Source organism: Eutrema salsugineum, unplaced genomic scaffold (assembly GCF_000478725.1).
Source record: "Eutrema salsugineum unplaced genomic scaffold, Eutsalg1_0 scaffold_14, whole genome shotgun sequence".
NCBI lineage: Eukaryota > Viridiplantae > Streptophyta > Magnoliopsida > Brassicales > Brassicaceae > Eutrema > Eutrema salsugineum.
This window is the reverse complement of record NW_006256877.1, coordinates 4001144-4072098: the sequence shown is the minus strand read 5'-3', so window position 1 is coordinate 4072098 and position 70955 is coordinate 4001144. Positions and strand designations below refer to the sequence as shown.

Here is a 70955-nt window from a genome sequence, read left to right as displayed (position 1 = left end):
AGATACAGGTCCATCCGGTCGTTTCTGGTGTCGTAGTCGCCGCTGTATTGGCTGGCAACGAGCTGGGAGTCGCAGAAAGCCTCGATCTTTTTGACCCCGATTCATTGCGCTAGGCGTAGTCCTGCAAGTAAAGCCTCGTACTCTGCTTCATTATTGGAGGCTGGAAATTCGAGCCGGAACGATTGCTCCAATATCTCTTTCGTCGGAGATTCTAGGCGGATGCCGATACCTGCGCCTCGAGACGAGGAGGATCCATCGACGTACAAGGACCACTTCTCGTCAGGTTGGTTGGTCTGAATTAGCTCTGGCGGAAGCTCTATCAGAAAATCTGCGAGGACCTGCGATTTGGCACTTGTTTTATTGCGATATTCAATATTATACTCCGTCAGCTCGACAGCCCACTTCGCCATGCGACTTGACTGGCTCGGGCTGTGCAGTATCGTTCGAAGTGGTTGATTGGTCAAGACGACGACCGAATGAGATTGAAAGTAGGGTCGTAGCTTTCTGGCAGACATGATGACCGCGAGCGTGAGTTTCTCCAAAGTTGGATACCGTTTTTCTGCATCGTCCAGAGTTTTACTCACGTAGAAAATCGGTTTCTGCTCGCCTCGATCTTCTTTGACTAAGACGCCGCTTACTGCCGAGCTCGACACAGCGATATAGAGATAGAGGGTTTCGCGTGTTTCAGGTTTGGCTAAAATTGGAGGGCTGGCGAGGTATTCCTTGAGCCGTTGGAAAGCTTCCTCACATTTACTATCCCACTCGAAACGTTTGTTGCCTCGGAGAAGTTGATAAAACGGAAGACACTTATCTGTGGATCGCGAGATGAATCGGTTGAGCGCCGTAATTCGGCCGGTAAGACGTTGGACTTTGCGAGTGTTGCGAGGTGATGGAAGATTGATCAGGGCATCGATCTGCTTCGGATTTGACTCGATTCCTCGTTTAGTGACGATGTAGCCGAGGAATTCTCCGGAAGTTACCCCGAAGGTACACTTAGTCGGATTGAGCCTCATCTGGTATTGATTTAGAACGGTGAAGCAAGCTTGCAGATGGGCGATGTGATCACCGGCGGTGAGTGACTTCACAAGCATATCATCGATGTAGACCTCCATTGTTCGTCCTAACTGCTCGGCGAACATGTGGTTGACTAATCGTTGGTACGTTGCGCCCGCGTTTTTTAAACCGAACGGCATTATCTTATAGCAATAGGTTCCTCGATCGATGATGAAGGACGTCTTTTCGCGATCTTCGGGATGCATTGTGATTTGGTTATAACAGGAGAAGGCATCCATAAATGACAGGAGCTCGTTTCCGGCGGTTGCCTCGACGATGCGGTCGATGTGTGGCAAGGGGAAACTATCCTTGGGGCACGCCTTGTTGAGATCGGTGAAGTCTACGCAGATTCGCCATTTCCCATTTTTCTTTTTGACGACGACCGGGTTGGCTAACCACTCGGGATATTTAACCTCGATGATCGAGCCAGCCTTTGACAGACGTTCGACCTCGTCATTGACGGCCTGCGCCTTTTCTGGACCTAACTTCCTCCGCTTCTGCTTGATCGGTTTAAACGTTGGATCGATGTTAAGCTCATGACTTGTGATTGAGGGATCGATCCCTGGCATATCGCTTACTGACCAGGCGAATGTCGACGCGTTTCGGCGAAGAAGTCGTACGAGCTCAACCTTGATCTCCTCCTTTAAATCGGCTCCGATTCCTACACATCGTTCGGGGTCGCTTTCGTCGATGTTTACTTGGACGACGAGCGACTGCTTCGGTCTTTCTTGAGTTGGCAAATCGACTTGAGTTACGGGTAAAATCGTGAGACACGCCTTGGCTGGAATCGTGGATTTGAATCGGAGCTTGTGCTCTGCAGCGAAGCAGAGTCTCGATATCTCCTGAGAGCCTCGAATAGTTTTTACCCCGAACGCGGTTGGGAACTTGAGGCATTGATGATAGGTCGACGGCACCACTTTCATGGATTGCAGCCAGGGCGTTCCCAGAATTACGTTGTAGATGGCAGGTTTATCGACGACAACAAATTTGACGAGGCGGGTCGTTTTTGCCGCGTAAACCGGGAGTCTGATCGTCCCAATCGAGTAGACCGTATCTCAATCGAATCCTGTGAGTGGCTTAACCGAAGACTTGAGATGATGGTTTGCCAGTTCCATTTTGTCAAGCGTTTCTTTGAAAATCAGGTCGACCGAGCTCCCTGTATCGACCAGTATCCGAGACACTTCGCAATCGGCGATCTGCAGCTCGACCACAAGCGGATCGTTGTGCGGCATGTCAACTCCTTCCGTGTCGGCCTCGGTGAATGTGATTGCATCGCTATCGGCGGTCTTAGGGCTTTTAACTTGCCATTTTTGTGCGAGCATGACCTGGCGGCCGTACTTTTTTATCGACCTGACGGAATCGTTGCACGTCGATAGGCCTCCCATGATAAAGAACACTTTCTTTCGAGATGCCGGGGGAGTGTCACCTCGAGGTTGGTTACCTCGATCTCTCTTTGTGGGATCATCATTGGATCGTTCGTTTGTCGGGGGAGGAGGTGGAAGTTGCTCGGTGGGAACCGCTGGTCGAGTTTCGTTGTTTCGCGGAGCGGTGTTTTAGGGCTGGTTTGCTAAAGCGATCTCCCCTTTCCGATATTTGGCGAGCAAGTAGGCATGTAGCTCGCGACACATCGCAGTTGGGTGACCGTACTTGTTGTGATAGTCGCAGAAAGGTCGTGTCTCCGCGCGATCTCCTCGTTGCCAGGTGTTCGATTGGTTTTGATACTGGCGGTTTTGTTGTTGTTGAGTGCTGATGTTGTACGTCGCTCCACGGCGATTGTCACCTCGATAGTTATTGTCGAGATGTTGTCGAGGCTCCTGATAATCTTGTTTGGAGATTTCTTTGTGAGGTTGCTACTTCGGTGTCGTTTTTGCTGGCGACGCGCTCTCTTTTTCTTCCTCGTCCTCGATGTATAAGGTGGCACGGTGAAGCGCGTCCTCGAGAGTTCGGGGTTTGCTGAACTTGAGGCTATCTCGAAACTTCGAATCGATTGGAAGGGCATTCCGAAGAGCTGGCAGCGATGCCTCGTCAGTCACGGTGATTCGAGAGACGATCGCATTGAACCTGCCGATGAAAGACCGAAGGGATTCTTTTTCGCCTTGTTTGATCTGGTAGAGGTCGGCGCTGGAGACTGCGCCTTGGATATACATCATGTACCTCTTGAGGAATGCGGTCGACAATGCTTGGTAGCTGTCAATCGAGTTCACTTTTAACTTGGAGAACCAAACGAGGGCCGCACCGCTGAGGTTTTCAACGAACAGTTGACAGAAACCTGCATCTTTCTCTTCTGGGGTGAATCGTGCTCGACCCATTTGAATGCTGAACGCGGTCATGAATTGGCTCGGATCCGAGTTGCCTGTATACGTCGGGAGATTGAACTTCACTTGAGTTCTGATCGGGAAGTCGGTAATTCGGGTCGTGAACGGTGTGCTTTGGCTTTCTTTTAACACACAGTCGATCTCGGGTGCCGAGCTAGTTGCTTGATGGACAAGCGAAGTCATGGCTCGCAATTTGGCTCTCATTTCGACCATTTCTTCGTCTTGCTGCAAGTTTCTTATCTGAAGCCGACGTGTCTCGTGTTCGGGAGCCCCGATATTCACCTCGTCACAGTTCGAGGTTGGATGATTTTTGGTTGTTGGTGGTGCGGGTGAGTCTCCGAATAAGGCACGCTGTACGCGCTGAATCTCTTGGGCTCGTCTCTCTGGGGCTTGAGTCTCTGAAGAATGTAATATGTTGACTTGATCTTGGCAAGAAAGTTGTGCCGCGGCGAGCTCGTTCAGGCGAGTGCTTGTCTGATGATTTAGCTCTTCCATTCGAGCCATCATTGTTGCGAACAACGTTGCGACGTCGGTAGGGAGCTGCTGGTGTGCTTCGATTCGCATCTTGTGCTTCTGGGTTTGAAGTTGCGTTTTCCACGGGATTCATCGTTGGTGGCTGCCTATTCGAGGTCTCCGGATTGTTAACTGGTGACACAAAAAGTCCCTCCTCGGCAGTAGTTGAGATGGGTAGGTTAGTTATTTCGTTGATTTGAATTCCTGACATTATCGAGCTCCTCTTTGCGTAGAAAGAAATCTCTTAGCCCCACGGTGGGCGCCAATTGTTGTATTATATCCACACACGAGGTCACTTTGGTAAATGTTTCTAAGTGGAGCTCGGAGATTCTTGTTTGAGTAGAGGTTAGATTGATATGAGGTTCTCGAGGTGATATTACGAGGTCAAGTAAACGAGGTAAGAGTTGAAGATTTAAGTGTAGAGTGTTTTTGTCTTTATTTCAGATTACGGATCCCGTAATAAATGAAGTTACAGGGCTATTTATAGTGCTTAAATTAGGTTACATCTCGGTCAGAGTAGCTTGGGCGGCCGGGCAGATAGACCTGACCGACCGTCTATCGGAGCGTCGTGCTGGCGAGCTGTCCCATCCGTGTCGAGGTGGCGAGCTGTCCCATCCGTGTCGAGGTGGCGAGCTGCTCCTTTGATACGAAAAGGTTGTCTCTTTGAACGACCTCGTTTTAATCTTCGCGTGTGGGCTTGTCGATCTTCGATCTTACTGGGCTTTTTATTTCGTCAGTGGGCCCGAACGAAATTACAAAAAGGGGGATATGCTCAGCCCACCTACAACAAACAGGGATATATAAGATGGTCTGAATGAACCATGCTTGAGATGGGCTCGAATTGCAGACGAAGGATAGTGTTGATTTGTTGATTATGAGGATCACACAAGAAGAATTACTGCTCGGGAGCATTTTATTATTAACGTCAGGATCGAATTACAATGAAGCGATTAAAGATTTAGTTTTCTTGCTCTGAGTTCTCTAATGCTCCCAAGAATTCGCGTGGATTAGTTGTGAGGAATCCTTTTTTTTTAAAAAACACAATATGAGTCGGTTCTATCATATGTTTTCTTTTCCTCTTTTAACTTGGAAAATGATATCTTCCCTCGAAATTTAAGGAAATCTTCATGTGATCCCAACATTGTCTCCTTTCTAGGTCCATGGGCCCAACATCCTCTTTCTAGGTCCGTTAGCTTGCCATTGTCCGACGGTCGGGTCCATTAGTCCGAAAGGCTCGTAACACTTGCCTACTATTTCTGTAATTACTGTGATTTTTTTCTGTGCTTTGTCCTTACTCACACGGTACCGTGGACCACTTCTCGCTAGATCACTCATCTTGAAATTGCTCTAACTTAATCACTCTTAACTCTAAAGTTTTCTCAAGACTAGTGTCCGAAAATATAAATGCACTTTAATGATAGAGGTAGCAAAATCAATTCTTATAAGCCTTTTCACATACACCAGAAATCGGAATGTTACATATATATAATGCACGACTTTGCATTCTTCTTAATTTCCTTTCATCCATGAGATTTTTTTTCGCAAACCTGCAAATTAACCAATACTCAAACTATACGAGTTCTTGTAATAAAAAAAAAAACAATCAACAAAATTAATTTAAACCTTTTAAACTTAAAAATTGACCGCTTGAATTCTTGATCATTGGTGACATTTTCAGAAACATGTTCATATACACCAGTGTCGATGTTATATGCAGTACCAAATTAGGCAATGGTTTAAGGCCACATCTAAATTAACAAAATGATAGGATCATATTAATTTCAAAACTAGGCTTATGTATATAATTTAATATATGTGTTTAGCTTATTTGTTTGAAGAATTCTATTTTATTGTTATAAGAGAAACTAAATAGTTAAAATTTGATAAATGTTTTTGTAGGAAATGTGAGAATGTTTGAACTTTAAAAAAGTATTTTAATTTTTTTTAGTAAAAATCATAATTTTTAAATTTGTTTTAACCCTCTATAAATCTAAGCACGGCACTGGTTATATGCACAACTCTGTTTTTTCAGCACCTACTCTCTAACCCTTATAAGATTCTCTAAATTGGGAGAATATAAGTCTTAACACTTATCTAATTAATTTGTCAACATATTTGTAAAATAAAACCTAATGAGGTGCTCTTGGGCCGGTGAATATAGCTTATTCTAGTACGGGATTAAATCCTGAGATATTCCAAAAAAAAAAAAAATAATATTCGAGTGGAGAGAAAAATAAAAAAGATTGAACTCAAAATATTTTCGGGGGATATCCATTTTCCGGAATTAGTATTAAAAAAAGGTATTGAAATATAAAAATAGGAGCGATTTCATGCAAATCTACAATTGCAAAGTAAAAAAAAAAACAGTTTTTTCAATTTTTTTTGTGTTCACTTCATTCTTTTTCAGTATCGAAAATATGGTAGGATGGTTGCGTTTTAGATTTAAACTCAGATGAAACTCAGTCGTCTTTCCTTGACTATCTTCATTGGAAAAGTTATAAGGTAGAAAGTAAGTAGGAGCAGCCGAAGTGCCAATGCATGTCTGATAACTTGACGATATCCAAGCTAACTAGCTACGCTAATAAATGTCTTCAAGACTTCAACAACACCGCACAATGAAAGTTAGCCATTACAGTTAGATTGATGATCAAGATGAAACAAGAACTTTTAGATTATAGATATGTGTTATGTTAAGAAAAGAGAGAGAGAGGGGAAAATATCTAGTAAGGGTAGGTATGACTACGTTTGTGAGAGTATTTGGTGAAGTCTTGTTTTTTTGTTTTTTACTTACTGAGGGCATCTCCATTAGTGAACCTCTTCATGAGGTTTTAAAGAATTTTTTAATAATTTTTTTTGATCAAATAAATAGTTAAGAACCTCTCTTTTTTTCTTCCTCCATTAGTGAACTTCATTAGGATTCTTACAAAAGTTTGTTCTGTTTTATCACTTTGATATGTTATAAATCATCAGAAAGTCTATTTGAATATCAATTGCATACTACACAGCAAGAGATCACAATCTTAAGAAACACAACTTCGTAAGATTGTTCTGTTTCATAGCCAACTCCTGTCGTGTTGTTCTGTGGTGTGGCCATCCATAAACACAACTTCTCTGTGGTGTTGTTATGTTACATGGCTAACGCCTAATTTCCCGTTTGTAGTCTCGTTCTTTTAAATGAATGGCTTCACATTCAAAACGACAGAGTCATCCGCTGTTTCTTCTAGTGGAGAAAGCAGTTGTCTGTATTTTTATTTGACAGAGCTGCTTCAGCTTTCTGCCTCCCCTCTTCTTTTTCTCGACATCTCTTTGCTTCTTGCAAGTGGTTATCAAACGGAGATCTGAAGCAGCAAACTGTACCTGCAAGTGGTTATTCCAGCAAGTTTATACAATCTGGCAGTTTCAAGCTGAAGTTTCTCATGCAAAGATAAACAGACATTTAGAAACTCACATAATGACTCAGATAAGTGAACGAAACCATGCTTCCATGTCAAGTGCGAACAGTGTAAATAAATGGAAAAATATTCAACCAAGTAGAAGGCATAGGGAACACGCATGTAACGCAACTGAGGAGACTATATATTCAAGCACTCTATGCTACAAACAGAACCACTGCCAAAAATTGCATTAAAAATGAGCAAGTACATCACCAAAAATGAGCTAGACCAATGTGAACAATGCAACTATCGATTCCCAAACATAATTAGTGAAACCAATGTTATTACCTCCCAGTTTTAGTTTGGAGAGTCCAGGTGCAGTCGTCGTATCCCTGGGAAAGAGCCTTCTGCAATTGAATCCTAATCACAACAAACAAACAGAGAGCAAAGACTCAATTTTCAAAATCTGAAACAGGAATTCCAAAGCATTAAACATCAAACATGATGTTTGAGTCTGCAGAGAGACTTGAAAAAGAAAGTAGTAGAGATGTTTGAGTTACGATTCTGTAATTAGATCCAGGAAAAAAGAAAACAGAAACTCATAAACCATTGAAGGTTTTTGGAATGCTCGATCGAGATGGAAAAATCAATTTCAAATTCTAAGGTTCGATGAGAAATCGAATCTTCCAAGCGATAAACTAACGATTCTCGCGATACATCCGGCATATCCTGACCCTTTTTCTTCTCTGCATGTCTTTCACGAACCATTTTGGCTTCCATCTTTGTTCTGCAAACATCAAAAACCCAAAAAAAACTTATAAAAAAAAAACCGAACAAGCCAATAATCTGCTTACACGTGGTCTATGAGACCGTCTCTTGCAGGTCTTATATAAGGAGCGGTTCATAGAAATTATGGGCTTTTTCATTTTTTTTAATCCAAAACTCCTATGATTCTGTGTCAAAAACCTGCTAAAAACTCCTGATGGAGATGGTCTGAGGCTGTGAATGGTAAATAATTTAGTAGAGAAAAAGTAAGAGAAAAAAGAACGTCAAGTTGGTAAATTTAGTAGTGTAAAAAGTTTACTCTAGGTTTCACTTGAATGGAGAGATAAGAAGTGAATTGAGAGTAAAACAAATTCTGCTCTATTTCTTACAGTCACAGCTTTAGTGGATTCGGTAGATACGCATTTTGGACCAGACAGAAGCTTTGGTAACAGAGAAACAAGCCTCTGCATTTTTCACGTGGACTTTGATACATGAAATAAAATTAGTCATCTGAGACATCGAACACATGTATATTTAACTTGTTCTATAAAGACAAAAAAAAACCGATCTTCTTTAATTTGGTCTGTTTTGCCGACATATATTTTTTCTTATAGACTCCACTGCCCTATTTTTAGCCTCATACACAAAGGAGCTGGTGACTCAGTTCTCTACAGATCGTTTACGATGGGGATAATATCTTGTAACACACTCTTCTCTTCTTCTCCTTCTCTCCCGCCATTAACTCTCCCGACACGAACAAAACCCTCGCGATTCTCGAAGATGCTCAGAGTTCGAGCTCAATTCCAGTTTATGGAGGATCACGACGATCTTCTCCGGCGAAAATTCATGGAGTTCCCGTACATGTCGGCCACAGGCAGGCAGCTAATGGTTGAGCTAATGTCGACAATGGAGGATCGCCTCAAGTCTCAACTCCTCCCCTGTAGCCTCCCGCCGGATGTACGGAACTTCAAGAACCCTAACGGCTCTGCCGAAGCATCTCTTCATATCAGATCCGGCCAGAAATCCTCTCTAGTACGCATTCTGTCATCTGCAATGATTTCTCCGTTTTAGAATGTTGCTTTTAGGTTCATTTGTTTGGTTTTCTATAGCATGGTCACTCAAAAGCAATCCTTGAATTGAATATAGTGATGATTTCCTTAAAATTTGCATTTGTGTGGGTTTTTTTTTCAGATTGATTTTGTTATAGGAAGTTGGATACACTGCAAGATACCAACAGGTGTATCTCTCAACATAACAAGCATCTATGCATACTTAAACTCTTCAACAAAAGCTCCAAACTTTGTGGTCGAAATTGTACAGAGCAGTCCCACGTCGCTCGTTCTCTTCCTCGACCTCCCTCACCGCAAAGACCTTGTGCTTCACCCGGACTATCTCAAGGAATATTACCAAGACACCGCTCTTGATTCATATCGCCAATCACTCCTTAAGCTTCCTGAAATCAAACCCTATGTTACGCCTTCTCTGTTTGTCCGCTCTGCTCTATCTCCTACATCTTCGATGCTTAAAATCGATGTGGAGGAAGAGGAAAAGTTGGAGGAGATCTTAAGTGATCATGTGAGTCCAGCTGCTAAGGAAGTTCTCGGGGTTTGGTTGGACCGATGCGCAAGGAAAGAAGAACAAGAAGAGAAGAGAGTGATGGGAGAAGAAGAGAAATTGGAGTTGGAGAGGAGGGACGAAAACTCTAGAAAGAAGAGCATAGAAGAAGATTTGGATTCACAGTTTCCTAGAATGTTTGGAGAAGAAGTTTCGTGCCGTGTTTTGCACGCCATCAAAGAAGCTTTCGGTGTTTTATAGATCATATCATTTATAGATTATGTAATCATCCGGGGGAAATGCCAAAATTAACCTGGACTAAATTTGATGTGCCGAAATAAATCTGAACTTAAGGTGTCATTTCCATTTATTGGATTTATTAGAAATTAAAATTTTTTTTTTTAGTTTAAGCATTCAATCAAGATATGGGACTGCTCATTAATATGAAAAGTCTCAAAGGATCCTTGAGACTCACTTAGCTCAAGGGATCCTTGATCGAGATTTTTCAACAGATTGGACGGATGTAACCAACCTAATCTCGCGAGCCAACCAGAAAAAAATTGAAAGCTTTTCTCATCTGGTATCTCTTCCAGACGGTCGTCTATAAGCTGTGGAGAAAAAGAAATGATAGAAGACATTGAGCCCAACCATAGCCGGTCTCAAGGCTAATCAAGACTGTGGACAAATCCATCTGAAATCAATTTAGTTCGATAAGGATTTTGGGAGATCATCGATACGAAGAAGGTCTGCAACTCTAGTTTTCTTCAAGACCAGTAAACTGATTAGTCAATTAAGCTGTGCTCAATCTAGCTCAATGTTAGGTTTTTAAATTTCACGCTCGCATTTCATATGTAGAAACAATATTTTTTTCTAGTTTTGAATATAATTTAACATTCATCCAAAAAAAAGATATGAAAAATCTCTTCAGAAATCCATCAACATTTCTCATGTAGTTTAATTAACATAAAAAAGCTTCATCAAAAAGTTTCCTATTCTCACATCCACAAAAAATTTTAGCCTCTGAAGCTTTCTTATTCCACTTCTGTAAACTTCCTTTTTAAGTTATATATTCTAGAGACCATATCCTTAAGCTTAGAAGAGATTTTCCCAGCTCCGAATCTTCATGCTTCTTCGTATATTGGACTTCAGAGTAACCAATTTCCTTAAATCGATTAGCCACATGAGCCCAGCCATCTTCAACTCTTCCTTGATGACGTCTTTATATACGAACAGAAGACTATCCCAAAAATCATTCTCAGCAAGGACTTTGACATTCACAAGAGCCACTTTCAAAGATCATGATGACTCTGAAGCCATATTACTGTGCTCACTTCTCGATTGAGACACCATAATCTTGCAAATTAAATCTAACTTGATTTACACTCACTGCTTTTACAAAGAATAATGAACTCATTAAATATTTATTTAATGTCTAAAATCTTTTACTAAAAATAAATAAACCGAAAAATTGAAACATTTTAACAATAAACCGATTGTTAAATATTTGAAGAAAAACTAAAGAAAATATAACTAAAAATCTTTATTAAAAATAATTAAATAAAATACGCTCATGGTTCCCGGAAGCAACACTGCATCAAATGCCACAAGTACTACTCTTCGTTCTCACCTGAAAAAGAAGAGAGGGATGAGTATTTGGAAAAAAATACTAAGTGAGGGTGTGCTCTTTGAACACACAAGATTCTTTGACATATTATTTGAAATAGCAATAATGTATATACATAATATATGCATCAAACTCAAGCAACAATCAACCTAGAATAACTAACATTATTATTAATATATATGATATTAATATTTTTAAATAAATACAATCATTCAATCATTCAAAACAATCAACCTAGAGATTCTGTAACACATTCCCAAAGAACTTCCATCAATGGTACTCATTCTCTGCCACCATTCACTCTGGGTTTTACAAGTTACCAGTGTCACCACCCTCAACAGGGCTTGACTATGGCTCGTCAGCTCTTTCTCAATCACTAGAGCTTTACAATATTCAGTCACTCACTGTAGACCGTCAAACAATTTATCGATCACTACAACTTAACAATATGAGTTCTTCGTTGTATGCCGTCACATAATATTGTAACCAGATAATTACTATTTCAACTAATGACTAAATAAGTTACAATCCTATTATCATATTCCAGTACTTCTCATTATTAATTATCATCAATAACCAATCATTAACTATTATCAATCAGCATTATCAAATACCAATCATCAATCACGTTTAATACCTACACTAAGCATACACATATTACTAAATCAACTAATATATCTTAGAAATCCACAAACTTTTCTGATAAGATCAAGAATGTAATAGGTGAATAGTAAATGTATTGAATGAGAAAAGAGTATATGTGTTCAATACAAGATATCGGAAATGCATCTACAGGATCTCATAACGATCATCGAGCTAAGCTCATGACGCTTACAAACTCAGAAAATGCATAACAAACTTTATCCTCTATTCTCGTATTTATACTTAGTACAGAAAAGAAAGCCTCTGCTTCGCTCCAAGTCTTTGCTCTTTTCCTCTTTAAGTTGCTTCTCCCACGACTTGAGAGCGCTTCCCCCAACGTGGCCCTTCTCTCTCCTGTAATATATCTGATGATGCTTATCATTTTCCTCACCTTAATATAAAAGAACCTGGAATATCATTTCTCCTGTAATTGCAGTTGGTGAACACCCCTTCATAAGAATACTTCAAAGCTGCCTCGGAAACACGCTCATAACTCGATAACCAACTGTTGGAATCTTGATCCCACCGTTGAAACTAGAGACAGATGTACTGTGAAGTCCTCCATAAAAAATCAGCTCGATCGGACTTAAAACGAGTCATCCACAGTCCTTTGAAGTTGCTGCGTCGGAACAGATTTTTGGGTTGCAGGATGATGCAGATGATTTTTGCGCAGGAAGAAAGCTTCGTTGTAGCCTGACCTTAACTCCGATGACAATGCTGTTTTCTCCTATGGGTTCGTTGCATCGAGGTCTTTCTAGAGACACCTTGATCACGGTTTAACTTTCTCTGAAGTAACATGAATCTTCTTCACAAAATCTCACCTCGGATCTATGCCTTCCCCTTCAACTTTCTTCTTCTCCGAACCTCTCCTCCTCTCGGTGCAACCAACAACCGCGACGGTGGTCGATCAGAACTCTGGTGGCAGTGGATCCTCTTCTGGAGACGTGAAGTTTGTGGTGGTGGAGGTGGTGATCAATGAAGACGAAGACGGTGTGGTGGTGGTGAACGGTGAGCTCCTCTCTCCCTTCCTCTCTTCTCTTTTTCTCTTCTCTTCTCTCTCTTTTCTTCTTTTCTCTTACTCTCGTTGTTCTCTTACAGCAGCTTTTCTTTTCTTTTTGGTTTGACAGGGGTTTTGGTTTTAAAAAAAAAACTAATTAATTGGGTAAAAATATAAATTTGGGTTTAATGAGAACACAAGAAATAATTGGGTTTCTAGAGTTTAGATTTTTTTAAAAAAATTGGGCCAAAGCTAAAGTTTAGGATGTCACATCGATACTTACAAAGTTCTCTAAATTTGGAGAATATAGGTAGGAGGATTGCGTGTTATTGGGTTATTACCTGTAACCCCGCCATCAATGAGGTGAAATGCAGTCGTCTTTCCTTGAATATCTTCATTGGAAAAGTAATGAGGAGGAAAGTAAGTAAGAGCAGCCGATGTGCCAAGGCATATGTCTGATAACTTGACGTCCAAGCTAGGGCTAACAAATTTCTTCAACAACACGGTACAAAGAAAGTTAGTTCAGTTAGATTGATCAAGATGTAACAAGAAATTTTAGATTAAAGATATGTATTATTTTTAGAAAACAGAGAGCGAGAGGAAAATACCTGGTGAGGGTAGTATGATTATGTTTGTTTGTATCTGGTGAAATCTTGTTTTTTGTTTTTTTTTACTTACTGGGCTGTAAATGGTAAATTTAGCAGAGTAAAAAAGTAAGAGAAAAAAAAAACATTATCTAGGGTAAAAGATTACCCTAGGTTTCACTTGAATGGAGAGATAAGAAGTGAATTGAGAGTAAAACAAATTCTGCTCTATTTCTGACAGTCACAGTTTTAGTGGATTCGGTAGATACGCATTTTGGACAAGACAGAAGCTTTGGTAACTGAGAAACAAGCCTCTGCATTTTTCACGTGGAATTTGATATATGAAATAAAATTATTTATCTGGGACATCGAACACATGTATTTAACTTGTTCTATAAAGACAAAAAAAAATCTTCTTCTTTAATTTGGTCTGTTTTGCCTACAGATATTTTTCTTATAGACTGCACTGCCCTGTTTTTAGCCTCATACAAAGGAGCTGGTGACTCAGTGCTCTAAAGATCGTTTACGATGGGGATAATATCTTGCAACACACTCTTCTCTTCTTCTCCTTCTCTCCCGCCGTTAACTCTTTCGACACGAACAAAACCCTCGCCATTCTCGAAGAAACTCAGAGTTCGAGCTCAATTCCAGTTTATGGAGGATCACGACGATCTTCTCCGGCGAAAATTTATGGAGTTTCCCTACTTGTCGGCCACAGGCAGGCAGCTAATGGTTGAGCTAATGTCGACGATGGAGGATCGCCTCCAGTCTCAACTCCTCCCCTGTAGCCTCCCGCCGGATGTACGGAACTTCAAGAACCCTAACGGTTCTGCCGAAGCATCTCTTCATATCAGATCCGGCCAGAAATCCTCTCTGGTACGCATTCTGTCATCTGAAACCTGCGATGATTTCTCCGTTTTAGAATGTTACTTTTAGGTTCATTTGTTTGGTTTTTTGGTCACTCAAAAGCAATCCTTGAATTGAATATAGTGATGATTTCCTTAAAATTTGCATTTGTGTTTTTTTTCAGATTGATTTTGTTATAGGAAGTTGGATACACTGTAAGATACAACCAGGTGTATCTCTCAACATAACAAGCATCTCTGCATACTTAAACTCTTCAACAAAAGCTCCAAACTTTGTGCTCGAACTCATACAGAGCAGTCCCACGTCGCTCGTTCTCATCCTCGACCTCCCTCACCGCAAAGACCTTGTGCTTCACCCGGACTATCTCAAGGAATATTACCAAGACACCGCTCTTGATTCATATCGCCAATCACTCCTTAAGCTTCCTGAAATCAAACCCTATGTTACGCCTTCTTTGTTTATCCGCTCTGCTCTATCTCCTACATCTTCGATGCTTAAAATCGATGTGGAGGAAGAGGAAAAGTTGGAGGAGATCTTAAGAGATCATGTAAGTCAAGCTGGTAAGGAAGTTCTCGGGGTTTGGTTGGACCGATGCGCAAGGAAAGAAGAACAAGAAGAGAAGAGAGTGATGGGAGAAGAAGAGAAATTGGAAATGGAGAGAAGGGACAAAAACTCTAGAAAGAAGAGCATAGAAGAAGATTTGGGTTCACAGTTTCCGAGAATGTTTGGAGAAGAAGTTTCGTGCCGTGTTTTGCACGCCATCAAAGAAGCTTTCGGTGTTCTGTAGATCATGTCATTATAGATTAGCTAATAATCATCATTGTCTAAATAGATTAATATATGCTTCTTCTTTTTTCCTGTCTCAATCACCTTTATTAATACGCGCGAAGTTACAATCGTTGTTTACGAATGCCATATTTGTGATAGACCTATATGCTTGTGTGACGCAAATCGATAATGAGTGAGCAAGAGCATAAAGTAACTTAGACACAAAGATTTGTTAACGGTGTTACCTACATCCTCACAACCTAGTCTAGAACCAATCCACTAAAGTAAGAACGCAACTACCACTCATTGTCTTTTCCGACGAGTATAGTAATACAACAAAAACCCCCAGCAGATCTTTTTTTTTTTTTCTGGTGGGACAACACCAACCACAACCTGTGTGCATCTCACAATAGAACTCTAGGTGTGTATCTTTTTCTGTCACCACCTCTTTCTATTTATACTCACCAGCTTCACTCAAACCCTAATTTACTTGACCTTTGGATAAAGCTTTTCTCCTCTTATGTCAACTTGACACATGCCTTTTCTCAGACACAACAGCTACCACTACAAGAAAACAGCTTATTTGCAATGGAACTTTGTAACGGATTTCGTAACAAATATTTGCAACGTAGTTCGTTGCAACTCTGTTCCAAAATAAAATTCTTTGCAAATCCGTTTCTAAATTTCGAAAAATAATTAATTACAAATTTGTTGCAAGTTTGCAACCGATTTGCAATAATTTAGCAACAGTATAGATATGCAACAAAGTTCATTGCAAAACGTTACTAAATATTGCAAAGGAAATACATTGCATCATTTTGCAATGGAGAACATAGCAAAACTTCAAAAGTTTTGCAACGGAGAATCGTTGCTAGAGTTTGCAATAACAACTAATATGATCCTTGTAACATATACTTAGCAATTTTCGGTTTCGTACTTGGAATTTTTTTGGTTATTCCTTTGCAACGGACTAGCAACAGTTTTGCAACGGATTTCCTGAGGTCCCTTGCAAATCCCTTACTAAATGTCTCATTCCAAAAAAATAAAGTGTGAATCATCTTACTCATATAACTACTACCTAAGTGGGGCAAGCTATGTTCTACACTGCCAATTTAATATGTTCAGTGAGAGAAACCCCACAAGTATAAGCATTCGTATCAAAAATGTGTAAGAGTAGAACATTCATCTCAAGGATAAGTTAAGATGAATTCACACATACTCTCTCTTATGATCAAAAAGCCATATTTTTAATGTCTTGGAAATTCTTATGAAATATGGGCTAAGAAAACATTAATATGCAAGGAAATCAATAATACCAAATAATATGATCCTTGTTAACATATAGTTAGCCATTTTCAGTTTCATACTCGTGAAATTTTTGGTTTTTCCTTTTGCAACGGACTAGCAATAGTTCTGCAATGGATTTCTTGGTTTTGCAACGGATTTCTTCAATTAGCAATGGATTTCTTGGTTTTACAACATATTTCTTCATTTAGAAATGGATTTCTTCAGGTCCCTTGCATATCCCTTGCTATATGTCTCATTCCAAAAAAATTGAAGTCTGAATCATCTTACTCATATAACTACTACCTAAGTGGTACAAGCTATTTTCTACAATGCCAATTTAATATCTTCAGTCAGAGAAAACCCCACGTATAAGCATTCATATCAAAAATGTGTAAGAGTAGAACATTCATTTCAAGGATAAGTTATGATAAATTCACACTTACTCTCTCATAAGCCATATTTTTTTATGTCTTGGAAATTCTTATGAAATATGGGCTAAGAGTACATTAATATTCAAGGAAATCAACAATACCAACTTAAATGATATATCCTTGTTAACATATATTAGCCATTTTCAGTTCCATACTTGTTAAATTTTTGGTTTTTCCTTTTGCAACGGACTAGCAACAGTTTGCAATGGATTTATTGGTTTTGCAACGGATTTCTTCATTTAGCAATGGATTTCTTGAGGTCCCTTGCAAATCCCTTGCTAAATATCTCATTTTCATAAAATAAAGTGTGAATCATCTTACTCATATAACTACTACCTAGAGATGTCAAAACGGGCTGCAACCCGCAGGCTAGGCCCAATTAGAACCAATGCGGGGCGGGCCTGGACATGTTTTCAAGTGTCCATAAATTAGCGGGTCTCGCGGTCCAGACCCGTGCGGAATGTCAGGTTTTACGGGTCGACACGTCGCAGTTCGGCGGGTTTGCGGGTAAGCCGTAAAAGACGAAGTAATTTTCACGAAAACGAGGATTCTTCACCAAATGAACTCTAGTAAAACGAAGAATCTGGCCACCATATCCACCGATCGATGATGGCTCTCAGTCTCAACAAACCAGAATAGGTTAACGAATCTGATGGATAATCTCAATTGTTATTGATGTCTTGTTGGATTTTGAGTTCTTTTCTTCGTGTGGCATTTGATGACAGTTGATTTAGAATATTTGTAAGCACCCAAAAGTGTCTGCAGTATTGGTATTTGGTGCTTCATTTGATTTTGTGTTTGGTGATTTCTAGAAGGATTGATAGAAATTGTTTTGGCCTTGTTCTTCTGCTGTTTTCCAGGAGTGTTCTTTTATGGTTTCTGTTTGATTTCAGCTTGGTTTTTTATTTCAGTTTCACGTGAAAGTTTCTTCTTGGTTTGAGTTCCAAGTTTTGTTACTTTTGCTCACTACATTCTCTCCTTTCTCTCTTTTTTCTCTTTTTATACGGTCTCCTTTCTCTCTTTTTTCTCTTTTTATACGGTCATTGGCACATGTTGTCATGAGAAATGATGAAACAGTTTCGATTACTCATGTTACTTTTGCTATCTTTCTACACACTAATGTAGAAGAATACTCATGTTTTAAGTTTAAGTCAAGCTTGTGGCTTAATAATGCATGCTAGGGTTAGCAGATCGCAAATAAGTTTTAAATTTATAAAATATTAGTATCCTACATGTGCACAGTCGTGCGATGTAGTACTTAGGGTGTCGATCCACAAGGATGATGACTAATCTGCAAAAACATCAAACTAGGATAAGTAAGTGAAATAATAAACTCAAAGGGGGGTTTTTGTTGGTTTTTTTTGTACGGAAAAATAAAATACAAAATAAAACTAGACCTAATTCAAAACTAAATCGATAAGGGACTAAAAATGCAATAAGGTTGAGTTGCTAAGGACAATCTAGGGGATGCTCGATTCAAACTAGGGTTCCTTTTAATCTTATTAGATCTAAAATTGTATTTAGTATCAGTTAGGAGTCCTCAACATACAAATCCATGTGGATTCAATCCTTAAATACAACTGCGTTTGTTGTACACTTGCAGCTTTGTTTAGGGTAAAACTTGTAGTTTCCCACTCACCCACATTAGTATTGACCCATTCAACTCTCATTAAGTGCGTCCAGAGTGGCTGACACCGGTCTGGATCTATCCAGAGTGCAGATCGGAGTGGGAGAATGGCTGGAGATGAGGCTTACACCGGTCAGGATCCGTCTGGAGTCTTGTCCGGAGAACATACAGCTTGTTCAAGTGAAACACCGGTCAATGTGCACCGGCCTGATCTTTTCCGGTGTGGGGGTATTATCTGGGAAGCCTTGAGAGCTGATAACTGGCACTGGAAGGCACTAGACCGGTGTAGGAGTCAAGATATGGTCGCTTCTTCGCAGCTTTTTGCTATACGGATAGGCGCTTGCTATAATCGATGTATATTCCGAAAAACTTATCAGAATGACTGTGAATTACCTCCATTAGAACACTGACTCAATTATTTACAACTTTTATGAAGGTCTCGGAAGCTGAATAGGTGTTTAAGCCATCTGTATTGCTCAATCTTTGAGATGTTGCTGCTGGCTCCGGACAGATCAAGTGATGAATGGTCCGGTGCTGTGTCCGGAGTGGCTGCCTTTGCTTGTACCCACCACCAGAACCGGTCAGAGACTACCGGAGTGTAGATCAGAGAACTCACAGTGAAGTCAGCTCCGGACAAGAATTGGTAAGGATTTGTTCGGAGTGGTGTCCGGAGTGTGGATCCTAGCTTGTGTGCTTCTTCAGCACCGGTCTGGATCTGTCCATAGTGTTATCCGGAGTGAATGCAAATCCTCCAAGATGACTTGGTCTTTTGCTATTTTTCTTTGTCTCACAATGTTCTGGATCCGTTCCTCAATGCTTCCAAGTCCCATAAGTGCTCCTTTAGTACCTAGAAACACTCCAAAATGCAAGATTCTCTTGGACCTAACACAAATTCCTATAAAATCTAAAACAAAGACAAAACACTAAGAAATATATCTAATATGCATGCATGGAACTCTAAACAAGGACTAAATGCATGCAAAGATATGAATATATCAATTAGATAAAAAATGTGGATGTCTAGACACTAGATCTATGTGAATCTATCCTAATCCAAGTCAAAGATCAATAGAGGAAATGAAGATTTAGAGTTACAGATCTCTTTGGAAGAGAAGAGTTCATGACAAATTTCACAACATTTGATCTCTCCCTCTTAAACCTATCTGTTTTTTTTGTTTTTTATGTCTGAGAATAGCAATGTCACAATTACTTCTCATTCTCTGAATATAATGTATGTCAATGGGAAACAATTCACTAAATTTTTCTTTTCTGTTTCAATAATACTTTGTTTTATAAAGTAAAATAATATTATTCAAGAAAAATACTAGACAATGACTAAAAATTATACTTTCAAAATAACCAAAATAATTCCAAGAATACCACAAAATAAAACAAATGTTTTTATGACATTGATGTTATTTTCCCCACCTAGAATTTCAGGAGGAATTCATAAACACTTAAACATAGATTTTGTGGTATTTAAAATTTTCAGGAGGTAAAAAATTAAGGCATTTTGAAGTTCCTAAAACAAATAGGTCTCGAGCCCCCGAAATCACAGGGAAATAAGGTATATTAAATTCTTAATTATTCTAAATATTTATAAGTAAACATACATATAACAAAAGGTGATGATACTTAGATGTAAATATCCAATTTTTTGAAAACATAACTACTATTGTACAAAATAAAAATAAAAATGTGATTTTCAAAACTGTAAAGAGACAAAGACGAATGAAGCAGTACAAAACAATTAACACATATTTCTATTTGAGTTCATAGTTTACAATTAATGTAAAAATGTATAACTCAAGATATCCATCCATAAAAGACAACTATACAATTGACATTGAGAAGACGTTAAACAACGATTATAACCAACATGATCAATTTTGTCAGTACAACTTAATCGTTGATAGATATATTTTTACAATGAAAAGTTTTTAAAAACATTATCATGATATGAAATGTTAAAATCTCCAAACAAATAGAATTAAATTCTAGTACAAAATCTTGTATGAAAAAATTAAATTTGTCGTGATCTGTAAAAAATTTGGAAAAATCTTTAATTTCAAACCATTGGAAATAGTTTTGATACATTTAAGTCAACATTATCTTTCGGAAACCTAAAATTGTCTTGGATTTATAACATCATATAGCATTCGACATATTATATTAGCTTATCAAATTTTTAGTTGTGTGATATTAGCTGATTTTTTTAACTCGTTAGTTGGATCAAAAATATACATTTGAGAAAACTTTGGTGGCTCATCATCACATGGTAATACATATCCAATACGAAGATAATTTTCACCATGAAACTTAACTAATAACGGTGGAGGCTCACAAGCAGTTGGGAGTAAAACACGACTTTGTTTACAACAAATTAAGAACAATGGTTGTGTACTAACTGTATCTGTTTTAGTTATGATATTATGACTATCAGTAGAAATACTCACTATTCCAACTATTTTTTGGGATAATGCTATTATTTGATATTAGTTAAAAATCACCATCTATTCAAAAATGAATTTTTAATTAATATATGTAAACTAACATTCATAAAGTATTTTAAAAATATATATATATATATATATATAATTTAAGTGATATATTGTTAATTGAAGATTGTTGTTGGGAGAAACTTTCTAATTCTATTGAATTTCCAGTATTCATTGATTTTTTATACTTCCTGCAAGCAAAATATATTTTAAAATATAGTTTATCAATTTCATATTAAACTTTTATACCCTTAAATAGAGGATAACACAATAACAATTCAAACATTATCAGCCAAGTTTTAAAAATATCCTACATGAGTAAATTTTAAAAAATAAAAAAGCCAATACGTAATAACTAAATTTGATCATATTATTGAATAAATAATACATTCTTTGTTTAAGAATAGTGAACTCATAGATCATATGCTAATAGTATTAGAAAAAATTGTAAATGTACCAGATACTTCAATTTTATGGTGTTTAACATGTGAGTTGTATGTTTGATAAATAGAATGTTTACCCATCTCTAAATGTAAATAAAAAACAAAAATTGTGTCTTATTATTATAATATATAATGTAGAAAATTGTATCTTTTTAATGAAAATTTGTGCCTTTTCAATAAGTAATTGTATCTTTATTTTGAAAAGATGTAATGCTTCAATATTGAAAAATAAATTGTTTAAATTTTGAACAGTTGAAATGGTTTAATAACCATTAACTCAAGAGGTGCAATGGTTGGTAAATTAACATTAATTTCAAGACTTGCATTGTTTAGTAAATAACTATAAAATCAAGAGTTGCAATGGTTGATAAAATGACTATAATCTCTAGAATTGTAATATTTAGTAAAATAACCATAAACTCAATAGTTGCAATGGTTCACCAAAATAACTATAACACTTAAATCTCCAACATTCATTTCTTATTAAAATGTAGTCTGTTTTTTTTTTTTGACATCTAAAATGTAATCATATATTCACAAAATAAACAACACATATACAAATAAAAAATCAAAAGATATAACCAGACAATAGCTGCAGTTATATACACAAAAATACAATTAAAATTCTATTTAATGGAAAAAAGCAACAGTTTAATCAGAATTTTTCACAGAAATGTATAATTTAAAAAAAATAAGGAAAAAGACACAACTTTATAATAACGATAACCTTTCATGTTAATAACTGTTCTACACATAAGGGTACAATTAATTTAAAAATAAATAAATACAAAGAGAAATGATTCATTCATAATTTTTCATATCGTTATATTTTTCACAGATTTAGGATTTTTTTTTGTTCTTCCTAACCTTTTCTTTTGTCTTGAAACTTTTTTCTGTTTTTTTTTTTTCATTATCAAGACTAAAATGTTCATCACTTTCACATAAATTGGCTTCTTTTTTGTTTTCTTTTTCCACTTCACATCCAAGCATTATCTACTTTAGAAAGTGCATCTTTAATCCCCCTTATAGTTTGGTATATCATGTTTCCTATGTCAAATAAATTATATAACTATAATAGTATAACCAAAAATAGTGCTACATGATAAATTAAATTTAATATTAGTGATAAACTTTTCAAAAAATATTATAGGAAAAAAGATTATGTTGCCTATTAATATTAGTGATAAACTTTTCAATAGAATTATCATTTTTCTTTTTAGTCCTAATTTTTTGAATTTTCTTCCAGAAATATTTTTCTGGATATTGAGCGGATGTGAAACCATCTAATTCAAGTTCTTCTTTATTCATGGCAAAATAAAATTAAAAAAAAAATAGAACTAAAACTCATAGAAAAATATTATGTTGCCTTTAGATTAATAAATTAATTGTCAAGAGAATTAATATTTTTAGTCCAAATTATTTGGCTTTCGTTCTAATAATATTTTCTTGGAGAATGAGTAGATCTTTCGCGCTCCACGTCAAGTTTCTCTTTATTCACGGCTAACCATCTAATTTACTTTTTTTAACACCGTTTTGATAACAGTTTCTTGCAAAAGAACAATGTTTTTCTCAAAAAAATTCTAAGTTAATTTGAAGTTTTTCAACAAAAAATTGATGTAAAAGGTGTTGTTTTTCAAATTAAGAGCATTATTAAAAAAAAAATCAAGAAAAGAAATAATAAAAATGAAACAAAATATATACAATCTTGAAAATACATAAACATTAATAGAAACAACATTTGATAATTGACGGTTATGTACAAAAGAGTATAATTAATAAAATAATTTAAAAAGACACAACTGTAAAAATGTAACCATTGTACACAATGGTTTCACTCATAGTTTTATTTTATGGAATTCCAAATGGTACAAATGAATAGTTGCAATAGTTTAGAAAAAACATAATTCCAACTGTTATAATGGTTTAATAACCATTAACGCAATATGTGCAATGATTGGTAAAATAACTTCAAAATCAATAGTTGCAATATTTAATAAATAGCCATAAACTCAAGAGTTGCAGTGGTTGGCAAAATAATCATAATTTCTAGAATTGTAATGTTTAGAGAAATAAACCATAAACTCAATTTTGCAATGGTTCACTAAAAAATGGTAACACTTAATCTCCAACATTCATTCCCCATTAAAATAATCATAGATTCACTAAATAAATAACACATATACTAATAACAAACGAAAAGACATAACAATAACAATCATTCATAAAATTAGCAGTTATACACGGAAAGATATAATTTTAAAAATATTTAACAGAAATACATAACGGTTCATTATAATAATAACTTTTTTAAAAAATAACTGTTATACATGAAAAAAATACGATTAATAAAAAAATATATGAGTAGAAAGACACAATTGTTCATTCATAGTTTTCCATATTGTTATTTTACAGATTAAGGTTTTTTTTTGTTCTTCCTAGCCTTCTCTTTTGTTTGAAATTTTTTTGTGGTTTTTAATTTTTTTATTTTCAAAACTAAAAATCTTAATAACTTTTACATAAATTGGCTTCTTCGTTGTCTTCTTTTTCAATTCACATTCAAATCTATTAGTTGTGTTATCTACTTTAGAAGTGCATCTTTAGTCCCCATTATAGTTTGGTATATCAAGTTTCTTGTGTTAAATAAATTATAGAATTGTCTCATATTTTCTAGATAATGAGCGGATGGTAGATCCTCCAACTCAAATTTTTCTTTATCCATAGCTGAATAAATTTTTAAAACAAATTTAAAAATATAACTAAAAAACTTTCCTTTTAAGATTAGTGATATAATTTCCAAGAGAATTACCATTTCTATTTTTCTTTAGTCCAAAATATTTTGGCTTTTCTTCTAAAAATATTTTTTTGGGGAATGAGTAGATCTTTCACTTTTCAATTTTAATTTTTTTTATTCATGGCTAACCATATACTAAAAAATCTTTTTTATAACACTATTTCTGTAGCAATTGCTTGTAAATGAACAATGTTTTTATTAAAGAATTTGAAGTTAATTTGAAGTTTATTAACAATAAATTGATATATAAGGTGTTGTTTTTTAAATTAATAGAGCTTGATAAAAAAAATTCAATAAAATAAATAATAAAAATAAAATAAAATATATACAATCTCGAAAAAACATAAGTATTAAAAGAAACAACCATTCATAATCAGCAACCATTCATAATCAGCAGTTTGTACAAAATAATACAATTAATAAAATAAACAAAAAGACACAACAGTAAAATTATAATATTTGGATAAATTAATAATTATATATAAAAAATATAATTAATTAAAATAAATAATAATTAGAAAGACACAATTATATATATGTTCTAATAATTCACTAACAAAATTTTGAAAAAAAAATCAATCCAAAATTGTCTAGAAGAATAGCTACAAGGAAGGCACAGAATGTGTAGGGTTTTTACTTCTCTCGCTTTAAATGCCCCACCATCACCATTTTTCCGCATCTCTCTCTCTCCTCAGGTACGCTTAAAGGAGCTAGCTTCGACCTCGTTTACTATTTTTATTCTTCCTTGAAATCGAAAACCCATTCGAAGTAATACGAGAAAGGAGGCGACTTTTCTTATTCTAAACAGGACAAATACTACACTGCAAAATTGTCAATTTCAATTGTGATTCGAGTTCGTCGTTACCATGGCGAGAGGCGTAGGTGGAGTTTTGCGTAGAGCGTATGCTTCAAGAGTTAGGATTCTGTTATCGACCCGAAAGTTTCATACTTTTAGAGAAACTGATTGTAGATCTCTTGTGCCCACGAGCCGGTTCTCTTCGGATAATCCGGTTCGAATTCACCTTCCCTGGAACGATTACAGATTTGGGTGCTTTGGGTTTGGTAAAGTTAGGGGCTTTTCGTCTACGGTGGATAACAATGGTGGAAATGATGAATCTGATACGGAAGATTGCGAAGAAAGTCTTGGTTCTGAGAGTGAGGATTATGATGAGGAAGGTGTGATTAACGAGCTCGGTGATGTAGATGAAAGCTTGGTGAACGATTCAGCAAGTTCTGAGACAGATGGTAATAACAGTGTAGAGAGTAGCGAGGCTGCTCGTGCTTTAGACGCTAGGTATCATGATCGTGTGGAGCTATATAGAGAGCTTAAGGGAAATGAAGTGCGTTCTAAGCTTCAACGTAGTGAATGGGATACAATACATGAGATTTTCGGGTTTTTCACACAGTCTGGTTGGGCAGCTAATCAGGCTCTTGCGATCTATATCGGAAAGTCGTTTTTCCCAACCGCTGTTAGCAAATTCAGAGACTTCTTCTTGGAGAAGTGTAAGATTGAGGTTGTTCAGGATCTTGTCCGCGTTGGACCAACAGATGCAGCTGTTAGGTTCTTGTTCCCTGTGTTTGTCGAGTTCTGTATCGAAGAGTTCCCCGATGAGATCAAGCGTTTCAAGAGTGTTGTTGAATCTGCAGACCTCACGAAACCCGCGACTTGGTTCCCTTTCGCTCGAGCTATGAAGCGTAAGATCGTTTACCATTGTGGACCAACCAACAGTGGCAAGACGTACAATGCGTTGCAGAGGTTTATGGAAGCTAAGAACGGGTTGTATTGCAGCCCGCTTAGGTTATTAGCCATGGAAGTTTTCGATAAGGTGAATGCTTTAGGGATTTACTGTAGTCTCTTGACTGGACAAGAGAAGAAACATGTTCCGTTCTCGAGACATGTTTCTTGTACTGTTGAAATGGTTTCTACAGATGAGTTATACGAAGTGGCTGTGATCGATGAGATACAGATGATGGCGGATCCTAGTAGAGGTCACGCTTGGACAAAAGCTTTGCTTGGATTAAAAGCCGATGAGATTCATTTGTGTGGTGACCCGAGTGTTTTGGAGATTGTGCGTAAGATTTGTGCTGATACAGGAGACGAGTTAGTCGAAGAGCATTACGAGAGGTTCAAGCCGTTAGTTGTGGAGGCTAAGACCTTATTAGGAGACCTTAAAAACGTCAAGTCCGGTGATTGTGTTGTTGCCTTCTCTAGAAGAGAGATATTCGAAGTTAAAATGGCTATAGAGAAACATACAAACCATCGTTGCTGTGTTATCTACGGTGCATTGCCTCCTGAGACAAGGAGACAGCAAGCGAATCTGTTCAATGATCAAGAAAACGAGTATGATGTTTTGGTTGCTAGCGATGCTGTTGGGATGGGATTGAATCTGAACATAAGAAGGGTCGTGTTCTACAGTTTGAGCAAGTATAATGGCGATAAAGTTGTTCCTGTTCCAGCTTCACAAGTGAAACAGATCGCAGGGAGAGCTGGAAGGAGAGGAAGCCGATATCCAGATGGACTCACGACGACATTACACTTAGAAGATTTAACCTACCTAATCGAGTGTTTGCAGCAACCGTTTGATGAAGTGAAGAAAGTTGGTCTCTTCCCTTTCTTTGAACAGATTGAGCTCTTCGCTGCAAAAGTTCCCGATATGGCGTTTTCGAAGCTCTTGGAGCATTTTGGAAAACATTGCAGACTCGACGGTTCTTACTTCTTGTGTCGTCATGATCATGTGAAGAAAGTGGCAAACATGTTGGAGAAAGTTGAAGGGTTGTCTCTAGAAGACCGGTTTAACTTCTGTTTTGCTCCGGTTAATATCAGGAATCCGAAAGCAATGTACCATTTGTATCGGTTTGCTTCAACTTATAGCCAAGATATGCCGGTTAATGTCGCCATGGGAATGCCAAAGTCTTCTGCTAGGAACGATACCGAGCTTTTGGATTTGGAGAGTAGACACCAAGTTTTGTCTATGTATCTTTGGTTGTCTAATCAGTTTGAAGAGAAGAATTTTCCGTTTGTGGAGAAGGTTGAAGCAATGGCTACAAATATTGCAGAATTGTTAGGTGAATCATTGACTAAAGCTTCTTGGAAGATGGAGACAAAAGAAGAGATAATCAAGGGTCAAAAGAAGGAAGATAGAGGATATGAAAGACCATCTTCACTAATCAAGTTAGTTAATAAGTAAGGCATTTCAAGATTGTTGTGTGTTTGAGAACTTTATAATTTGTGGATTTTAATAAGTTAACTATATTTGTGTGTTGTTTTTTTATTTTCAGGAGGAAAGAAGAAAAATTTGGTGTGAAGGAGAATCCCAAGAAAGTAACTACATAGCCAACTTGCAGAAATTTGATCCCCAAACAAAATATTTTGCAGAGAAATGGTTAATTAGTTATTGTTAAGCAAAAAGTTTTCTGGATTTCTTCAATTTTGGTTAGATGATAGAGATTTTTCATTTGTGTCTTTAGTTTCTTCTTACTGGGAAAGTGACTATCAAAGACGTTTCAATCGGTGTTTGTTGTTGCTCATATGTAAATAGAGTGTAACAAATTAAGATTATATTAGATTTCATATTAACAAAAATTTATTATATATGCGTTAATTTTGCTTGTTATCGGCTGCCTTTTTGCTTTTTATTTCCTCCAATTTTGCTAATTGTTTTTTTTTTTTGCTTTTTGTTTAACAAACATGATTCTCCTTTTGTTAGGTCGTCTCAAATGCTTTCTTCTTATAAGATTATTATTTTCTTTCTTAACTTTATTTAAAATATTTTATAAAAATACTTATAGCAACAGCTGGTTTTCGCTAACTTTTTCACATCACTGTTTGTCAAATTTACAATATTGGTCGATATATAAACTATTTAATACTCGTCTTATTTTCAGAAATAAGCTATTTAAATTTACAATATTGGTCTGTATTTATGCTTTCTTCTTTCTCTCCAGACAAACTTTATTCGTGTAGTTTTCATGTTTATTCAGTTTTGGAAGATGATACAACATTAACTTTTTCAGATTATTTTTTAAAATTTACTGTGGCACAACATAATCTAGTAAGTTGATCTTATAATACTTTATGATGAATGCAACGAAATAAAATTAAGGCAATCCACTATCGTTAGCTATCTAATTTTTTTTTGGGGGACCAAATTAGCTATCTAAGTTAGATGTAGTATATAATTATATTAAGGCAAATGATTTCTATCATGCAATTAATTTTGACCCCACATAAATATGGAATATTCCTGTTCGCTTTTTCACATCTTTTTGTTGTTTCGATTTTGTAACTCATGTTCCTTTTATTGTGTTTAACGCCAATAGTAAACTATTTTAACTCAACCAAAAAAAATTGTAAACTATTTTGAAAAAAATATCTCATTTTTCATAAGTAAAGGTGAAGCATTAATTTTTGTTGTTGTTGCTAAACTCATATATCAATTTTTGCATTAAAATTTAAATTTTGGAAGGATACAATATCTAAACAACATAACAATGTAGTTTTCTTCTTACACAGCATAACGATAGTTATTAGTTATTATTAAAAACAGAATCCGGATCATTATTTTGTTGTTAGATAGAAGTAACTCTAAACATGTCCCACAAGTAATATTGTTGCAAAAAAGGGGTAATATTGTAGGCAAAAAATATCACTCCATTAAGTAGTTGTATATATTCAATTTTGTAACAGAACTAAAACAAACAAATTTGCGTATATTTGTTCATAGCAAAAAAAATATGAGAACTATATATAAGATTAAATATAATTCTAATTAAACTTTTGAACAATGACCGAGACTAGTAGATGTCGTTCATGAAGAGCTGCTCATATAATATAAGGGACTAGTGGTATTGAAGCATCTACTCCTATGCTTAATTTGCTCAAGCATGAACTCTATGCTTTTATAAAGCACGTCATGATAATATTTCCTTTTATATTTTAAACATGGAATTGACATCTGATCTTATTAACCGTTAAACAAAAACTCAAATATGAAAAAGAGTCTACACATACACGTGTATATGTTATACATATACCTGCATGTGTCTTGTGTGGCTGTTTGTATTTGGAATTTAGGGCTGTTCAAATCTATGTTTGGCTAATTGGCTTATATCGTCCGTAATGTAATCACGTATATAAGTAGTTCTTTTAAAGTTAGTCAACACTAATAGTAAAATATTTTGTAAAATACTCCATTTTCCATACGCAAAGGTAAAGCAATAAAATTATAATTTTGAAATAAAAACATATCCAAACTACGTAATAATCTAGTTTATTGGTTTCGTTACTTGTAACATCCATATCCCAGGTTTTTAAGAGGCGGAGAACCGGGAATGTTAGATCATCCATCGAACTGCGTCCGATAGAATGTCTGATTGATGAACACACAAATCGCCAGAAAAATACCCAGGTAATAATAAACAACATAGACTTATGCTGGTCTATAACCTATACCTGAAAAGATAGAAGAGAAGAGGAGGGGTGAGTAATGGGGATTACTCAGTAAGGATGAGCCTTAAGGAAGCCCACAATATCATCAAACTAGCATAAATTGGTTTTAAGAGATCCAATCCTAAAACAAGCCCACACAACACATATATATATATATATATTTACTTATATATAAACAGTTCATTCCTAGCAATCATTCACATAACATTCAAGAGTAACCCTACAAACAACTACACAAGCAGCCGGTCCCTGGTCATCACCAGTAACAGTAGGCTGCAACATGGGCCCCATGCCTCCCCGGAAAGGCAAACCAAAATAATCTCATCCAATGGCTGGCCTATTACCATACCCATTAGTCAGGTCTACTCTGCCAGCCACACAGACTGATCCACATCAATCACCAAGACAGGCTATGACACTAACGGTCACTTAGACGGCTATTCATAGCGGTCACCCAGAAAGCTGTACCCAGTGGTCCCTCGGACGGCTGTTATTAACCAGTGGATCGCCAATCCACTCCAGCGGTGGCCCTTGCCGTGCGTAGACGACAGCGCATGCCAACAAACAACACTGACTCCCACCTCCAGGAGCCAGGGGTCCTAACAAAGATCTACTATGCACAAATCATCCATTTCATACAACTATTCTTTTCTTAAAGGTCATTCCATTATTCAAATGCACTTTCGGTAATACCAAGTTATGACATAAGGAGCATTAATCAGGTTAATATCACACAATCAATATTTTAAAGTCCCAATAAGTTTAGATCCATATTCAGGTTAATTATCTCATTCCACCAGCAACCAGCAATCATCAACAAACAGGCAACATGAATCCAGGTCCTAAACAATTCTAACAATTCTAACAACCTAACAAGCAGATCTAAGCCTGATCTAAGAAAAGACCACTTAAAATTCAATCATGCATATGTAAGAGAGGATGAAGCCACAAAGTCCTCACCGATGCCTTTATAGAAGAAGATCTGCTTTATCCACTCCTTTGGACGGATCTGACATCCGACACGAGAATAACGATATCTTCTTATTCAGATCTCCGATCGGGGCGAATTTGGTCTCCGAAGAAAGATGACACTCTGGGCTTCAATTTGATATATTGTAGGTCTCGTGACTCTTCACGGATCACCGGGAAATCGTCATGGAAGGAGGCGGCGGCTAGGGTTTAAGAGGGAAGAAAGAGGAAGCAAAGCTGATGAAGGAGGAGAGAGCAGCGGCCAAGGGAGACAGAGAGAGAAAGAGAGCCACGGTGAGAGAGAGAGAAGGAGGATGGCGTGGCTGAGAGAAGGAGAGGAGAAGAGAGAATGTGGCTAAGATTTCCAAAAAGTGAGAATGAAAGATTAAGGAGGTATTTATAGATAGGGTTAATTTAGATGGGCTGGATTTAACGGGTTGGGCTTAACAGGCTTTAAAAAAAAGATCTAGAAAAAGGTTTATCAAAAGAATAATTAAAAAAAGAATGGTTAAAAAAAGAATGGTTTAACTTAACTTTAATCTAATTAAACCGGAATTAAGAACTGGTAACATCCGATATTTGGTTAACCAAGAGTCAGGATGTTATAATCTTCCCCCCTTAGACAGGATTTGTCCCCGAATCCTAAGAGAGAAGTTCCTGAAAGGAAATTCGAAGGCTAAAGACCAAGAGAAATAAAAGCACAAGGAAGAAGAGGAGCTTGGTCGCAGAAAGAGAAAGGAGTCAGGAATGAGATCAGAAAATGGAAGCAGGAAATGAAATGGAACCAGAAAAAAATTCAGGAGGACAATCAGAAATGCAATCAGAAGGGAAGGCAGAAAGGAAGTTAGAAGGAGACTAGGAATAGAACCTCAAGAATTACGGCTCCAGAAAAGATAAAGATTGAGAGGAAAATGACAAGAAGGAATCAGAAATGAAGCAGAAGGAAATTAGAAATGGAATTAGAAAGAAACGCAAAAATAAAATCAGAAGGACTCAGAAATGAAATCAGAAAAGATATTAGATGTGAACCATGGCACCAGAAAAGATAATGGCTAAAAAGGAAAAAACAAGAAAGGAACCATAGGACACATGGCGCCAAGAAGGATTTGAAGGCTAAGGGTTTAGAACGCAGAGTGATCAACAGAATCGTGAAGGAGGGAGAGTTTAAGGAATGATGCAATAAAAACATTTTGAGTAAAAACCAAAAACCATTTTATTAATGTGACAAGGAGGAGTATAACATTTTCTTTTTAAAAAGGAAAAATGAAAGAACACTAGCATGGAATCTAACTAGTTCATAAGAAACCTAAAAGCAATCAATAATCCAAACAAATAAAAATCAAGTTATACTCCTTTGAAAACCTTTTTTTTAAAATATAAAAAAGAACAATCAGAGGAAGGATCTTCTTCTGCTTCACTACCAGCAGAAATGACGACCAGCTCTTTGCTAAACTTCACTTAAGGAAGGGAGTGAACTTCTTGCGCGCAGGCTCTCGGGTCTTGAACAGAGGTCTAAGGAAAAAGGAAGGAAAGGCAGGAAAAAGAAAGCTATTGGTTGATATTGCTGGGCAGGATTCGATACACACTAAGGCCACTGTGAAATCCTCTGAATCCGGTTAAGAGTGTGAACTCCCAAAGGTATTCAAGCACATTCGTTCTCTTTGGATAACACAGCTAGGTTTCTCGTCATTCTGAGATCGAACTCGCCTGGCTTTTAACAGTCTGACAATTTCTATGGACTATTGCGACGCCTTCCTTTTAATACCTTAACTATGTAGACCAGGTCTGAACCTAATCATACATGTTGATGGCTGCTATAGAACCAAAGATTGCATAGTCAGGACTGGCATCGCATGGTGTGGTAGTTCCAGAACAACCACCCTGGTACAGTCTGAACCACACCAATAACCAATCTTTCCTAGAGGCAATTTGTTGCAACTCCAAAGGCAGACTTAACTACCACATGGTTAAAGACATAACCCTCTTCCATGCGGTTTCCCGCGTCCTGAACCTGGGCCCCTAACAACAAACAAGAAAGATGATAGAGGAAACTATAAGACTAGCGTCTATAAGTTGTTGGTTGTTCTATGTTTGAAAACATTTTAAAAAGATTTTTATAAAAGAAATGTTTTCGCAAACAATTTTTTCTTTGAAAACAAAAACAGGTGCGACCACTCTAGAACGGAGCTAAAGCGATCTAATCCTGGGCTCTGATACCACTTGTAACATCCCTATCGTGGGCTCCTGAGAGGCGGGGAACCGGGAATGTTAGATCGGCCATCGAACCGCGTCCGGTAGGATGTCTGATTGGTGAGCACACAGGTCACCAGAAAAACGCCCATGTAACAATCAACAACATAGACTTAGGCTGGTCTATAACCTATACCTGAAAAGACAGAAGGGAAGATGAGGGGTGAGTAATAGGGATTACTCAGTAAGGATGAGCCTTAAGGAGGCCCACAACATCATCAAACTAGCATAAATTGGTTTTAAGAGATCTAATCCTAAAACAAGCCCAAACAACATATATATATATATATATTTACTTATATATAAACAGTTCATTCCTAGAAATCATTCACACAACATTCAAGGGTAACCCTACAAGCAACTACATAAACAGTCGGTCCCTGGTCATCACCAGTAATAATAGGCTGCCACATGGGCCCCCATGCCTCCCCGGAAAGGCAAACCAGAATAATCCCATCCAATGGCTGGCCTATTACCATACCCATTAGTCAGATCTACTCTGCCAGTCACACAGACTGATCCACATCAATCACCAAGACAGGCTATGACACTAACAGTCACTCAGACGGCTGTTCATAGCGGTCACCCAGAAAACTGTACCCAGCGGTCCCTCGGACGGCTGTTATTAACCAGTGGATCGCCAATCCACTCCAGCGGTGGCCCTTGCCGTGCGTTCACGACAACCAGCAATCATCAACAAACAGGCAACATGGATCCAGGTCCTAAACAATTCTAACAAACCTAACAAGCAGATCTAAGCCTGATCTAAGAAAAGACCACTTAAAATTAATCATGCATATGTAAGAGAGGATGAAGCCACAAAGTCCTCACTGATGCCTTTATAGAAGAAGATCTGCTTTATCCACTCCTTTGGACAGATCTGACATCTGACACGAGAATACCGATATCTCCTTATTCAGATCTCCGATCGGGGCGAATTTGGTCTCCAAAGAAAGATGACACTCGGGGCTTCAATTTGATATATCGGAGGTCTCGTGACTCTTCACAGATCACCGGGAAATCGTCATGGAAGGAGGCGGCGGTGGCTAGGGTTTAAGAGGGAAGAAAGAGGAAGCAAAGCTGATGAAAGAGGAGAGAGAGAGAAAGAGAGCCACGGTGAGTGAAAGAGAGCCACAGTGAGAGAGAGAGAAGGAGGATGGCATGGCTGAGAGCAGGAGAGGAGAAGAGAAAATGTGGCTAGGGTTTCCAAAAAGGGAAAATGAAAGATTAAGGAGATATTTATAGTTAGGGTTAATTTAGATGGGCTGGATTTAATAGGTTAGGTTTAACGGGCTTTTAAAAAAAAAATTAAGAAAAAGTTTATCAAAAGAATAATTAAGAAAAGAATGATTTAATCTAATTAAACCAGAATTAAGAACTGGTAACATCCGATATTTGATTAATCAAAAGTCGGGATATTATATTAGTTAGATAACATCACCTTTTTAATTAAACTGTAAACAAAATAAATTTCAAGTATTTTTTTTGGCAACTCCAAATAATATTATTTCAATATTTTTTTTGGAATTCCCAAAACAGAAACCTGCGAACTAAAACTCCATAATTAGTGTGTATTCGTTAGTGGACAACTTCGTAAAATCGTAAAAGTATTTATGCTTTATTTTCTCTCTATGAAATGTTTATGTACCTAATCTTGACACTTGGTATGATTACTTACATAATTGACTCTAATGTTTATTCCTTTCTGGATTGGAACACCCTACAATATTTAGTTTTTTTAGATTGTTTATCAAAGTTTTCATGTGGCAACATCTAGTACGGAGAACTTGTAATGACTTATATGATGAATATGAATGCTAATATATCAAGACTTCCATGAATTTTTTTATAAAGCAATCCAGTAATATCCACTACCGTTAGCAATCTATCTTAGTATACAAAGTCAGGTAAATGATTTATAACTAATCAATAAATTTCGATCCCAATAAATAAAATAGGAAATTCCTTCTTATTTGCCTTTTCTTATAGTTTTAAAATTAATAACCAATATGTGGTAGTGGGTTGGTTCCTGTGGAAGATTACTGTTCAGGTCAGAGATCGAATATCTCTGGATGCAAAATTATCACAATATTAACTTTTAGTTATCCAACCATGTGAGCTGCTACTGCTACTGAACTTACATGAAAAGGATACTAAGTCTAAGAAAATTAGTCTAAATCTGAAGGGTCTGGAATTTAACTCCAACTAAAAAAAAAAAAATTAATTCCAATTTTCATACTGTAAAGGTAAACAATAATCATATATATGATTTTAGGTAAACTCTCTCCATCATGCTGCCACATCAGCATCTGAATGGAGAACGTCTGTCTTTTCAACTAATTAATAAATCATAAATTTTAAAAACTAATTAATACCACTACTTCTAACTTAACTATTCTATTTAATGTTTATTTCATATATATTTATGTTCATAACTATTAAGTTACATTAATATTAAGGCTTTTCACATTCCTTACAAAAATAAATAAATAATATTTATAATTTTTTACATTTCTAACTTTTTGGTATTCGTCTAAAACTTTTTAATATTTTTTTATACTAATTTGATACTTTTCTTTCGGCTTATCCTCATCATAAACACTTTTTTCGAGCTTGTTGTATGAAAAAATGTAAAGATGTAGTGTTATCTTCATTCAAATATTTGGTGGTTCTTATGGGTCAAATATGATATTATTATAGCTGCATTTTATTGTGAAACATAAAGTATGAGGTGGATTTTGCAGAATCAAGGAAATTGTACATGTCATAAATTTGAGAACATTAAAAATTGGAGGTAATTATATGTTTTCAAGCAATTCAACCAAAAAAATCTGACTTTTATCTACGTCTTTTTTACTTATAACATGTTTATGATTTCTAGAATAATAAAATAATTTTTCTAATTACCATATTTCCAATCTTTAAAAAAAATTATTTGTTTTACAAAGAATTTATTTTTAAAAAACCTAATACTAAACAATCAAACAAATTTCATATTCTTATAATTTACTATATATATATATATATATCAACACAAACATATTTTTAAAAATATTACATGAAACATAACCCGCGCGTATGCACGGATACAAGTCTAGTACTATTTAAACTACTTGTATCCTTTCTCTTTTCGTATAAACGCTAGTAATAATTTTTATAAGACAAACCAAAACTATTTTCTAATGGGCCAACCCAAACTTGTTAAAGCCCAAACAAGAGTGACTCATCAAGCCCTAAAGCCGAGCTAGGTTTCACATAGTTGTGGTATAAAAAGCTCCTTCTTCGTCTTCGCGATCGAAACACACTCGTCTTTTGTTTGTGCAGCAGCCATGGTGCAAGTCAGATTCTACCGCAACTGTGAGCTCTCTTCTCTCCATCTTATGTTGTAAAATTCGATCGAATTTTCCTTTTGATTTGATTTTTCAAAAATAATTTTTCTCCCTTGGCTGAATTTAGATTCATAGGCTCTGTTGTTCGTTTAGTTTCTCTACACCATTCAAAATTTCACTTTTCTCTCAGTGTCGAGTCAATTTTCGTATATAATCGCATTTGCTGAAAAAGATGATTGATATATCGATGCATGCCAAGTAAGATTAGGGTTTTTCTATGTATCTGTTTTTGATCCGTTTTGATAAATAGCGTTTTCTTGGTACTCTGTTTTGTGATCTGTTTCTCTTTATTTTCATGTGATGGCTCTCAAAGATTTGATTTTTCTAATGGTGGATTTGATTTTAAGATGGGAAAACATTCAAGAAGCCACGTCGTCCTTACGAGAAGGAGCGTCTCGATGCTGAGCTAAAGCTCGTTGGAGAATACGGTCTCCGTTGTAAGAGAGAGCTGTGGAGGGTTCAATACGCGCTTAGCCGTATCCGTAACGCCGCGAGAGATCTTCTCACCCTCGACGAGAAGAACCCTCGTCGTATCTTTGAAGGTGAAGCTCTTCTCAGGAGGATGAACCGTTCTGGGCTTCTTGATGAGAGCCAGAACAAGCTCGATTACGTTCTTGCTTTGACTGTTGAGAATTTCCTTGAACGTCGTCTCCAAACCATTGTCTTCAAGTCCGGTATGGCCAAGTCCATTCACCATGCTCGTGTCCTTATCCGACAAAGGCACATTAGGTAATCAAAATTTCATTTTACATCCGAAAGTTTGTGACTTTGAAATTTTCGTAATCTTGGGAACAAACGTTCAATTATGTAGATGCTTATCAATTTTGTCCTGCTTGACTTGTTATAGAATCCTGGTTTGATCCTTCAAATTTGTCATAGTTCACTCATGCTCTCTCTAAATGAACTCAATTGTATAAAGGCTTAACGGTTTTTTCTTGCCAGAATTGTGTAGAGGCTTATCGGTTTTGTCTTTCTTGACTTGGGTATAATCTTTGATTGTTGTTGTTCACAGCTCTAAATGAACTTGATTGTGTTAAAATGTAGTGGTAGTGTTACAAAAACTGATTGCTGACTCAATTGTTTCCGATTTGTTCTAGGGTTGGGAGGCAGCTGGTGAACATTCCATCTTTCATGGTGAAAGTAGACTCACAGAAACACATTGACTTTTCTCTAACCAGTCCATTTGGTGGTGGTCGACCCGGAAGAGTGAAGAGAAGGAACGAGAGAGCTGGAGCCAAGAAGGCTAGCGGCGGTGGTGATGGAGATGAGGATGATGAAGAGTGAAAGTACCTAAACCCTACCCTTTATTAGATAAATCACTACCTAAAACCTACCAAGATGGTATTAAGTTATTTAATAATCTATTGCTCTTGTCACTTTCTTTTTTGAGATGTTTGGTTTATGAAGTTATCTTTAACTAGTAGAAGAAGTGAAGTGTGCTGGTATTTTGGTGATGGATTTAGTTTTTATGTTATTGTGTTTTTGCAATAATGCTTTTTTATAGTGGACCGTTCTGTTCTTGTTTCTGATCTTGTTTCTTACAAGATAGTAGTGAATGTTTAGTCCGGTGATGCTGCATACGAGCTTAAAGCTTTTCTTCCAGTTACCTGCATTTTCACTGCTAATACACACTAGTCGAATAGAAAACGTTTAGAAAAAGAAAAAAAGCATACAAATACAATACTCGAATACAACAATAATCTAAGAACAGTGTCATGAATTTGTCTAGCCTATGACTTTTGAAATGAAATGCAAACAAACATTTTGTGCGGTTCTAGAACCTCAAGTCATGTAGCTCTTGAAATTTTAAGCTTTCGTCAAGAGCGAAAATATATAATGTTGTTTACAAATCGGAAACTTATGTTTTTATTTGGTATTTGCTCGGAGTTCTTATGTGGTTGGTTCAGATTTACTAATCGTTTTGGACTTTGGTGGCAAATAGACTTGTCGTATTTTGATTTCTTTGAAACTTTCTTGCAAAACCATGTTTTCACAAAATTCTAGGATTTAACAAGAATTTAAAGGCTTAAACTATATATTTTTTTTTTAATAGAAAAGAGCAAGACATGTGAAACACATGTGAAACAGAGATAGAAGGACCCTTAAGCATCTGATGCCGAGAATTAGGAGAATGCTGAATCGAAGGAGAGCTATGGCTGGAAGTATCTGAACCAGTTGTAGAGGAAGGAGTCTGCGGAGGCCTGCGGGCCTGGGATCAGGCGCCTATGGTCAGCTCGATTAAGACTCGCCAACTTAGCTCGAAGAATCAAATAGATTTCCTTGATTAACACCTGAACCGGTTTGGAAGCAGCCAAGTGAAGCCGAACATTCCTCTCTTTCCATAAAGAGTAAACCACCGATTGAATAACCAGATTTGCAATGACCTTGAGCTTCTTTGGAGATAACGGGGACATAATCCAAGCCAGACAAGCATCAAAAGATAAAGGGGGCTGAGTGCCCGAATAAGAGAAAATGGAAGACAAAAGCTCAGCGGAATACGAACAAGAGAAGAAAAGATGATATCTACTTTCGGTGCAGGTTCCACAAAGCAGGCATTCAGCTGGAACATTTAACCCCCAACTGCGAAGTCTGTCTCTCGAAGGCATTCTATTCCTGGTCGCCACCCAGAAAATGAAAGCATGTTTAGGAATCCTCACCTTTGGCCAAACCGCTTTGTGCCATGGAACAGGAGGAGGAGAAGGGTGTAACCGATCCCAAGTCTTCGAGGTAGAGAAAAGACCCGGAGGAGATCCCGGAGAGTTCCTCCAAAGAAAAATATCTGACTCAGAGGAAAAAGTCGAAGGATCGGATGTCTTCTCTGAGAAACATTCCAAGAACCATTCGAACAGGCACCAGCAACGGTCGAGGAAGAAGGAATACCAGTGATTCTTGGTCCATTTGTCCCCGTTAGGTCGATAAGGGGTCCTAAATCAGTCCAATCGTCGTGCCAAAAGGAAGCAGAAGTTCCAGAGTTCACCTGGCAATATAAAAAGGGTCTAGCAAGGACGCGGAGCTTCATAAGACGCTTCCATATCCAACTTCCCAAAAGATGAAAATCCGCAGACCAAAAAAGCCTTCCTCTGATAACCATATGATTAATCCAAGCTACCCAAAGCGAGCCATTACCAGCGAAGAGGAGCCAGATTAGCTTAAGTCCGAATACTTGATTTAAGTCATGCAGCCTTTTAAGCCCTAATCCGCCAGCCTCTTTTGGTGTACAAACCGAATCCCAAGCCACCTTAGCACCCTTTGCAGAATTTGGAGCACCACTCCAAAGAAAGGCGTTACAAATCTGTTCAAGCGTAGCTAAACAACTTGCTGGAAGGGGAAAGACTGAACTCCAGAAGTTGATAATGCTGTACAACACCGATTGGATAAGCTGTAGATGGCCCGCGAAATTCAAATGTCTAACTGTCCAGGAAGAAATGCGAGCCTTCACCTTATCCACCAGAGGTTGAAAATCTTGGGCTCTCAATTTATGGGGCATCAAAGGCATACCTAAATAACGCACCAGAAGAGATCCTTGCTGCAAGCCAAATCTACCAACCATTTCACGAACCAACGGAAGGTTATTCCCATCAAGGAAAAGGCAGGACTTGCGCAGACTGAGAGCAAGACCAGAAAATCGCAGGAACGAGTTCAGAACAGTAAGAATACCGCTGATAGAGGAAGCAGATCCATCAAAGAAGATAAGAACATCATCCGCAAAGCTCAAATGGGTAATTAGGGGCTGATTGCAAGAAAGGTGCGGAATAAACACACAGTCATGAACAGCCTTGTCGAGAAGCTTAGACAAAATGTCCATAGCTAGGACGAAGAGCGAGGACAAAACCAGATCACCCTGCCGAAGCCCTTTCTTCCCTGAAAAAAATCCGACAAGCTCACCATTCACAGCCACGGAGTAATAAGGAGACGTGATGCAAGCTTTAATCCAACCAATAAAAACCTTAGGAAGACCAAGAGCACCCAGAATGTTCAGAACGAAAGACCAACTGACATTGTCGTACGCCTTAGTGATGTCAATTTGAAGGCAACCTCTATTAGTAAAACCCGGCTTATTGAAATCACTGACTAACTCCCCCGCCAACAAGACATTCTCACATAATACATGTTTAAACTATGGGTTTAAACTATGGGTTTGACATAATACATGTTTTCTGGCCTTATAAGAGTACATGCCATAATAAGTGTAATGAATTCTTTAGGGAAACATATAACACAGGTTACAGAGATAGGTGATGTGATTGATTTTCTGAAAACAGTGCAAAGCATCATTGTATAATTATGAGAGCAATCCGGTTTAAAAGGGGACCATTTGATATGTAGTATATTGGTCTAACTGGTCCTGGACCATAATGTGTTACGTCCTTCTTATGATGCAAAGTTGATACCTCAACTCAGGGCCGGCCCAAAGTGATTTGACGCCTAAAGCGTCGGGTAAAAATGATGCCCTTAATCGAATTTTTTTTTTTTGTGGCATATTATCTAATAATCCAAAACACACCAAAAAGTTTTTGAAACAAGAGGATAAAAAACTTTTTTTTGCTTAAAATAGATTTTCTCTGCAATTTTTTAAGCTTAAGATCAATTTTTTAAGTCCAGATTATTTTTTTAAGCTTAAGATCAATTTTTTTTAAGCTTAGAATCGATTTTTTGAAGCCCAAAATCAATTTTTATAAGCCAGAATCGATTTTTTTATAAAATATTTGATAGGGATAATGTAGGCAATTTTTCTTTCCCATTTTTTGGTCTTGGTCGATGTGGGATAAAATATTTACACACTTATAAAAAAAAATTTTTGGGCTTTTTTTGCTGCCCCAAAAATTAGAGTCTTATGGGCTGCACTGAAGCCATTGCTTCATGGGCTTAGCTGTGGGCCGGCCCTGCCTCAACTAGACAAGAATCCTACAATGGAGAAACATTTATCTATTCTTGGAGTAATTCTTATTAATTTTTTATTACTTTTTTTCTCTAAAATTAGAAGCAGGCAAAATGGTGATGAATTGCGATTGTTTCAAAATCATCATAAAGAATCCAGAAATTGAAATAGAAAAGAGAAAGGGATAAATTTGTTTTTTTATGAGTTTACAATCTAAACAAACATTTTTCAATACAAACATTAAAGCAAATAAAAAGTTGAAACAATTTTGATGAAAGAGTGAACCAAACTACCATTTTTAAAATATTATAGACTAACAGATAAGTTTAGTTATTTTTGTCTTACAATCTTGTTGTTATTTGTCCTTTTTTAACTCAAAATGTGTGCTTTTTAAAAGAGAAATAAAATACTCCCTCTGTTTCATTATTGTTGATTTTCTATGTTTTTTTCTTGTTTCATAATATTTGATTTTATCTCTAATTAATGCATGTTTTTTCTTTAAATTGAATGAATAATATTAATACATATTGCTTTACTCCATTAACACACAATTAAAAAAAAAGTAATAATAAAAATAATGAAATTAGTTGTAAAAGTAACTTAATTAATAAAAATAAATAGTAAATAATTGAGCATTTATAGTTTTCTTAATCTATGTGTAAATATTCATAAAATCAATTATAACGAAACAGAAGGAGTACATTTTTTTAAATGTAAGAAATCAGTTAACCAAACATGAACAAAAAAGTTTCAATTTGTGTTATTAATAATGATTTTTTTAATTATTCTTTAAATCTTAAATTTAGTATTATCCAATATTTGATTTCTTATTGGTTTAAACAAAAAATTGATTTCACATTGGATTTACAATTAACCACACATTAAATTAAAAGGTTACTCCATGATTGATTGTCCAATCCGATGAGGAATAAAAAAAAGTGATCTAGATGTAAAAAAATTTATAAGTTTTTTTTTTCATGTTAAAATTACTTGTTACTTTAAGAGGATTTTTAAATACTTGATAATATACACGTGTTTTTCTTTAATTTTAAAAGCAGATGATTTTACAAAAAAAAAAAAAAAAAACTCTTTATGGCTTTACAAATCAACCAACGATTTGAACAGCCATAATATACAAAACCAGCAAAGATATAAGCTTGGTCTCACTTTCCTTAAAAAATGTCATTTCAAATGTAATGTAACATTTTTTTTTGGTAAAAAATGTAATGTAACATTCTAAAAGTAACTAGGAATTAACCTGCAATTTGTGCGAGTAATGTTTTTAAAATTATCTTTAAATTTAATTTTAATTTTTTGGTTAAATTAAAATTTGTAGTAAAAATCTTTTAACAACATATAAATAAATAAAATTGGTACCAATTAGATAACAAAACATTTATAAATATCACACAACCGATATCTATTTTGAACTAATTTTGTTATGCAATTTATTTAGTAGTATTTTTTAAATATGAAAGTGATATGGTGTTAATATATATATATATATATATATTCATATACATAGCATATAGATTAGAATATATATATATATATATATATATCTATAAAATAAAATTTTAATTGTGAATATTTTATTAAAGATCAAATTAAACTATTATTTTTAGTTATTGAATTCTATAACATATATTAATAATGATTATATATAGGATTGTTAAAGTGGACAAACCCATCTACTTAATCTATTTCGTAATTTATTAAAATATTTTTTTGATCAACCTGTAAAAAAATATAATTTAAATTTAAAAAAGATATTTCAGTTTTTTTATAACAATATTCGAAAATTATACTAATTAATTATTAAAATTTCAAATAAAAAATATTGCAAAAGCAGAAATAGTTTTTTTTATATATATATGAATTGATTATTATTTAAAATAATAGAATATATTTTAATATTTTAATAATTAAAAGAATTAAATGCACTTTTCATTTATATATATATATATATATTCAAAAAAAAATCTGTGAGCTATATATTTAATTATCTCTTAGGAAGTAATATTTAATTAAGCTTTCTGTTTTTGTAATGTTTATTTATGTAATATCTTATAAGTAAATATTTATTTATGTACTATCTTATAAATAAATGTTAATTTATATAAAATATTTCTGTAATATTTTACAAATAAAGGTTCATTTATGTAAATGTATACTCAAATAATAATATAGAGATATTCTAGTCCCAGCCCCTTACTTCTATTTTCCTCAATCTGACATTTAAAACTTTTATAGTCAATGAGAACCATTTTTCTAAACAAATGTTCCACAAATAGAATATTACACTCTGGGGCCTGGGCTATATCCAACAATATGGAGTAGAATTAAACACAACTAAAGAAATATTTTGAATCATTCGACTCGTTAACTCACAAACTAAAGTATGTTAATGTTTGATGTTTATTGAATAATCCAAATCTTAGAACATATAGAATAGAAGATGCGGTTTTGACAACTTTTTCAATGTTATATTATCTCACTGCGACAATTTGATTGGTGTTATTGATGCAAGTTCCTGTACTATATAGTGTTTTTGCAATTCATTAAAAAAAACAAATTCTCATATTTTTCCAGAAGTAACTTTAATGAATGTTTACATTTACTTATTTAACAAGTCGTTCATTTAATTTCCACATGATTAGTCGTTTCGTAAAACATGTTTGTAAAGATGTGACTTACTGCGAAAAAATATTTCGCAAACATGTGTAGATCGTCGAAAATAGTTCAGAAAAGGGAAAAAAGAAGAAAAAAAACATCGTGGAGCCTATGAGACCAAACATTTAGTACCCGAACCCACATGGACTAACATGTAAAATCTCCCTTTGCAATTTATTAATAATCTTGTATATATAAAACACACACACACCAACACACTTAAATTTCTATATAGTTCTGTTCACATATATAATATGCTCTATTCAATTATGTGCATTATTGATGTAAAAATTATGTGTATTATTTAAGAAAGTAATATGAATTAAAGTTTTCATTTAATTTATGTGGTGTATAAATCATAGAAAGACATAAAGTGTACTTATGATTGTATGATCCACATATCATTCTATTATCACAGTTAATTTCTTGTCAGATGACATCGGTCAGGGCTATATGACAGACCCGGCGAAAAAAGTCATTCTTATCTATTATATTAAAACAGAATTTGTTTTCAAACACTTCCAAAGTTTTTTTAAAAATATTTTATATATTTATATAAATTTAATTCCGAAAATTAGATATTAATTTAGATAACTAAAAATTTCCTTAAATATAGGTTATATCTATATTCTATAGATATTAATTTAAATAGATTTCCTTAAATATAGGTTAGATTTAAATTAATATTTGAAATTTAAATAAAATTTTCAGAACAACACATATGATTAAAAAATATCTTATTATATTTTTTAATCATATTATATCAGATTAAAATTTCACATATTAAAAATAGATAAATATTAATATTATATAATAATTTGATGGGACAAGTTAAGTTTTTTTGTTAGATTATAAAAGCATGCATGATATTAAGAGAAAATTATTTCAAAATTAGTAAATAATTATATTATAAAATAATATAAACGGGCGGATTAGAATTATGGTATCATAAACATGGTTTTTCGTATTAATAAAATGAGCGAGTTAGAAATATATTTTTATAATAACAATCACTTTTTAATTAATAAATAATCGGGTTTAAATTATATTTTTATGATCATGATGGTCATAATAATATTGAAAAAATGTATATCTAAACACAATTTTTTTTATACCACTTATTAAAAATTTATATTTATAAAGAAAATATAAATTTTGATTTAAACAAAATTCCCGTGCGGATGCACGGGGTAAAATCTAGTACATATTAAGTCAAGTGAGAGTGTCTAACCAATTTTTTTTAAAGTGAGATAGTAACATGTATTTTGTAAGAAATTTCAAATGAGAGTGTTGGTTGGAATTTGACCTACTCAACCTTAAAATGAGAGTGACTTATCTTACTGTAGTAATAAATTGTCACACCATACAAATAAATATTTTAGGGGAGAATGAGAGACTTAAATTTGAGAAATTAGCATCTATGACAATAAAAAAGACAAATTAACATAATAATTATATTGAGTCCATGGCTAGAATATTATTGTGTGTATAACATGTATTATTGGCTAAAATACTCTTATGTTTCGTCTTTTGTTTTTTTCATTCTCTTTTTCATGTTGCTGCTTCTTCTTCTTCTTCCTTATGCGTCTTCTTCCTTCTTCTTCTTTTTTCACGCTGATCAAGATTAAGTAGGATCTCTCTCTCTCTCTCTCATTCCCATAACTGAATTTTGCAATTTAGACAAATATGAGAGGTCATCAAAATTTGTGTTGAGTACTATACTCTTTTCATCATTTAAATAGTATAGTACATTATTTCTATCTAATGTACATATGCATTTTGTCCATTATTTCTTATATTTGTTAGTGGTTTAAATATCAAATTCTTATAGCTATCTTTTGTCTCCCCAATATAACTACTCACCTATTAATTCACCCTTAAATTTTTTCGAAAAAGAAATAGATAACAATAATGTGTTCACACAAATAAATATATTTTCGAGTGTTACATACTTGTCGGATCTTTATTGATAATGTTATTGGAGAACAAGATATCTAAATGTTTGATCTTATGGACCCGAAGGCAGCATGTAGCACGAGACATGGGTGTGACACGTGTCATAGTTGATGTTATGAGACTTTTTGTATTAATACTCAACCAATAATGGACCAATCCATCTCAATTCTTAAATAAGTTATATGAATGAGACATGCAATTTTTATCACTTCAGTATAAAAGTTTAATAATAACTAATTCTTTAGTCAAAGTGTAAGTGTACGGAGAAATTTATAAAAGGTTTGATTAGTACGAGACTAAATTTATCGAACTTTTTAACATTAGACTAGTTAGTTACATTTTGTTAGATATATAGAGTAGTTGTTAATCAGTTAGTTAGTTGAGCGTAATTATGACACTTGTATTGTTGTGTTTAAAGGATTATATAAATAAACTGAAAAAGTTCATTCCTCAATCAAACAAGTAAAAATGTAAAATACATATTTCTTGTTTTTAATTTTGCCTCTTTTTATTAGTATTATTATTTATTTACTTTTTGCTTCTTCTTCTTCGAAAAGCTTCAACGCTGAAGCTATGATATTTCAAATGGAAAGAAAAAAACCAATTGAGATGTGTCTTTTATGCATTTAAATTAGTTCTCTCGCTTTGTTAAAAGTTGATTTTTGTTTTATATTTGCTATATTACGATTATGTGGACTATCTATATATAGTTTTTTCTTAAAATATCAATACTCTAGTTTGAATATGAGGTGAAGCTATATATTGCTTAGCAGCAATCAGTGTTTCATATGAGTGATATATGTATAGTTTGGTGTCTCCATCTAAAGATAAACACCAAAAGTTTAGTTTAAAAAGGTAGGATTAACATGTTTCTCTCTATCCTCTTTTTAGAATCTTGATGCTACGTTTATTTATAGCAAAATCTATTTACCTATGGAGAAACTTACGAGATTACAGAAGAACTATGAATAGGTATATACAAACTGCACACATACATATTGTGAATAGTTTCTATTCTTAACGAGTGACCTAAGTAGTGTCTAATTTCCCCCAACTTCAGTCACACCCATCAACCAAGAGAGGGAGACGGCATGGTGGACATGTTAGTTTAGAATTTCTGCAATTGATATAGTACATCTTTACATTTGCATCGTTTATTTTGAGATTTTTATTATCGAATCAAAAAATTATTTAATTTTTTTTTATATGTCTTTTCACATTTTAGGAGATGTTCTAAAAAAGAGCTATTTTGGTAAATGAAACTTAATGTTCTCTTTAATTGACACTTTTGTTTTTATTGGTTATTTAACGAATGTTTTGTGTTAAGAAACAAAAAAACACTATAGATAAAAAAAAATTGTAAATTTTTGCTAAACTGAGATTAATTAATCAGGCCACATTACAAATTCTAATGTTACAAAATAATAATATAAAATGAGATGAAAAGTCATGTCATCACATGGTATTTGCTTTTTTGTGACATTGCAGATGAAGGGCCACAATGTTAGATCAACACGAAACATTTATCTTTAATCTCCTTGACCTTCATCAACCCCATCTTTGGGAACTCTTAGTTTCCTCCACTTAACTATTCAAATCTCCTCCAATTATTCAAACACATTTACATATCCTGTATAGTACGACTTATTTATTTATTTATTTATCCTATATAGGAAAATATAGTATAACAGTTAATTTATAATAACATGGGGCTGGGGTATATACCATCACGATTGTTTTTTTCTCATAATTTTTTCTAATCAATTTAACTACATATTTTTCATTAGTTCATAAGTATAATTGTATAATCAATTAATGGATTATCTTTTTATTTTTGAGTTTATATTATTTTTTCATTTTTGCAAATAGATATCAAAATTAGGTTATCTAGTGCATATCCTCTTGTTTCTATATCATCGTAAACAAATTTGAATATGGTGTTGCAAAGAGAAAATAAGCATTTATCTTGCTATTCATGTGATCCGTTCTAGTTCCTATGTTTTTGTCACTACACTAATTAGATAATCAGGGGATTAAATCTGAATCAAAAACAAAACTAATCTAAATCATTTCTTGTGAAAAATCTTGATTCGAACACTATTTTGGTATTAAGATCCGTTATATTCGACTTGATGCAATATGAAAATACAATAAGGCTCGGAAATATGTGATTTTTTTTTAAAAAAAGGGGGAAAAAAAAGATTAAAAAGATTTGTGGTTAAAGGGCATTCAAAACCTATCGCTTTCTTACCCCGTGATATCATTGTCGAGGTTTATTGCTCTCCGTCTCTCTCTTGTGGTCCTTTTGGCCTATTTAAATCTCTCTTATCACATTCTCAATTTCTTTATATTTCAAGTGTACTATTCAAAAACCCCAAAACACTCTCTCACTTTTCTTCTTGCTTTCCGTTTTTCTTTCTTGTTGGTCTTTTCTTTTCAACTTAAAAACCTTATCAAATCATAAAAGCTATATACCTACTTGCCACATAGCTTATCTCATTTCTCCATTTCACTATTCCTCAATATATAGAACTTGTTCAGTCTAGTGAGATAGAGAGAGAGCTAGAGAAGAAACAAACAACTTAAGGGGTTTTTATTTGCCACATTGTAGAATATGTCTAACAGAAGATCAAGACAATCTTCAAGTGCTCCAAGGATCTCTGATGATCAAATGATCGACCTTGTAACAAAGCTCCGTCAGATTTTGCCGGAGATTGGCCAACGTCGTCGTTCCGATAAGGTATTATAACGAGTAACGACCATTCAACTTTTGTTTCTTCGTGTAAAGCTCTTTTATCCAAAACAAACGTTTTATTAAAAGAAGAGGACACAAAATCAAACAAAAGAAAAAAAGAAGTCTGAACTTTTTGACTCTGACATCAAAGAACAAAACTATATATATATTCACAACATTTTTCCCCCATAGACATACAGTTTCCATCAAAATCATCGCATGTATGTATCTACTTTCACATACGCATGCATGCACATATACATGCATGATGCATGCATATCATCTATGTATATATATACTCATGAGTCATGACATTTCTTTTTGACTAATTATATAAATAGGTCTCAGCCTCGAAAGTGCTGCAAGAGACATGCAACTACATACGAAACTTGAACAGAGAAGTTGACAACCTCAGCGAGCGTTTGTCTCAGCTTCTCGAGTCCGTGGATGAAGATAGCCCTGAAGCAGCCGTCATTAGAAGCCTACTCATGTAATCGTTAATGAGTTTCTATATATATTTGTAACCCTAATCGTCCTTAATTCCTGCTTAATTGATGTACGAACTTTTAAAGAAAAGGGCTTGATCTTTAGACCTCGTGCCGACTAAGAAGCATGATCACCGTTTTGGCTTATGTTTTCCCAACCCGCCTTTTTGTTTACACTCAAGGAGAATAGTACCGCATAAATAGTTAATAAAATAAAAATGAAAATTCGTTAAAAACAGAATGTGCGGCTCAAAAAGAGTGAATGAATTTTATGGCTCACATAATTTGAAGCTTATATATAGATTAATCACACCAATTAAAGAATCATTTAATATTAAATTTTATTTTTCCTTAAACTAATACATTATCTACGTAAACATAATCAACCAATGACAAAACAATATACATAATGTAAATAATAAAACAATTAATTAATTTTGGATTGAAAGTTGAAAACATCATATATTTTGAAATACTTCTTTTTTCTAAACATCACTTATTGTGAAGGATTCTTTTTGTTGTAAACTATAAAATTTTACCAATTAATTTTATCAATGAATAATTCTTTTTTTTTTTGGTCATAGAGATCGATATAAATATGTATTTAAAAAAAATATTTTCAAGTGTTAAATTTAGCCAAAATGAGGTAGTTATTCATATCGTTACCGCAGTTATATAATCATCAACAACAATTAAAATAATTATTCCGAACAATTTTTTCTACAGTTACCATCAAATATACGAATTTGGTCCCGCAATATTGCATTTAACTCCATAATCAAAAGTCTCCGACATATATATGTGTAGCAGAACTGCATGAGTGCAGGTGAAGAATCTCTCTCCCTTAAACCCTTTTCGCAAAAAAAAAAAAAAAAATCTCTCTCTCTCTCACATTCATTATTTAAAAATAAATAAAAATCAATTGGATGAATTTTGATGGAAAAGAATCTTTCTTTTTTCTCCCTAAACAAGAGATTGTGATGTCTGAACTCGATTGTGTCAGTCAAGGACAGGGAAACTGCGAACACTTACTATTTGTATATTGACAAATATTTGATATTGAGGTAAAAAACCTTAACGTTCAAAAATAGATATAAAATCAAAAATAGCAACTGAAGACAAAAAATAATATCAAACTGAAAACAACAATTCTGGGGAAATATCAAATGGCACAAAATATATATAGAAAAGTGCTAAATTTATGTTTACCAAAATACAAATCTCTATGAATTTTTAAATATAAAAAAACTCATACAACAAGAGAACAAAAAAAATTAAATACATTTATGGAAAATCTGTCTGTGAGCTAAGTAAGCTGATAGTAATTTTACTGGATAACAAATGCTATAATTTTCAATAAATTAAAGTGTCGTTTATTGACATTCTCAGTGTTGATATCAGCGCTGCTCGTTTATATATATATATATATATATATATATATATCTTTACTCTTGAAAATCAAATTTCAAATTTTAACACTGAACAATCTTCAATGCCCAATACCTCAATGTCTAAATATATGTATATCTAGAAAATAATTGCCTTCATCTTTAACCATAACCACAAAATCACCAATTCACAAGATGTGACAATCAATTTTAGAATAATAACTATTACACAAACCCACACACTAAACAGTTGGCTTCATATATCTATATATATATAGTGTGTTACCGATGTACTTTTAAGTTTCTAGTATCCAAAACAGGTTATTTTGAAGTTTTAGTTACCAAAAAATATATTTTTCTTTTATTTGGTTGAGACAAATGAATGTTTTAACCATTTTGTCTCTTTTTCTCATACACCCCTTATAATTGTTTGTTATTATTTATCTATTATTTAAAAAATAGTTGAATAATTATTTTGATACTATAAATTATATAATTTTTTACTTAATACTTTGATACCTATTTTATATTTTTTAACTTAAATTATTTTATTTTTTAGTGATAAACACATACGTATCCATATAATCGCGTTCACGTGGACACAAAATATATGGATATCTATGTAATTATATATATATATATACATATACATATTCATATAATATTGTACACGTGAACACACATATATAGATATCTATGCAATTATATAGATATAAATATATATATATATATATCCATATACATAAAGTATAAATAGATGTAACTTATTTTGTTCTTATATTTCGATACATATATATTTAAATATATATCTATATAGTTACATATATATACAATTATAGAAATATATACATATTTATATGTATATATTATAGATAACTATATAAATATAAAGTTAAAAAATGGAAAAAAATGAAAAAAAGGCAAAAATATCGAAAAATAAGAACAAAATAAGTTAAGTCCACCATTTCTAAAAATTGTCTTTTTTGGCAGTTATACTTTCAAAAAGTATACCTGATAATAATATTCTCATATATATATATATATATATATATATATTATAATTTCATATTAGAATAGTTTCACCAAAACATGAATAGTTTCATATTTCATTCAACGGGACAAGAAATCTATTTTCTATTTTTAGAAATGTCCTTAGAATTATGAGAAAACCTACTATAACCTATTAATTTATATGTAAAGATAATATAAATAAACTGAAAAAAGTATTGCATAAAAAAAAAATTCCTAAATAAATAACATAAATCGTTTACAAGCAGTGCGGGTCAAGAAAAAGTTGAATTAAACGAGTCTTTTAAATTATTGTACCTTATAAATCTTTTCCTTAGTTGGCTGAGCATGCAACCTCCAAATTAAATCCATGCATTTTGTATAGTACGTCACTTTAATATCATTGTCCCCTCAACTATGTTTTTAATATAATGTTCTCATAAAAAATATTTTTCTAATATTATATCTCTTTTTTTGTTTGTTAAATCTACTTTAATATCATATATACACGAATATTTAAAACCAGTCCAACCTCTCAAGGTCTGGTCTAGTATATTTTAGTATATTTTTAATGGATAAGTAAGAAAATGTCTAAAAGGATAACTGATGTTTGCAAAAGCGTGATTGATTGTTTTATTTGCAAATTATAGTTTCATGTTTCAGTTTTAGTGTTTTGTTTGATCACAAAATACATTTGTAACATTTCTCAGGTCATATTTCATCAGCTTAATTCTCCTCTCCACCTACTTTACAATCTCTAGTTAATTTTTTTTTCCTTTTTATTTCATGTAACATAAATCTACTTTCCCCATATTCTAATAGTTACATGAATCATAGAGAAAATAACCTTTTACAGGCTACTCTAAGAAAGATGTAAAAGTACCAGTTTACTGTTAAGTAATCTAACATAAATACATAATACCTTTTTCATGATTTTCAAGCAAATTTTTAAAAATCTAATAATTGAATTTTACATATTTAATTTTAATTTTTTAGCTGATTTAAATTTGAGAGAAGTACTATTAAATATATTTTTTGAGACTTTTCTGTTCATTATAAGCACCAAACTGTTTTGACACAGTTTTCTCTTATATCTCATAACTTTATTGATCTGGTTTTGCTTTTGTGTTTCTTTACCCTCTTTTTAATTATTTTGTACCCTTTTCTCTCTTCTCCTCTACATTATTTTCAGACTTCTACATATCAACGATTATTCTCATATTTAAAAATAAAAACAAAAAAATCATCAAATTGGTTAATCAAATAACAATATGTATTTAATCAAATAACAATTAATCAAATAACAATAATTGTTCAAAGTATTTGACGAAATTTCTAAAAAAAACATGTATATCTATATAATTACATACATATGTACTATATATACGTAAATATGCATATGTATCTATATAGCTATGTACATATATACTATATACACATAGATATGCATATGTATCAATATAATTACATACACGTGTATCATATGTGTTTGAATATATATATATATATATATATATATTTAATAGGGGTTTTGCTAAAAATAATCTAAAACTTGACTTTGAATACAAAAGTAGACCCCTGAAAAAACATTTGGCAGAAATAACCTAAAGAGGTAATGAAAAAACCATTTAATCTTGTATGAGTAAACAAAAAACGGATGTCTTAATTACCGTTTACACCCTGATGAAGTCTACTAAAGAGAGAAAGAAGTCTAATAGTAGACTTCTTTTATCGAAATAAAGTCTACTAAGTAATTAAATCTGGAAAATTAATTTTAAAATTTAGAAAAAATTATTTTGGTATCAAATTTACATTCATAAATTCCGTAATCGTAACCCAAATGTACAGAAATTATTTTTTCATATTGCTAATTGGAAATTTATGTTTTTAAACTAAGTAGAAGTAAATTAATTATTTAGGTTTTAAAAGTTGTAGATTTTTATATTGAAATCTGCTAAACCGAATAAATTAACCTAACCAAAATTTAAACTGAAATTAAACCGGAAATAACTTCCCTTAACAAAAAAAAACTGCCCGTAACCGGGTAAATTTACCTAGATCCCGTAAAATTAGTAACCCTAACCGAAAAAAACTTACCCGAACCGAACGGAATTATCAGACTATATAAAGGAATTTTACAGATCCCGTAAAAAAAAACCATCAAAAGTTCATGTTAAAAAAAAAAAAAAATCGAAGCCGATTTCTGTTTCTCTTCTCTGGCGCCGCCGACTTACAGAACCGCCGCCGATAAACCCGTTCAGGAAAGTTTTCTTCCTCCAACCACACCCCCATGCTTCCCTACTCCTCCGTATTCATCACCTTTCCGTTTTCGTAACCACCAGTGTCCAGATCTGAAATTAGGTTTTTTTTTTCTTTGCAGATCTGCTTTCGCCGCTGGAGGTTAAAGTCATTTCCTGCCTCAAAAAGGTTAGTAGATGTCCTTCCGAAGATATATACTTAGCTATTCCTCTATTTCTTCTATCTTCCTGTAATTTTGTCTGTCGGGTTTGAGTACTTAGGTTTTTTTTCCCAGATCTGGTTGCATTTTCTCGACGCCGGCATCATCTAATCACGGGTGTAAACACTATAAACTTTGTAGATTACATTTGGATGATTGGTTTTAGTAGACTTCATATACAGTATTTATCATGTATTGATTGCTTCGGGTGGGTTCAGTAGACTGCATATGCAGTATTTATGATGTTTTGATTGCTTCATGTGGCTTCCGTAGACTTTATATACTGTTTTTTTTATGTTTAGATTGCTTCGGTTGGCTTCAGTAGACTTCTCGACTTGCATTGTACTTAGAATGTGAAAGTAGACTTCCTTTGGCAAAAGTAGACTTCTTTGGCAATAGTAGACTTCATTTTGCAAAAAAGTAGACTTCATTTTGTAAAAGTAGACTTCATGTTGCAAAAGTAGACTTCATGTTGCAAAAGTAGACTTCATTTTGTAAAAGTAGACTTCACTTTGAAAAAGTAGACTTCATTTTGATAAAGTAGACTTCATTTTGAAAAAGTAGACTTCATTGTATAAAAAAATAGACTTCATTTTGTAAAAGTAGACTTCATTCGTGTATAGTTTCAAACCGTTAGTTATAACTAGTTTTCTCATTAGAGCTTTGTTACCGTTGATGCAGAAATCTGTGTTAGATAATGGTGGCCTCTGAATTCCCTAGAAGACTGTACACCAAAGGCGGTGAGCCAGCCCCGGATAAAAGCATCGGCTATTATGCTGATGATTATAGGCTGGTACCTGCACTAAAGTCTGCTCTACAAGAGGATGAATGGGAAGAGATTTACGAGTCACCGTTGGGTGTCTTTTTAAAGTTCCACGACTTGGATTTTAGTTGGGCTTCTAGGCTGGTGCACCACATGCTGACATTTCAGATAGTTTGCAAGCAGAGGTACGAGATATGGAGCCTGATTGGTACCACTCCAGTTCGGTTTTCATTGCATGAGTTTGAGGAGATCACCGGACTCAACTGCGGGTACGTGGATGACTTGGCTGTAACTGATCTTGAACTTTCCGATGACATGCGTGCATTTTGGGAGCTAATGGGGGTCGATGTCGAGTCGGGCCAAAGCACTATCGAAATTATTGAAGCCTGTTCCAACTGCTCATCATGGTCTCAGGATGATAGGCTGCGGTTAGGATATCTTGGGATCTACGCTGGTTTCATAGTGGCAACGAGACCAGGCTTATCCACAAATGTCAACCATGCCAGACTAGTGATGGATCTCAAAGGTTTTAAGGAGTTCCCATGGGGAAGAATTGCTTTTCAGCATCTGATAAAGTCTGTTAAGGAGAAAGATCTCAGCAAAAACATTCATATAGAAGGATTTGTGCAAGCTCTTCAAGTGTGGGTGTACTATGCTCTGCCGGATTTTGCTGCTGAATTTGGCGAACCATTGCCAAATGATCCTACACCTCTTATGCTGGCTTACAAAGCATCAAGAGGACATAAGAACGTCAAAGCCAACATGCTAAAACATGTACTGTCGTCTAGTCATTCTCATTTATAAGTCTTGTTCCGTAGTAGACTTCTATGTAGTAATGAATTTTCAAAGTAGACTTCAGAAGTAGACTTCATGTGTAGACTTCTATATAAAATCTTGATAGTGGGAGACTTCAGTTGTAGACTTCAATAGTAGACTTCAATGGTAGACTTCATACGTAGTCTTTCCAGGCTTCATATGGCTAGTAGTTCATTTACTTATTGTGTTTTTCCAGGCTCGCATACAGTGCTGTGTGGCTAAGGACTTGGCGGATATGTTTCCACTGTGGGATGATGAGGAACAGGATCCGGATATTGTCAAGATTGTCAATGCAATCCATGAACTTTATTTCAAGTTCTCAAAAAACCACTGGCCTTTGGAAGGTGTTTTGGGTGCACACATCGTCAAGGCATAAGCAGGAAAGAGGAGTCTTCCCTCAGATGAATCAAGTCGCAAGAGACCCTGCACAGCCTCTGCCTCTGCCGCTCTTTCGTTGGTGATGAAGGGGTCGGAGTTGTCGCTACTATGAAAGCGCACTTCGACCAATGCTTCAAAAGCTTTTCAACCAAGATGCTGAATTGTCTTGGTAGCTGTGAAAAAGAGATCAAACTTCTCACCGACAAGGTTGAATCTGTAGAGCGCGCGGTAGAGGAGTTGAATACAGGGTCGACGAAGCACACTGAGGAAGAGGTTAAGGACAATGTTCAGCCAACCCAGCAGCAGGTCACTGGATCCAAGAAGCATGAAGGGGTTAGTACCAAAAACCTTCCGCCTATACGAAAACATTTCATGCGAACAAGATCATCAAAAGATAGGAACACTTAATACTAATGTCATTTGAATTCGAACATGTTTAATAGTGCTATGTACTATGTGAGATTATTTACTTATGTTTTAAAAACTAGTTGTTTACAATTTTCAGACTATGATGAAACATGTTACTAAATTACAGCAATGGTGTTGTCATTTGTATAATCATTTATGTTTGTGACAATAAACTGCAGAGTAATTCAGAGAAAGAAGATTCTCTGATGAAAGATAATATCAACGTTGGTGCGAGTGAGAGTGTTAACGCCTCCGGGGATGCAAAAGGAAAGAAGGCTGCCATGAAGGAAGAAGAGGCCCCTGAGCCTAGCTTTTGTGAAATTGACCCGAAGACGTGTGATGTTGACTTCGACGCAGTTGCACTAGCCAAAAATGCGAAAGCCAGAGCAGCGGCTCAGATAGTTACCATAGCAACAAGTGCCAGAAACCGACAGCTGGCTGCGACACAGAAGAGTCCTTTCTTAGGAAATAGCACCACAAAGGCGATCATTCCAACGTCGGCATCTCACTCCGGCCATGTCCGTGGATATGATCCTTTTGATCAAACTGGTGTCAGGGCTAAGCATACCACTCTAATGAACTTTGTGAAAGCAAACCCGTAAGTAGACTTCTATACTTATGTAAGTAGACTTTCTCATATTATTATTTTCCTGTCTGACTTTTTCACTTATACAGTGCATATCCAAGACGTCCAAAAAACTCTTCGATCGACTGGTATTACATTCTCCGGACACCTAAGAAATGTCTATCTGATACGGTTAGTGTTTTACTATTTCATATTAGACTTCATAGTTAGACTTCATACATAGACCTAACATGTAGACTTCTATAGTAGACTTCGTTTGCAGATTTCACTCATGTCTTATTTTCATCAATATGCAGCACATGGAAGCTTATATTAACGTACTCAGGCTGCGATTATCCAAGCATCCGGAGTGGTTTGTATCCGACCGGATTTGCTTCCTCAACTCCATGTTTGCTACGATTTGGAGGCGTGACTACAATGACGTCAAAAACTCTGAGCCGAATGAAGATGGTTCTGGCAAACTTCTACCACCTGGAGCGTATTCGTACTACACTGGCGAATTATCTATCTACTGCCAGACTAAAAAGACGTGGGCCTATGAAGTCGACCATTTGTACTCAATGTTGCACATCAAGGGGGCCCATTGGGTAGCTATCTGGGTTTCATTTGTGACGAGGCATATCATGATATGGGATAGTCATGCGGGAACCAAACATGCATCTGACGCTTTATTGACGAAACTGTGGAGCCTCTTGCTGTTATGATACCTACCTTCTTCAGACCTGTGCACCTGATGAAGACAAGTGGAGATTCCCCTACACGCCGTTCACCCATTCACGAGTACCAGGTACGGAGATACCTCAAAACATTCAGAGTGGTGATTGCGGAGTCTACTGCCTGAAGTACATCGAGTGTCATGCTTTGGATTTTCCATTTCCGCCACAACTTTGTGATAAAAACATTCGGCAAATCAGGGAAAAAATGGCTGCAGAGATCTTTGACGAAATAGGTGCTAGGGGCCATGATAAGCTAGATGCAAACGGGCTGGATGTCTATGATAGGAAAGCTTAGGATTTCCGTATTTAAAACTAACTTTGATTTTTATGGTAACTTTTGGGCTACTTGCATAAATGACTTTCAATGTGATTGCAGGTTATTTTAGCGATTGGTAGATGATAGGTGTGGAAGTTTTTTGGCCACCTATCGTATAATTAAAATGCCAAATATGTTGTATTTTTGTTTAGGATATTGTAATTAAACTGAAGTCTACTAAGTTGTAATTGTATTTGTACTGAAGTCTACTAAGTAATTAACATATTTGTATTTATAAGTTTCGATTTCACCCTAAACACTGAATCCTGTGAAATATATTGAACATGCACTCCTGATAGTGTATACGGAAAAACGTTTAGTAGAACTCTAAATTTAAGTCTACAAACGAAGTCTACTACAGAAGTCTACTAATGTCATTTAAACATATAAGTAAACACAAAAAACATAAAACATAGAGTCCAGGAATTGTTTTCCAGAATATGGCACATTCTAACTTCCAGAAGCAAGGACTGCAGAGTTTGTCACCATATGAGTCGACAAGGCTTTCATCATCCATCCAGTTCTGGTTTGGCAGATTCATACAAGCACAACTCCTTGATTGTGCCTTAGCAAAAACATGGAAGACCGGTTCGTAAAACTCGTCAGGCTTCTTATAAGTGGTCGGACACTTGTTGATGTGATGCATAGTCTTCCTCATCTTCGTTGCCTCTGCCGGAAGTAGACCACAAATGTGGTTAAATACATCATGGCTACCATCCATGGTTAAAGAGAACATAACCATGGAGTAAGTAGCCATGAGGCATCCTCCATTGGATGACACCTTTATTAAATCAAACCCTGCTTGGATGCTGTCTTTATAGAAGACTAGAAAAATGCTTCGTAGGTATTGCGCTGTAGGATTTCTACACTCCAAACAGCGCCGAAAGAAAGCGTCAACCCTCCCATGTTGATCCCAGACCCATGGAATGGTCAAAGTTATTAGATCAACGGCTCTTAGAAAACCCTCTTCATTAGAAATCTCATTTAGATGTTTGGAAAAAACCCTTGCTTTACAGAGCACAGCGTAGGAACAAGGTGATTTTTAAGAGGATATCCCACAGAATGTCGGAAGGGAGAGAGTTGAAGTTTATCAGGTTCGACATCTTCTAAGGGTCTGGAATGAAACTATAATTCGTCTAAACCCGAGAATTTATAAGCAGAAATATCGTAGACAAACAGGTACAACGGTTAACGCACCGTTAAAGTCGTTAAAGCAGTTACTTAAATGAAGTTGTTTCAAACATAACCGTAAACAAAATATCACATACATAGTAGACTTCGACAGTAGACTTCCATATTAGACTTCTATAGTTGACTTCCATAGTAGACTTCTTGACAACCATAAAAGCTTTGTCCTCCTATTCCGGAGCCTTCTTGTTATTGTCCTGGTGAATTTTTGACGTCTAAGTGAGAGACACAAAGTATAGTAAATAAAACTGTCAATATTGTATAGGACATTATTAGATGAGTTTAGCTCAACTTACACAATTTAGCAGGGTATGACCAGATTGCTTGCATTGTGAGCAGCTGTATACTTTGTGCAGCTTCCTTGGCTTCTTGCTTTTCCTCCTAGAAATTTCTAGCCATGATTGCCACCGAGACTTCTTCCATCTGCCTGGTTTGCGGCGAATGTCTGGTGGCAGACATATTGATGGTTGGACTCCTTGGACCTCTGAAATTTGGGGATATATGTTGGCAGAGTATGCAGCAAACAAGTAGTTTTTTGAGTAAGTCGGACATACAAGGGAATCCACAGCTATCCCACTGGCTAATGCAGCTGCAATAACATGTGAACATGGGATCTTCTCGATATAAAACACACCACATTCACACATTCCATGTTCCAAATCAACAATACAATTCCTGGTTCCTCCTTTCACATAGTATCTCCAAGTGTCAATTCGGTCCACCTCCATTGCATCTGCATAATGTCCACGAATCGCCAGCAAATACTCCACTCCCCGAGTATTATGTGTTGTGAGACTCAAAGCATCCTCTCTGCATTTTAAAAACCACCGACCGAGCTTCTCTCGTATGAAATCCAAGAGGAATGAAATGGGATAGCCACGGGCCTTCTTAAGTGCAGCATTTATAGATTCTGCGACATTTCTAGTCTTAATATTGTATCTGTCTCCAACAAAATGAACTCGGGACCAAAGGGAGACATCGGCTTCTTCCAAATAGTCAGCAAGGTCAGGCTTGATCTGTCTCAGCTCCGCCATGTACCGGTTGTAGTCATAGAGGTTGTAAGCATAAGCCACACGTTTTACCAAGTACAGCAACTGCTTCCCCCTAAACTTTGTTACTATGTTATGTTGTAGATGGTAGTATCATATCCCTCGTTTTGCCCATGGGAAAATAGTTTGACAAGCTTTCTTAATAGAAAGATGTCTGTCAGAAACTATCACCAAAGGATAACCATCTGAGACACATTCACGCAGTTTAGAAAAAAACCATTCCCATGAAGCATCATCTTCACCATCAACAATTCCAAAGGCCAAAGGAAAAATCTGAAAGTTTCCATCTTGTATGGTGGCAACCAACAAAGTACCTTCGTATTTCCTTGTTAGATGACATCCATCAACCACAATAACTCTTCTCATGTACTGAAAACCGGCAATCGATGCTCCAAATGCGAGAAATAGATATTTGAATTTGTTATTCGAATCTACATGAAGAGCTGATACAGTTCCCGGATTGGCTTTTTTCACTGAATGTAGGTAAGCTGGGAGACTCGCATATCCATCTTCAGCTGTTCCTCTGACCAATAGTTGGGCATATATCAAAGATCTGTATGAAGTAGTGTAATCCATCTTGATACCAAACATCTTCATTGAAACCCTGACATGTTCTGGTGTAAGTCCATCAGTGATGCCCAAATGGCTTATAAACAGCTTGCCAATATACTTAGGAGTAGACTTTTCACGCTGAGCCATTCGATGGGCTATTGAACATGTTTGGTCTTTCACATATTTTGTCACCCAAAAAGTTGATGCATCATTCTTCACGCCCGCTCTAACTATCCAAGCACATCCTTCCACTCGACATTTAGCCACAAACAGGGTCTTGGTAGACTTCTGTGTTTTAAAAGCAAATTTTAACATTATCGCAGTCAATCTAACCTCTGATAACAGCTTCTCTTTTGTAGGGAGACTTGTCCTAACATATATATTATCAGACAATGATATGAGCGTGCTTCCTGTTTCACCATATCTGTTTCTGACATTTTCAATACAGACTTCATCTTCATCATCATCTTCATCTTTCACTTTACCGTAGACACTGAAATCTTCTCCGTCAGAGTAAGCTGCATCGTCGACATCTTCTCCATCCTTGTTCACATCAGAACTGTCTGCCTCATCATCGGTAGAATGTTCTGAATTTTCCTCAGACTCCTCACCTAAATCTTCATCTGATCCTTCCTGGTTATCCTCAGTATCCATCTCCAATCGAGTGGACACACAAAGACGTACTATATGCATTATGCTTAACGCAATCAAGCTTGAAACTTGTCTATCATTGGTGACAAGCATTGGAGGTGTATCTGGAGCCATAGTTTGCAACATTGACACTGGTAGTGAGTAGGTTAACTCGATCAGCTCAGTCTTCTTGCCCAAGTTATAATCATCTCGCGCCATCTCAGTAAGCTCCCCCAAGGTGCAACCATCATTCAAAAACCACATTCTTCCACCTTTGCCCATGTCAACAACAAAATGCCATGAATTCTCCGCAATCTTCCACTCCCCGTACACAATTGGAATTTGAGCCATTCTCTGAAAAAATAACCATATAAACCATATTAGCAAACACTGCATACAGACTTTTTGTATCAAGAGTAGACATCTCCCGAAAAAAACATTAGTAAACTACACGACGAAGTCTACTTTGATAAGCTAAGTAGCTTAAAAATCAAAACTTATGATTCAACAATAAATATCGAATGAAATGAAATGAAATTCACTGGGTAGTTCAATCACTTACTAAGAAGCAATTCTAATCCAAAAAAATTGAAAAATACTTTTTAAATTTGCCTAAAACGCGTTTTTTAAAAAACGTCAAAAAGTAGACTTCTATAGCAGACTTCAAATGTAGACTCGAGGAGAAGTCTACTTTTTCATAGAGAAGTCTACTAATGAAGTCTACTAAAAAACAGGTCATTTTTGCAATTGACCAATCTGTTGATTTTTCCTTCAATAGACTTTAGAAGTAGACTTCCGTCCAAAAATGTTACTTTAGCATTTGACCGATGCATTGACTAACAAAGTAGACTTCTATTGTAGACTTCATGTAAGAGTAGACTTCTTTGACAGTCTACTTTTGAAGTCTACTTTTTTAATAGAAGTCTACGAAACAAAAGAGGTTATTTTTGCAATTGAATTTTTTTAGTAGACTTCACAATGAAGTCTACTAAAAAACGTTTCCTTCTAAGTTTGACCGAAAAATATAAGTAGACTTCACAAAGAAGTCTACAAACTGTAGACTTCTTTGGGAAGTCTACCGAAGTTTTTCGGAATTTTTTTAATTTTTTAATTTTTAAAAAACAGTAGTCAAACACTAAAATGACCTATACGTTTTTGGTCAAACTACAAAAGTAACTTTAAGGTAGACTTTTTATGCAGACGTAAATAGTAGACTTCATACGGAAGTCTAAATCCAAAAGTCAAAATACGGTCAACTACAAAAATAACCTCTTTTCTTTACTAGACTTCTTGAGCCTTCAAACGAAGTCTACTAAGCTTTTTTTGTTTTCAAAGGATGTCGAGTAGACATCTCGTGAAGTTTAACGAAGTCTACTTTTAAGAAGTCAATTGCAAACATAACCTTATGTTGACTAGTAGACTTTAGTATAGTTCACGAGAAGTCTACTTTCGCGATAAAAAAACTGAAATGTGGAGAAATTGAAGTGCGAGGATTACATTTAACAAAATTGAGCTCACCTAAGTTTCTTTTAAGCACCTAGAACTCAGGATTTCACCGAAATTAAACAACCCAGGTGTCGAGTAACCAGAAATCACCGAAAAAGCATGGCCCGACGCATTGTAACTTAGCCTAGATGTTTTGGAGAAGAAATTATGAAAGAATGAGCAAGGTTATGAGTGAATGAGCTCAGATATTTACTTATTACAACTTTAAAATTGGTTGAGAAGCATTTATTCTCATTTTGTGGTTGTTCATGGTGGTTGAAAGATTTGAAGAAGATGACATTTTCGTAAATAAATGGTCTTTAGGAGGACCTAGGAGACTTTACCCAAATTAAAGAAAAATCGAAATAGTAGATGTATAATGACATTTTCGTTAATAGTTTAGGTGGGAAGGATAAAATTGTGAAAAAATGGCAAAAGTTGGAGAAAGAAAAAAAAAGAGATTAGTTTGGTGCTTAACTTTGAAATATGAGTTAAATCTGAAACTCTTCCTTATTTAATTGCGTTCATATATATGCATTTATATGAATATGCATGAGTTCTATCTTTATGAGAGAATTAATGTAAATAAAATATTATAAAATTGTTATCAATGTATAGAGAGAAAAGAAATATAATTCATAGTATGAAAAAATGTCAAATTATTTTTTTAATGAAAATAAATAACTATAAAAAACTGTGGGAAACTAACTATATAAAAAATTAAATTATTTTCTTTGTAGACTAAAATAAGGATGTTTTAGTCACTTTTTAATTATTTTAAGTATCAAAAAGTAAGAAAAATGTGTCTAAAAGTCAATAATGTACATTAATTAATGGACATTAAGAGTCCAGAAGTGCATCAAAAAATAACGCTCTCTTTAAATTTTGTTTGCTTTATATACTTTCCCAACTTATGTAGAAATATTTTCGTTTTGACTTGATGATCTTAACTAGTATACAATACATGGTTTGGCAACACAAAAATAATCTAATATACACTACATAAGTTAGGGACTTTGAACAAAACAAATGCATAAAAAAACAATATAAAACATCAATTTAAGGAACAAACAAATTTTATAGAAGAATTGATTTTGTTTAGTTTTGGTAACACAACGACACCCAATCGTCAATACCAAAATTTTGTACATATTACTTTGAACCTAAAAGTCTCTTTTAAAATCAGAACCTCACTGTACAACAATACCTTTTCCAGCTTCAACACTAAAATCAAATACATGCTCTGATATATTCCCACTATAATTCTAATGAACAGTCCTACTAGTGCCATATCCAAAACACAGAAGCAACATCCAGAACACACTTAGCCAAAAACACAGTTATCTTTTCAAGACTGGTAAACTTGACTCTGTGGTGAACAACATTAAGGGTGAGGAAGAATGGCATACCAGCAATGGTGAAATAGAAGAAAAGAACATCCAGTCGGTATCTGGCTGTTTCTGCTTCAAGAGTGCAATGTCTCTGTTTCTTTCCCTTCTTTTGTTGGATTTGTAAGGTAGTTCAAGCTTCAAGTTTGGGGTTCTAATAGTGAAACGTCCGTGACAAGGACGAGGTAACAAAACGGCTTGTACTAGAACCAACAGCACATGGTTTCAATATGACTCCAATGCTCTGAAATGGTGGTCTGGGGAAGAAATAGTGGTAAAATGAGCCAGAGTGGACATGAATCTGTAGTAGCAGAAATATTTAATACATAAGCGAATTCCATATAATATAAACTGGAAAATTGAGTAAATCGCCTATTTCAGCCCCAAGATTGAGTAGAAATAGTTAAATTCGTTTGCAACAAAAAATGGCGGATTGTGACACGAAATTCACTAGCAAGTTGCATCTTAGAGAGTGGGTATTCTTACCGATCTAAGTAATAGTAAGTTGGTGCCACATAGAGTGGAGGTCTTTCACTAAATGAAATCTGACTTCTTTACCGTACAAGCTCGCCTTGTACATTCTCATAAACTGCAGCTTTTTCATACTTTAAATCTTTCATCTCTTCTCAACGTTTCTCCCACTTCTGATACTTTAAACGAAATGCCGAACAAATTCTCAGTACCCTGAAAAAATATTTTAAGAGCCCTGGTTTATGCAAGGAAACAAATTCACTTTTTTAAAAACATTTATAAGGATGCTAAAAAGTAAAAACTTACGGTTAGACCAATAAATACGTCGCAACCCTCCCTAGTATCCATCAAGAATTGATGCTGTGCATGCTGGTGAATGAACGGTCCAAGAACTATTTCTCTGCCTAGTTTTTGCAGCACATGGTGCATATTTATGACTCTCTCTTCTGATATTTGTATCAGAGACTTAGTAAATAGAGTCTTAAGACCAGCTCTAACATCCAACTCATTTTCTTCTAATAATCGCATCACATTCTTATACGTTTCATTATTCAGAAAGCAAGCAATATGACGAAACAACGTTTTCTCGTTCCCATTTAAACTATTGCAATGCACTATTAATGTTTTCTCAGTTTCAGGGTTTAGACTATTACAAACTCTGGGCAGCATTTCCATTCCATCCACATCGAACTCTTTTAGTATAATTTTTATATTATAAGAAATATCATCAGCTATCATTCGAATTAAATCTGCTTCGGAATCCCTGATAGGAAGAAAGATGATGGCACAATCAAAATGGACAAATCAGGCAAAAATGATGGCACAACCAAAATGGCACAACCTTTAAATTGGGCCGAAAACCTTTTACCTGAACCTTAGCCTTTATGGGTTTTTAATATATTCTTGAATTATGTTGATATTAGTGACGACAAAAAAAAAAGAAACATAAAATATTAGTATTCTTGGAAAGCAGAGCCTAAATCAATGATTTTTAGATGTTTGTACTTTGAACAATTTGATTGATTGAAAGTAATTAATTAAGCGATAATGGATGGAACATGCTTAATGAGAAACGTGATGTAGACTTAGGGTGTGAATGGCGACATACGGGCGGCGGTACGTTTTTCTAGTTTAATTATCAATTCTGCTCATCTATTACCATTCAACAAGTTTGAACTAATTGTAGTGCGTTTTCTCAGTCTTTCATTTTTTATTAAAATATTAGTATAACATATTAGTTTGTGAAGCAAAACTAAAATACGCACAGGACAGTAGTTACGCACCTATTTTGATACGCATTTTTTTTAAATGAAAAAATTAGATATTTTAATTTTATTGAGATATTTAATTTTGTTCAAAAATATTAAGTTTGATCTTTTAAAATATTTACCACTTATTTAGTGTGAATCGCATTTGTTCTGCAAATATATTTTTCCGCACATACCATGATTTAACCGTACCATGCTCTTAAATCGCTTTTCCAGCATAGCAGAAAATATTGTCACCATTCGAACCCTTATGTTCAAGTTTTAGTGTTTTGTTTGATTCACAAAATATATTTTCTCAAATTTTATTAGCTGATATCTCCTATCCACCTACTATTTACTTTCTGCTTTTACATTTTTCTTGAAAGTAAAAAAAAAAAATACATTTTTCTTTTCATGTAACATCAAGGGTGCATCATTTTACTTGCTTTTTGTCTTGTAAGAAAAATTATTTCATTTACTCTAATCATTTTTTATTTGATTGAATTTTTGGATATAGTTTAATTTCTTCTTTGCATAGTTTTAATGAAGTGTTTTTGGGTAAAAAAAAAAATTCATCGAAGGGAAGATGTATACAGTATATCTATATATATATATATTTATGTCTTGGTATTACAACAACACCCCAACCCCAATATTTAATCAAAATTTTATACATTTTTATACCTAAACTCTTCTTTCACTATCAACCAGAGCATGACTGTACAACAATAACTTCTCCAGCCTCATCACAACCAAAAATCCCCAAATCCCACAAAATGAAAATTCAATAATCACAAAAAAAAAGAGAAGGAAAATTGTTTTTGTATCTTCTAAGGACTTACTCACAACAAACAGGACATCTGATCAATCCATTCTCATTACAATCTGGACATCTTTGAAATCCATACTCTGTTTCTTCTTCTTCTTCTTCTTCATCCTCATAATACACTTTGCAGCTCCCTGAACACGTCTCACACGGCACAAACCGAATATCTCCACAAGCCTCACATTCATTCCCGCATCTTTCGCAGCCTTCTATAAGCTTTTCGAGTGTCCCATTTTCATTCAACTTCTTTATCTCCTCGACTCCTCCAATATACTTGTTCCCAAAGAAAACTCTAGGTAGGGTTATTCCAACGCCATTGTTGAATTCATCCCTCAATAGCTTCTTCAGCTCATCTTTGAAACCCGAATGCATCGATACATCTCGCTCATCGACACAAACTCCTAAGCTTTTTAGTATTACACGAACATTGCAACAGTCTTCGTATGTCTTCCTTATACCTCTAAGGGTTGTGAAGTAAAGTATCAACTTTTCTGACTTTCTTTTGCAGTTTGCTTCTTTTTCTTCTTCATCTGATGATCCGAATTGCGGATTCGATTTCATTTCTGGAACCCGGATATGGAAAGGATGATCATTTGGGAGTTCTTGAAGCGATTTCCTGAAATTCGAAACGATCTCAGGAGGATCCAAATCATCAAATCTGCTTTTGGGTTTCACATTCTCGTGAAACCTTGATTTGGGTCGATCAAACAGAGCAGGACAATCATCATCATCATTACAAGGTTGGATACGAACAACATCAAACGAGAAGCTTCTCAAATGATTCGGTGATGATCTTAATGGACTAACATCTTCAAGACCTTCCATCAATTCCCACGTGTTGATCGTCTCTGGCTCTCCAGGAGGAGTCACAATCGGAGTTTTAGGAACAATCTTAGGGATTTTCTCGTTCATCATACTTGACCAAACCTTGGCTTCCATGATCTTAGCCTGTAAATTACTCTGTTCCTCTCCGTGATGAAACCCATTACCGGAAATTAGCTTCTTTTCGCCCAATTCGTCGGAGAAGAGTCGCTTTTCGTTGACGCCTTCCAAGTGTTTGTGAATATGCCTGAAAGGAGATTCGGAGAGGCTGAGAGATCCGATGGTGGAGGAAGTGAGAGCCACCGTGTGATAGCTATCTCCGGTGTGTTGCGCCGGATGATGAACGTGCATTGAGTAGCTTCGCGGCACAACCACCGGAGATAATCCTCCACGGCAGTTACGGCAACGTTTTCGATTCTTCGAGCTTGCACAACCCATTTTGATTCGGAAATCGATCAATCAAATCAAAAAGCAGAGGAAGGAAAAAAAAGGTTTGATTTTTGGACCGAGATTGACGCAAGGATTAGATTTGGAGACAAAGGGATTTGCTAAATTCGATGAGATGTCATGAATTTTGGCGAGCTTTGTGAAAAAAGGTAATAGCTGGAAACAAAAAAGCGACAGTTAGAAATGCGATCTAGAAAAAGACGAAAGAAAGAGAAAGCAGAGCCTTTTTTTTCTTTTTTCTTATTCTTTTCTTTTCCTTTCCTGAGAAACCGACAGATCGTAAAAAAAGAAAAATGAATATGAAATTCTGTGTTTTTCTTATTTGGACAGTTCCGTCAAAACAGAGATGAGTCGTAGATCAAACAGAGAGGGGGAAATTTGGGTAATTCATGAACGATGAATCGATGGAAAAGTTGAAAATTTTTCTGGGGAAATTTTAGAGAAAGCAAAGAAACTCGAGAGGGACTAACTAGCAAAGCGAATCTCCATGATCATCATCTTCACCTTCCTCTTCGTTGGACGGTGTGGCTGTATGGTCCCACTCTCTATCTCTCTCTCTCTTTAAAAGTTGCAGAGGGAGAAGACTATGGTATGTAAGGAAAATGAAATTTTGTGCATTAAAGAGAGTTTTTTTTTTGTAAGATTTATGTTTTGAATTGACTCTTGCTTTTGTGATGTCCTTTTTTTTCTCACACGATAAAACTTAGTATATTTATTTTATTAAACTGATTCTTCTTTTATTTACTTAGATTAGGAAATCTTATGATAAAAAAGTTGGAAACATATTTGTGTTTTTGACATGATAGGAACATATTTTTGGCAAAAGGAAAAGACTAGGAAATATATTCAACCCTTCTTTGAATTCTCTATCTTCTTCCGGTCACGGTTCTATATATAAACACTAGTTTTAAAGTTTTGAATTTTTTTTTTTTTCATTTCATAAAGATCATTTGAAAATCTAGATTTGGCGTTGGCTTGAACTCGAATTCGAAGTTAATGAATAGATACCTAAGATATTTAGATGCTAGTGAAACAAATTTGATATATAATTAAATAAAAGAAAAAAAAATTTCTACAAGTTTACCATTAAGTTTTGTGGAATGAGTACATATATTTTATCGTGAATACAATGCCTAAGCAAAGTATATTGGTATCCTTCAACAAAAGTAGCAAATTATTAATAAATCTTAATATATTTAGTTTAAATTAAATCAGAAAATGGACTCACCACAATTAGATATATCTAATTCTAACTAAATCAGAATGGAAGTTGTATTCTTAAGTCCAAAATCATTGAAGTTTTGGATAAGCTTAACATATTAATTTATTTAAATAACCCATTAATAAATATAAAATTAATGGTAATTCTATATATACTTACAAAAGTAAGGTTTTATGTATATTCCCATTTCAAAGAACAAGAAAAACTCCTACAATTACTTTCATAACCACAACTAAACAAAATACAAAACGTTAGATTCGCAAACAAATTTTATGTGTTCCTATCAACTTTTTTTTTTTGAACAAATCCTATCAACTTACTTGAATTTTCTTTTTGATTCAAATTTTATTTATTATTATAAAACCAAATTAAGAAGCAATTGACAAAACACATCCCCGTGCCCTTTTGGGATTTCTCACAAAGTTATTAAGATATATTCAAAGATATATGATAAACAAATAATTTTGCTAGACTGTCAAAAGAAAATGGGAACTACAAATATAAAAAAGTTTCACATGATGTGGACTTTAAATAAAGATGGTAAAGATTAAGGAAGGGGATGTGACATTAGTAGTTACGTAACTTTCTCGTGTGGTTAAAAGGTCTTTATCATTTGGTTGTGTGGTAACATCTCTTATCATAACTTCGAATTATAGGCTTATATCATAATCTTTAGATTTTGATGCAATGACCAACGAAATGATGCATCCAACCGCCATGAACAAATAATACGTTCAAATACTATATATGTTCTGAAATAATATGTTTCCAGCGTGAAACAATCACTCACTTTAGATTACCACATATATCCGATCACACGTTAATGGGCTAAAGCTTTAGTCTCATCGTCCTTGTAGTGAATATTAAATAAATAGCTTATTTAGTGAAAGAACTGATGAAAAAGAAAAGTGATAGTTCTTTATTATCTTCTAACTTTTAATAGACAAATAACAGTGGAAGACAAATCCAAACTTGCATTTTGATGAACAAGTAAAACATCATGAATTGAAATCATATTTAGTAAAAATTATTGAAATTGTAAAACATTTTAAACGAAATTTTTAAAAAATTAAACCTCCTTTTTAATTTTGAATTATTTTGCTATATACTAACATAAAAGACTCTTTAATGGGTCGTCTTACTTCTATTTAGCATTAAAGTCATGAGTACAAATTATACGAAAAATTTTATTTAAATACCCTTTTATGGGTCGTCTTACTTCTTTTTAGTGCTCGAGATCTAGGCACTGCATCAATTTAAAATGTATCACCTGTATAAGTCGATCTATAGTTATATGAACTGTTATAATTTATAATTAGAGAGAGTATCAGATTTAACCCATATTTCAAAGTCAAACACCAAATTAATTTCTTTTTTTTTCTCTCTCCAACTTTTGCCATTTTCTCACAATTTTATCCTTCTCACTTAAATTATTAATGAAAATGCTATTATACATCTATTATTTCGATTTTTCTTTAATTTGGCTAAAGTCTCCTTGGACCTTCTAAAAATCTTTTTATTACGAGAATGCCATCTTCTTCAATTTCTTCAACCACCATGAACAACCATGAAAATGGAATAAATGCTTCTCAACCAATTTTAAAGCTGTAATAAGTAAAGATTTGAGCTCATTCACTCATAACCTTCCTCATTTTTTCATAATTTCTTCTCCAAAACATCTGGGCTAAGTTACAATGCCAAAAGTCATGCATTTTTGGTGATTTCTGGTTACTTAACATCTGGGTTGCTTATTTTTGGTGAAATCCTGAGTTCTGGGTGCTTAAAAGAACTGTAGCCGAGCTCAATTTTGTTAAAGGTAATCGTCGCACTTCAATTTCTCCATATTTCAGTTTTCATATCGCGAAAATAGACTT

General features: G+C 34.8%; 9 protein-coding genes across 10 annotated transcripts; 7 read left to right on the top strand and 2 right to left on the bottom strand.

The window, feature by feature from the left end:
- Positions 1 to 2903: 2903 nt before the first annotated feature.
- Positions 2904 to 3932, bottom strand: LOC112088371. The gene has a single exon (XM_024158634.1). It carries the CDS (start codon positions 3930 to 3932, stop codon positions 2904 to 2906), a length of 1029 nt encoding a protein of 342 aa, XP_024014402.1.
- Positions 3933 to 8665: 4733 nt separating this feature from the next.
- LOC18022523 (red chlorophyll catabolite reductase, chloroplastic) lies at positions 8666 to 9902 on the top strand. Its single transcript, XM_006405529.2, has 2 exons — positions 8666 to 9052; positions 9212 to 9902. The coding sequence occupies exons 1-2, from the start codon at positions 8705 to 8707 to the stop codon at positions 9833 to 9835; spliced, it is 972 nt and encodes a 323-aa protein (XP_006405592.1). The 5' UTR covers positions 8666 to 8704; the 3' UTR covers positions 9836 to 9902.
- A 4008-nt stretch (positions 9903 to 13910) lies between these two features.
- Positions 13911 to 15144, top strand: LOC18022522 (red chlorophyll catabolite reductase, chloroplastic). Its single transcript, XM_006405528.2, has 2 exons — positions 13911 to 14297; positions 14452 to 15144. Exons 1-2 carry the CDS (start codon positions 13950 to 13952, stop codon positions 15073 to 15075), a joined length of 972 nt encoding a protein of 323 aa, XP_006405591.1. The 5' UTR covers positions 13911 to 13949; the 3' UTR covers positions 15076 to 15144.
- Positions 15145 to 24794: 9650 nt separating this feature from the next.
- On the top strand, positions 24795 to 27749 carry LOC18022521 (DExH-box ATP-dependent RNA helicase DExH18, mitochondrial). 2 transcript variants are annotated; one of them, XM_024159008.1, is made up of 2 exons: positions 24795 to 27305; positions 27413 to 27749. In XM_024159008.1, exons 1-2 carry the CDS (start codon positions 25000 to 25002, stop codon positions 27465 to 27467), a joined length of 2361 nt encoding a protein of 786 aa, XP_024014776.1. In that variant the 5' UTR covers positions 24795 to 24999; the 3' UTR covers positions 27468 to 27749. The 2 variants fall into 2 exon arrangements, with proteins under 2 accessions (XP_024014776.1, XP_006405590.1); XM_006405527.2 differs by having other exon boundaries at positions 24795 to 27317.
- Positions 27750 to 35961: 8212 nt separating this feature from the next.
- Positions 35962 to 37714, top strand: LOC18022520 (40S ribosomal protein S9-2). Its single transcript, XM_006405526.2, has 3 exons — positions 35962 to 36158; positions 36538 to 36919; positions 37288 to 37714. The coding sequence occupies exons 1-3, from the start codon at positions 36131 to 36133 to the stop codon at positions 37472 to 37474; spliced, it is 597 nt and encodes a 198-aa protein (XP_006405589.1). The 5' UTR covers positions 35962 to 36130; the 3' UTR covers positions 37475 to 37714.
- Positions 37715 to 48045: 10331 nt separating this feature from the next.
- On the top strand, positions 48046 to 49061 carry LOC18022519 (transcription factor PRE1). Its single transcript, XM_006405525.2, has 2 exons — positions 48046 to 48438; positions 48774 to 49061. Exons 1-2 carry the CDS (start codon positions 48313 to 48315, stop codon positions 48924 to 48926), a joined length of 279 nt encoding a protein of 92 aa, XP_006405588.1. The 5' UTR covers positions 48046 to 48312; the 3' UTR covers positions 48927 to 49061.
- Positions 49062 to 54468: 5407 nt separating this feature from the next.
- Positions 54469 to 55726, top strand: LOC112088370. The gene is made up of 2 exons (XM_024158633.1): positions 54469 to 55308; positions 55547 to 55726. The coding sequence occupies exons 1-2, from the start codon at positions 54469 to 54471 to the stop codon at positions 55724 to 55726; spliced, it is 1020 nt and encodes a 339-aa protein (XP_024014401.1).
- Positions 55727 to 55836: 110 nt separating this feature from the next.
- LOC18022518 lies at positions 55837 to 57733 on the top strand. The gene is made up of 5 exons (XM_024158632.1): positions 55837 to 56061; positions 56316 to 56734; positions 56812 to 56893; positions 57019 to 57309; positions 57443 to 57733. The coding sequence occupies exons 1-5, from the start codon at positions 55837 to 55839 to the stop codon at positions 57731 to 57733; spliced, it is 1308 nt and encodes a 435-aa protein (XP_024014400.1).
- An 8712-nt stretch (positions 57734 to 66445) lies between these two features.
- Positions 66446 to 68131, bottom strand: LOC18022517 (uncharacterized protein At5g39865). The gene has a single exon (XM_006405523.2). The coding sequence runs from the start codon at positions 67848 to 67850 to the stop codon at positions 66603 to 66605; it is 1248 nt and encodes a 415-aa protein (XP_006405586.1). The 5' UTR covers positions 67851 to 68131; the 3' UTR covers positions 66446 to 66602.
- Between the last annotated feature and the right edge of the window lie 2824 nt (positions 68132 to 70955).

What these genes read in the sequence shown, in the direction of transcription:
- LOC112088370 (XM_024158633.1), top strand. Translation starts at nt 54,469, where the DNA reads ATGGTGGCCTCTGAATTCCCTAGAAGACTGTACACCAAAGGCGGTGAG. An exon ending in AAGCCAACATGCTAAAACAT is followed by an intron (nt 55,309 to 55,546) that starts GTACTGTCGTCT and finishes GTGTTTTTCCAG; the next exon opens with GCTCGCATACAGTGCTGTGT.
- LOC18022519 (XM_006405525.2), top strand. Translation starts at nt 48,313, where the DNA reads ATGTCTAACAGAAGATCAAGACAATCTTCAAGTGCTCCAAGGATCTCT. An exon ending in AACGTCGTCGTTCCGATAAG is followed by an intron (nt 48,439 to 48,773) that starts GTATTATAACGA and finishes TTATATAAATAG; the next exon opens with GTCTCAGCCTCGAAAGTGCT.
- LOC18022518 (XM_024158632.1), top strand. Translation starts at nt 55,837, where the DNA reads ATGAAAGCGCACTTCGACCAATGCTTCAAAAGCTTTTCAACCAAGATG. An exon ending in AACTTTGTGAAAGCAAACCC is followed by an intron (nt 56,735 to 56,811) that starts GTAAGTAGACTT and finishes TCACTTATACAG; the next exon opens with TGCATATCCAAGACGTCCAA. An exon ending in ACATCAAGGGGGCCCATTGG is followed by an intron (nt 57,310 to 57,442) that starts GTAGCTATCTGG and finishes TACCTTCTTCAG; the next exon opens with ACCTGTGCACCTGATGAAGA.
- LOC18022520 (XM_006405526.2), top strand. Translation starts at nt 36,131, where the DNA reads ATGGTGCAAGTCAGATTCTACCGCAACT. An exon ending in AGTCAGATTCTACCGCAACT is followed by an intron (nt 36,159 to 36,537) that starts GTGAGCTCTCTT and finishes TTTGATTTTAAG; the next exon opens with ATGGGAAAACATTCAAGAAG. An exon ending in ATCCGACAAAGGCACATTAG is followed by an intron (nt 36,920 to 37,287) that starts GTAATCAAAATT and finishes GATTTGTTCTAG; the next exon opens with GGTTGGGAGGCAGCTGGTGA.
- LOC18022523 (XM_006405529.2), top strand. Translation starts at nt 8,705, where the DNA reads ATGGGGATAATATCTTGTAACACACTCTTCTCTTCTTCTCCTTCTCTC. An exon ending in CCGGCCAGAAATCCTCTCTA is followed by an intron (nt 9,053 to 9,211) that starts GTACGCATTCTG and finishes TTTTTTTTTCAG; the next exon opens with ATTGATTTTGTTATAGGAAG.
- LOC18022517 (XM_006405523.2), bottom strand. Translation starts at nt 67,850, where the DNA reads ATGGGTTGTGCAAGCTCGAAGAATCGAAAACGTTGCCGTAACTGCCGT.
- LOC18022521 (XM_006405527.2), top strand. Translation starts at nt 25,000, where the DNA reads ATGGCGAGAGGCGTAGGTGGAGTTTTGCGTAGAGCGTATGCTTCAAGA. An exon ending in CTAATCAAGTTAGTTAATAA is followed by an intron (nt 27,318 to 27,412) that starts GTAAGGCATTTC and finishes TTTTATTTTCAG; the next exon opens with GAGGAAAGAAGAAAAATTTG.
- LOC112088371 (XM_024158634.1), bottom strand. Translation starts at nt 3,932, where the DNA reads ATGCGAATCGAAGCACACCAGCAGCTCCCTACCGACGTCGCAACGTTG.
- LOC18022522 (XM_006405528.2), top strand. Translation starts at nt 13,950, where the DNA reads ATGGGGATAATATCTTGCAACACACTCTTCTCTTCTTCTCCTTCTCTC. An exon ending in CCGGCCAGAAATCCTCTCTG is followed by an intron (nt 14,298 to 14,451) that starts GTACGCATTCTG and finishes GTTTTTTTTCAG; the next exon opens with ATTGATTTTGTTATAGGAAG.